We start from the raw sequence: 72,089 nt of genomic DNA on the forward strand, positions 1-72,089 counted from the left end.
GAGTCTCTTCCACTAACATGTCACATCTCCAGTACCTGGTGTACCCTCCTCTCACACGGGACGACATCAGAGTCTCTTCCACTAACATGTCACATCTCCAGTACCTGGTGTACCCTCGTCTAACATGAGACGACATCAGAGTCTCTTCCACTAACATGTCACATCTCCAGTACCTGGTGTACCCTCCTCTCACACGAGACGACATCAGAGTCTCTTCCACTAACATGTCACATCTCCAGTACCTGGTGTACCCTCGTCTAACACGAGACGACATCAGAGTCTCTTCCACTAACATGTCACATCTCCAGTACCTGGTGTACCCTCCTCTAACACGGGACGACATCAGAGTCTCTTCCACTAACATGTCACATCTCCAGTACCTGGTGTACCCTCGTCTAACATGAGACGACATCAGAGTCTCTTCCACTAACATGTCACATCTCCAGTACCTGGTGTACCCTCGTCTAACACGAGACGACATCAGAGTCTCTTCCACTAACATGTCACATCTCCAGTACCTGGTGTACCCTCCTCTCACACGGGACGACATCAGAGTCTCTTCCACTAACATGTCACATCTCCAGTACCTGGTGTACCCTCCTCTCACACGGGACGACATCAGAGTCTCTTCCACTAACATGTCACATCTCCAGTACCTGGTGTACCCTCCTCTCACACGAGACGACATCAGAGTCTCTTCCACTAACATGTCACATCTCCAGTACCTGGTGTACCCTCGTCTCTCACGAGACGACATCAGAGTCTCTTCCACTAACATGTCACATCTCACACGGGACGACATCAGAGTCTCTTCCACTAACATGTCACATCTCCAGTACCTGGTGTACCCTCCTCTAACACGAGACGACATCAGAGTCTCTTCCACTAACATGTCACATCTCCAGTACCTGGTGTACCCTCCTCTCACACGGGACGACATCAGAGTCTCTTCCACTAACATGTCACATCTCCAGTACCTGGTGTACCCTCGTCTAACATGAGACGACATCAGAGTCTCTTCCACTAACATGTCACATCTCCAGTACCTGGTGTACCCTCCTCTACACATGAGACGACATCAGAGTCTCTTCCACTAACATGTCACATCTCCAGTACCTGGTGTACCCTCGTCTAACACGAGACGACATCAGAGTCTCTTCCACTAACATGTCACATCTCCAGTACCTGGTGTACCCTCCTCTCTTCCACTAACATGAGACGACATCAGAGTCTCTTCCACTAACATGCCACATCTCCAGTACCTGGTGTACCCTCGGCTCACACGTGACGACATCAGAGTCTCTTCCACTAACATGTCACATCTCCAGTACCTGGTGTACCCTCCTCTCACACGGGACGACATCAGAGTCTCTTCCACTAACATGTCACATCTCCAGTACCTGGTGTACCCTCGTCTCACACGAGACGACATCAGAGTCTCTTCCACTAACATGTCACATCTCCAGTACCTGGTGTACCCTCCTCTCACATGACACAACATCAGATTCTCTTCCACTAACATGTCACATCTCCAGTACCTGGTGTACCCTCCTCTAACATGAGACGACATCAGAGTCTCTTCCACTAACATGTCACATCTCCAGTACCTGGTGTACCCTCCTCTCACACGGGACGACATCAGAGTCTCTTCCACTAACATGTCACATCTCCAGTACCTGGTGTACCCTCCTCTAACACGAGACGACATCAGAGTCTCTTCCACTAACATGTCACATCTCCAGTACCTGGTGTACCCTCCTCTCACACGGGACGACATCAGAGTCTCTTCCACTAACATGTCACATCTCCAGTACCTGGTGTACCCTCGTCTAACATGAGACGACATCAGAGTCTCTTCCACTAACATGTCACATCTCCAGTACCTGGTGTACCCTCCTCTAACACGGGACGACATCAGAGTCTCTTCCACTAACATGTCACATCTCCAGTACCTGGTGTACCCTCCTCTAACACGGGACGACATCAGAGTCTCTTCCACTAACATGTCACATCTCCAGTACCTGGTGTACCCTCCTCTAACACGAGACGACATCAGAGTCTCTTCCACTAACATGTCACATCTCCAGTACCTGGTGTACCCTCGTCTAACATGAGACGACATCAGAGTCTCTTCCACTAACATGTCACATCTCCAGTACCTGGTGTACCCTCGTCTAACATGAGACGACATCAGAGTCTCTTCCACTAACATGCCACATGTTCAGTACCTGGTGTACCCTCCTCTCACACGGACGACATCAGAGTCTCTTACACTAACATGTCACATCTCCAGTACCTGGTGTACCCTCCTCTAACACGGGACGACATCAGAGTCTCTTCCACTAACATGTCACATCTCCAGTACCTGGTGTACCCTCCTCTAACACGGGACGACATCAGAGTCTCTTCCACTAACATGTCACATCTCCAGTACCTGGTGTACCCTCTTCTAACACGAGACGACATCAGAGTCTCTTCCACTAACATGTCACATCTCCAGTACCTGGTGTACCCTCCTCTAACACGAGACGACATCAGAGTCTCTTCCACTAACATGTCACATCTCCAGTACCTGGTGTACCCTCTTCTCACACGAGACGACATCAGAGTCTCTTCCACTAACATGTCACATCTCCAGTACCTGGTGTACACTCCTCTAACACGGGACAACATTACAGTCTCTTCCACTAACATGTCACATCTCCTGTACCTGGTGTACCCTGTCTCTCACATGAGACGACATCAGAGTCTCTTCCACTAACATGTCACATCTCCAGTACCTGGTGTACCCTCCTCTCACACGGGACGACATCAGAGTCTCTTCCACTAACATGTCACATCTCCAGTACCTGGTGTACCCTCCTCTCACACGGGACGACATCAGAGTCTCTTCCACTAACATGTCACATCTCCAGTACCTGGTGTACCCTCTAACACGGACGACTATCTTCCACTAACATCAGAGTCTCTTCTCACACTAGAGTCATGTCACATCTCCAGTACCTGGTGTACCCTCCTCTCACACGAGACGACATCAGAGTCTCTTCCACTAACATGTCACATCTCCAGTACCTGGTGTACCCTCCTCTAACACGGGACGACATCAGAGTCTCTTCCACTAACATGTCACATCTCCAGTACCTGGTGTACCCTCCTCTCACACGAGACGACATCAGAGTCTCTTCCACTAACATGTCACATCTCCAGTACCTGGTGTACCCTCGTCTAACATGAGACGACATCAGAGTCTCTTCCACTAACATGTCACATCTCCAGTACCTGGTGTACCCTCGTCTCACACGAGACGACATCAGAGTCTCTTCCACTAACATGTCACATCTCCAGTACCTGGTGTACCCTCGTCTAACACGGGACGACATCAGAGTCTCTTCCACTAACATGTCACATCTCCAGTACCTAGTGTACCCTCCTCTAACACGGGACAACATCAGAGTCTCTTACACCAACATGTCACATCTCCAGTACCTGGTGTACCCTCGTCTCACACGAGACGACATCAGAGTCTCTTCCACTAACATGTCACATCTCCAGTACCTGGTGTACCCTCCTCTCACACGGGACGACATCAGAGTCTCTTCCACTAACATGTCACATCTCCAGTACCTGGTGTACCCTCCTCTCACACGGAGACGACATCAGAGTCTCTTCCACTAACATGCCACATCTCCAGTACCTGGTGTACCCTCGTCTCACATGGACGACATCAGAGTCTCTTCCACTAACATGTCACATCTCCAGTACCTGGTGTACCCTCCTCTAACACGGTACGACATCAGAGTCAGAGTCTCTTCCACTAACATGTCACATCTCCAGTACCTGGTGTACCCTCCTCTAACACGGGACGACATCACAGTCTCTTCCACTAACATGCCACATCTCCAGTACCTGGTGTACCCTCGTCTCACACGGGACGACATCAGAGTCTCTTCCACTAACATGTCACATCTCCTGTACCTGGTGTACCCTCCTCTCACACGGACGACATCAGATACGTCTCTGATACACTAACATGTCACATCTGTGAGTACCTGGTGTGGACCCTCGGTGTGAATTCCGACGACATCAGAGTCTCTTTTCAGTTTGCGACCCAACATATGCCACAAATGTTCAATAGGATTAAGGGCAAGTGTATGATTATTAAAAAGTGGAATACCTTCGGTATAAAACAAATCTCTTTTGGTAATTCTGTCCATTGAGGTTTCCACGTGCAAAGGGAACTGCCTCCTAGGTGTTGTGCTGGCCATATGCAGTTTCTCTTTGTCTCCATATGCACGCTCTGCCATCAGTCATGTTCAGCCAGCTTTCATCAGGCCAGTGCGCCCTGTAGCGCCATGGTCTGATATCTCAAACGACTCCAGCCTTACACTACAGAAGACGGTCCTGTTTGTATCTTGGAGTCAGCAGAGGTTTGCTGATAGGTCGGCACATTCCAGAGGAATGAAGCCATAGTTCACGGAGTATAATTTTGTTGGTGAAGGGTCTCTGTCTTGCAAGTCGAGCTAAGACACGGTTTGCTCGTCACTTGTTTCCATAGGTCATACTGACCCAGGCCGGTCCTTCACCTAATCTATCACCGCCTGTTTCCCTACGAATCTGCTGACAACAGATAATCCCGCATTTTTAATCTCTATAATTTGCTATTTCTGATTCTTACACAGTCTGTGCCTAGCCATAGCCGTTTTATTGCGGATACCATTCCAATATATTCAAGAAACAACACTAAGGACAAACTGACTTTTTATGATTCTAGTGATCACCTGCTTTATGACACATGTAATATGCTCGTACAATTCGGGCACTCATTTACACGTTCGCATTGCACGTGCTGAACATGTACACGTCACCGAGCATATGTTTTATTCATAGTGAAAGATCATGTTAACTGTTACTTTATCAGGTAGTTTGTAACGTTTGCCGAGATGTATATTTAGCAGCGTGTTGCGAATTCACACGATTAAAGGTCTGTTATTTTATTTTCTTAGATTTTAACCAAACGTGGACAAGATGATCCTCAAAGTGTTGTTATTCACAATCCAATATGGCCGTCATGTTTCACCTTGCAGATTTCAACCAAACTTGGTACAAACGGTTCTCTCATGGTCCAAGTTTTGTTATTTTTTCCGACGAAGTTTACAGCTTCGTTTAGGCCCCAATCACGTCACAGGTGAAATTAGAATTCACGAAATATCAAGGCATAAGCTGTGATAAAAGTGGATTTGTTATGTTAATGTCAAATTAGCAATCACCAAACGATCATCTGTGATAAATCATCATTACTATAGTTCATTTTTCAGAGGTACACTGGTGGTACCTAAGTCTGCGCACCTAAGCATTTGTGTTATATTTTAAAACTTTAAAACATTTTGTTTCACCGCCACAGTACAATGGAACAGTAAACGTGTTACTACTGAAAGCTATTTTAATTTTAAATTGTTTTTAAACTGAAGTAATGAGCACATGTTTGTGACACCCTCTGTATTTACTGGCCTGCATGACTGTACATATAAGTCTGCGCAGCAAACATTAAAACAACCACTTTTGTCGCTAATGTTCACAGAAACAACAACAGATAATGGATCAGACTTTTTGTAAGTTCTAGACAACAAACACGTCCTGTTATAGTTTGTTTCAGGAAAGTTTGATTATGCAAATGAAATAATTTGGATAACACAAAATGATTATATGAAAAGGTCAATGTCAAAATGTATGGTCATTATTGAACAAAGATTGTCTGTTATTAACTGTGCAAATGAGCACAAATAGTATTCGTTAGAAATATAGGACAATCTATGATAATTTTGAAACAGCCTATAGCTAAAAATAGGCCATGCTGTAACTTGTAAGCTTTATATCGTCTGGGCAGCCATATTTCTTATGTTGTGTCACTCTAAGGAAAATTCAAAGTATGCTTGGATGTTTACGTTAACAGATAAAATAAAAGATTGATTTCGTTTATAGATTCATAAATTACTATAAGGCATGTATTTAAGCTTCTATGTAAATTTGTGTAAGCTAATATACAAGGTTCATCATTACAGCGGTGACAGACGTGTTGACAGGTGATACAAAAACACGTTGATCGAGGCTGGCAAAAGTATACTTTTAGTGCATTAATTCGGAGTTTTTTCAATCAAATTGTTATCTATCACTGTTATATATATATATTATATATATATATATATATATTCACAATCAAGATGTGTTGTTTGAACAATTGTTTTATGAATTAAATTAAAGTTGTTTGTTTGTTTACAAACATACCCCAACACTTGTTTCAAGTAAGAAATCAAACATTTTGATTGGCTGATTACATGTGGTTCATTCTACGATATACCACCTCCGAAAGTCATTATACCTACTGTAACGTTGTTTACGTGTATTCATGCGCAGTGAAGTGTCAGTGTTTGTAAATATGGATGACGTACATGTAGAAGTCGTTTAATTTGGGTGAATTGGAAGAAATATTCGGACCAGAAATGACCCTGAAGAATACTCTCCAGACAATATAGCGACGCTTTCTGCAGAATTTCAACTAACAATCGTCCTGTTGAGCGAAATCAGCTGATCAAGAATGCACAGTCACTGACAGCAGACGACACCAATAACTCACGCTTTGCCAACAAAAACGCAAATATTAAAAAATTCCACAACAAACTGATGAAAATATTGATCCCATAAGTGCACCTAGCAGTGAAAAATCATCGTATAAACCCCAAATTAAAAACGCGACAAGTGACCCCATTTACCCGATCATGGCCTCTAAAAGTTTTCAAAAGAACTTGCAAAACACGAATATTACAACAAACACCGCTCCCAACATCAACACAATTTCTCAAATGACACCTGCCTTTAACATGACAGGCAGTAGAGTTGAAATTCACAACCATCATTACAACAAATATGAATAAACAACGTAGCACAATAAATAAAACCGAATATATTCCAAATTTGGTTGATAGACAAACACTTTTACAAGTTTACATTTCCATATTGCAGGGTATTTGAAATTTTGTTATGTTCTTCCATAATAAAAGTGGTTTATTGGTATTGCTTTAAGTTTAAAGCATTGTGTTGTTGTTGTTATTGTTGTTTTTGCGTGTATATAAATAAAAATTGGTTCAAATACACGATAGTATTTTTCATATAACTAGTTTTGTAAATTTACTTCCAATTTCGTTACCCCCATGATAGACTCTTCCTATCGATTGACGTCATTCAGTTACAGACACGTTTGACAAAATGTGGAAGAGTAAGTTCGGAGAATTTCATGAATGAAAATAGTTCGCTATTTATATTACATTAAACATAAAACATATATAATTTACAGAAAATAAAATAAAAGAAGGTAAAAGATATTTTACAATGGAGATCACCAGTTTCCATTCTTTGTTCTTCTCGAGCGGCGAGGTGGTCATCCGACTATACAACCTCAATTAGACGATATCACCTCTCGAAGACAAAAATGGAAACAGGTGATCTCCTAAATGTAACGTAAATAACGTGCGCAGACTTTTGTGCAGCGCAGACTAAGGTGACATGAGTGTATAGCTATTTTAATACCTCATGGGTCTCTTGTTTTGTTGTTGTTTTACTACTGCTACTACTACTACTACTAGTACTACTACTACTACTACTACTACTACTACTACTACTAGTATTATTATGACGTCATGTATAGCAACATGCTTGACGTCATTGATTGTTCATACAACGTTAATGATGAAACAATATGAATACTTATTTTTTGATACAATGAAGGCATACTGAATCAATTAACGGCTGCCTTGAAATACTGACTTGATCATGCCCGCTGAATTCAGGTGTTAAACGAGTACCAAGTTTCACTGTACGGATGGAGTGCACGTGACTGTCACGTGTTAAATGAGTACTAAGATTGACTGTAAGGATAAAGTTCACTACAGAAGTTCCAGGAAGTATATGTCTGTCAGTCGATGCCTGTTAACTAATCCAGACATTTGTAACAAACGCGTAGCAACAGTGGTGTTATTAGCATGTGTCGCCACTTTACTAACATATGGTAAACGACGGCCTAAACATATCTTCTTGGCCTATACAGTTTTATTTTTAGGTTTAGTTTTATTGAACAACATATTCTAAGTGTCGGCGCGTTTTACACTGTTAAACGTGGAGGTACTGGCCACTGAGCCTTGTCTGGGGTTGTCGACAACGGGTCCACGACTTCATGTTCACTAGTAACTGTCTGTACACTAATACTTTCTTGAAGAACAATACACGGAAGAATAAACACTTTTGTTTTTTTCACAGCCAATTAATTCCTTTGTAGTAGTAAACGCCGTGCATTGTTCATTAGGCTAGTTATTTCGCTCGTAACACAACGATACGTGAGTTGGCTAACGGGTAAACTGGCTATCGGTGTCCAAGTACGAAGTGCGTGTAGACAAAGCCTGTTTAATGGGATAAGTAATCGTTCGCCTGACGTGAGTGTTCAATTGCGCGGATCGATATCACAATCAATAGAAATGTTTTGAAAGCTTCAATGCGAGGGTATAGATTCCAACCTTACGGCTTGATCGGCGGGGTCTGTGGCGGTGATTAGAGCTTAAGTTAGCGGCACAAACACGTCCACTCCCGTCCTTAGCAACCCAGTCGCGTCCCTCCAACTTCACCGCGTTCAATCAAGTCCCCCTACAATGGGGAGCGCGACAACCTCAAGTGTCCCCTCTATCGCAATATCAACACACTCCAGAGATTAGAAACCCGCACTGGAGCTTGGAGGATTGCCGCTAAACACAGACACTTCCTTTACAATGTTACGCTTTCTACAACGAACTTAGAGACGTACAAATTGGGCAGAAATGTCGGATATATTGGATTCCATGAGCAGAAAGATTTTGGCGGGTCAGTTTTCAGCAGACGATTTTCCCGTCGTTCCCGCCAAAGTTGTCAAAGTGTATCTCAGCTCCGCTGGCAGTGGTAAGTTATTTATCTATTAATTAATTAATTAATTTATTATATTATATTATTCATTCATTCATTCGTTCATTCTATAAATTTTTAGAAAAAAGAAGACTGAAATACATTTTAGATTATGAACTAGTATGAAACTCAGGGGAGGTGGGAGAATGTGACAATAATAAAACAACAACAACAACAACAACAACAATAATAATAATAATAATAATAGAAACAATAAACACAACAAAAACAACGACAACAACAACAACAATAATAACAACAACAACAATTAATAATAATAATAATAATAATAATAAATAATAGGTTTATTATGAAATATGCCCAAATCACAATACATTATCGCTATAAACCTAATGTTTAAATAAATCTTTATGGTATTAAGCACAACATTTTAACGTGTATCCCCCATACCCCTACATTGCCACCTCCCTCCACGCATGAAGGGAACCTACGGATTATTACCCAACAATATGTTGTTCAAGTGAGGTCTGGTCGACCGTCTACGTGAAACGAATATTTCACAAGGGGCAGCTTGGGGCGGGTGTGAATCTTGATAGAGGTGAGCCCAGTTTCTATGATACTAATTAGATTTCAAACACAGCAATCTGATGACATTTTAATCCAGAACACGGAAGATAAAATAATAAGATACAAACGACCGCTACTGTATTTTCCAATATTATCATCACAACAACTAAATACTGCCACCACTACATTGGCCATGTTACAACGATGACCTCGACCAAACCAATAAGAACCGCGGGGGAGGGGGAGGGGGAGGGGGAGGGAACGAAATCTGTCTTGTGCCCCTCTCCCCATTAAAGACTGTGTCCCACACACTAAAGATTGTGTCCTCCACTCCAGATATTGCTCCTATGGCCTGCTAGCACAACTAAGCACCACTACAACGAATTGCACTATTGTCACCATAGTAACTGATATACAACCACTGCTACAACCAATGTGGTGGAAAAGCCCTGACCAACAGAGTGTCTGCAGAATACGTGGAATATCTGTAGAACTGTAGAAAAATAACACATCTATAAAACAACTGAACACCTGTAGAACGCCTGTAGAACAGTAGAACAAAGATAAAGTATGTTTTGTGTAACGACACCACTAGAACATATTGAGTTATTAGTCGGCTATTGGATGTCAAACATTTGGTAATTTTGACATATAGTCGAGAGGAAACCCGCTACATTTTCCATTAATAGCAAGGGATGTTTTATGTGTACCATCCCATAGACAGGATGGCACATACTACGACCTTTGATATACCAGTCGTGATGCACTGTCTGGAACGAAAAATAGACCAATGGGTCGCCGACGGGGGTCGATCGTAGACCAATCGCGCACCAGATGAGTGCTGTACCTCTGGGCTACGTCCCGCCTCCACTAGAACAAGTGCACAACAGTAGAACATCTGTAGAACAGTAGAACAATTGTAGAACAAAATGTGTAGTGCAATAGAACAAGCTATGAGACAGGGTGCTACAGAAAGGTAATAGACCGCATACTCCGTTTGGAGAGCCCTTTTTAATGATGTTTTTCTTGTTCTAACGTATCCACTAAATTGCCCCGAACACGCGCCTGTGACCATATTTATTGCAATAAAACCCATGTCATGGGAGCATGCCTCCGAATTCAGATCTCGGTTCCTTTGGGATCTCGTGTCATTCACGCATGTTAATATTGCGAACAAACACTCAAAACTTGAAAAATAATGCGTGACGTGCATATAAATTTCACAATTTGAGGTTTGGCTCAAACAACGCAAAATTGTATGTTGGGGGATAATTTCAATCCACAGTATTTGTTTTCATTAATTTATACATGTAATGTAATATGTTGGGGAATAATTTCAACCCCGATTATTTTGATTCACTAATTTATACACGTAATGTTATATGTTGGAGGGTAATTTCAACCCAGAGTATTTTGATTCACTAATTTATACATGTAATTTTGATATGTTGGGGGGTAATTTCAACCCAGAGTATTTTGATTCAATAATTTAGACATGTAATGTGATATGCTGGGGAATAATTTCAACCCAGAGTATTTTGATTCACTAATTTATACATGTAATGTAATATGTTGGGGGTAATTTCAACCCAGAGTATTTTGATTCACTAATTTATACATGTAATGTGATATGATGGGGGTAATTTCAACTCAGAATATTTTGATTAACTAATTGATACATGTAATGTCATATGTTGGGGAATAATTTCAACCCAGAGTATTTTGATTCACTAATTTATACATATAATGCAATATGTTGGTGGGTAATTTCAACCCAGAGTATTTTGATTCACTAATTTATACACGTAATGTTATATGTTGGAGGGTAATTTCAACCCAGAGTATTTTGATTCACTAATTTATACATGTAATGTAATATGTTGGGGGGTAATTTCAACCCAGAGTATTTTGATTCAACCCAGTAATGTGATATGATGGGGGTAATTTCAACTCAGAATATTTGATTAACTAATTGATACATGTAATGTCATATGTTGGGGAATAATTTCAACCCAGAGTATTTTGATTCACTAATTTATGATATAATGCAATATGTGGTGGGTAATTTCAACCCAGAGTATTTTGATTCACTAATTTATACACGTAATGTTATATGTTGGAGGGTAATTTCAACCCAGAGTATTTTGATTCACTATATTTTGATTCACTAATTTAACGTAATATGTTGGGGGGTAATAATTCAACCCAGAGTATTTTGATTCACTAATTTATACATATAATGATTCACTAATTTATACACGTAATGTTATATGTTGGAGGGTACGTTTTGATATGGGGGGGTAATTTCAACCAGAGTATTTTGATTCAATAATTTAGACATGGGGTAATTTCAACCCAGAGTATTTTGATTCACTAATTTATACACGTAATGTTATATGTTGGAGGGTAATTTCAACCCAGAGTATTTTGATTCACTAATTTATACATGTAATTTTGATATGTTGGGGGGTAATTTCAACCCAGAGTATTTTGATTCAATAATTTAGACATGTAATGTGATATGCTGGGGAATAATTTCAACCCAGAGTATTTTGATTCACTAATTTATACATATAATGCAATATGTTGGGGGGTAATTTCAACCCAGAGTATTTTGATTCACTAATTTATACATGTAATGTGATATGTTGGGGGTAATTTCAACCCAGAATATTTTGATTAACTAATTGATACATGTAATGTAATATGTTGTGGAATAATTTCAACCCAGAGTATTTTGATTCACTAATTTATACATGTAATGTGATATGTTGGGGCATAAATTCAACCCAGAGTATTTTGATTCAATAATTTATACATTTATACATATACGCAAAATTGTATGTTGGGGGATAATTTCAATCCACAGTATTTGTTTTCATTAATTTATACATGTAATGTAATATGTTGGGGGGTAATTTCAACCCAAAGTATTTTGATTCACTAATTTATACATGTAATGTTATATGTTGGGCTGTGATTGGGATCATGTCTATATTCCCTTAGCTTACCCTAACCCAAGCCCTGAGGGGACATAGACCTCATGTAGTGGAGAACCTACGAGGAAGTGTAGATTTAGTTCATTCTTCAACTTAATCCATTATTCAGTAAAATTTGTATCGTAATTGCCAAAGTAACTACCATTTTATATTTTTTAATGAATGAATTGGTTAAAATGGTAAAGCGTATTTACCACAGCCCAAACTGAGAGGGTCCTTTCAAAGCTAACCTGAACGATTCGGCCAGTGAATTGTCAGCAGTGCATGGCTGGCTATAAGAGTGTTAGACGTGCTTAGCGTGTAACTGATGATTTCCCGTTATTCAGCAGTCTTCCTTGTATTCCGCCTCGATACATTACTATCACAAATATCACCAGTATTAGGCTTACAAGGCTTACATTACTTGTTCGTTCGACGATGCAATTATATGGCCTCGTCGGCGTAAGCGTTGTACGTTTTAAAGTTAGACAAGTTCAGTGAGCTGCGGGTTCGAATCCCTGGGTTGAACACACACAAAAATAAAACAGGATGATTCACAGCTGGTGATTCTTGATTCTTGACAATAAATTTTAGTCAGGACAACTGTGTGACGTCGACCTCCCCCTACTACGCTCCAAGTGAATTTTCTTGAAAAACAAAATCCAGGGTAGCATGACCCTCCCCACCTACAAACTTCGCTCGTTAGTCTACCCCCCCCCCCCCCCCCCCCCCTACCCCCCACCTCCCCACCATCCGCACACTGCACCGCGCACGCGACTGTTAAGAGCGGTGATCTTATACACGTGGTTTACACGGGGTTAACGCGATCGTCACAAATAACGAACGGAGATAAGCTTCACAGTGTCGCTGTCAGTTTGTCCCAGATCTCTGATATAGGTTACAATACTTTATCGCTGTCACATTACGTGTTCAGGGGGCTCTCCAACTGTCCTAGACTGTTTTCTTACAATATCAAACAGACAGACAGACAGACACTATTTCAATACCACGTGCAGGCCCTCTCAAAATCAGATAACATGTTGTCAACAGACTACAATAGATGTTTCCAAACATGCCCCATCACCATTTCTAATTTCCTGTCGCCCTATACAGTGTGCTTGCCCCCCCCCCCCCCCCCCAGTGTGGGTGACCCCAAAATAAAATTGTGATACATCAAATTGCAATGAACAGATATCCGTAAGGAAAACAGTTCCACGTCGTTTTCAAGTCATGGGTCTCACCACACTGTTTTCTTTCACCACGTCCCACGATAGTTCCTAATTGTGACACGTTGTGGTTCACATTTTCACGTCTAGTAATTGGAGAAAATTAAAACATTATGTATTTTTCAATGGTAAGCCCTCTGGCTATATTTCCCCCATGTTATTTTGTAATAGTGTGCATTAACTTTGTGAAACATGGCTATACAGCGGAACAGGTGGCCGACGTGAATCGGTTCCTGCACCACCTGTGTGGACGGACACTACATTCAGATAGGAATATATAGAAAAACCACTCAGGTATGTATGTACCAACAAGAATCCGTTCTATCAGCATTCTGCATTTGATGTTGACAATATAATATGGCTTTCAATGACAGATGGCATCTGTGTAGTGAGACCTCAAGTCAATATGTTCAGCAATTTCGGTTGCTTTTTGTTTGTTTGTAAAGCACTGATAGGTGAACGAGTGTTTTATAATTTCAAATATATTTCGCGACAAATCTCCATTATAACTCCACAACCATGTCGCAAATTCACTAAAACAGTGATGCCAGATTCCGTAAGCGGTCAAAACGTGCTTTACAAGTGTAGCCATATCACAGTTTTATGTGCATGTCCATTGCGTTTTGACGTACAGAAATTAAACTCTAAATTATACCATCGTTCCAACCAATGCACCACAACTGACCAAAGGCCGTGGTATGTGCTTTCCTGTCTGTGGGAAAGTGCATATAAAAAATCCCTTACTACATTAGGAAAAAATTAACGGGTTTCTTCTGATGATTGTGTCGGAAGTACCAAGTGTTTGACATGTAATAGCCGATGATTAATTAATCAATGTGCTTTAGTCGTGTCGTTAAACAAAACAAACTTTAACATTAGCTAAAATATACCACTTCACCACATCCATACGTCGTGGGCTGTGTATGTCCCATGTCTTCATATAAATAACTCAGTTCTACACTCAGCATCGTAGAGGTCTAAAATTAACGAGCTACTCTCGATTCACTAATATCAAAACCTATATTAGCTCGGCCATTTACCTTTCGACCGACCGTTCAAAATAGCGCTAAATTCCCTCAGTCAAAAGTCAAAATTGCGCACCCTTTTGTCTGGCATTTAACTGCTCCATTCAAATTCCATAGCACCACCACCACCCCTACCCGCCTGCTACCGATTTGATCGGGCTGCTGGTGCTCCCTTGCACCTGCCAGGGCAGGCGGTCCCTCCTCTCCCCTACCCCCACCTTTCCTGTCATCGACAGGCGTGCGCTACAACAGCTTGTTCTGAATGTGCACCAATCTAATTAAAATTAGCTCCACTATTACATGTGGATCTAAAGACAGCCAGTTGGAGCTCATGTCCACCAATCAAAACCTTACTTGCAGAATCCTGCCAGTGATTTAAAAATAATTTGAAAACATTCCGAATTATCCTGAGGGTATACGACATGTTTCGTGTGAATTACGAATGCCTTAAAACATGTTTTATTTTATAAAATAAATAATTTGTAATGTAAAACTGAAGACTGATTTAGTTTTTTTAAATTTTATAAATAAATAAATAATTTTTAATGTAAAATTGAAAACTGATAACCCACCCCGTTCGTATTGGTATGGTTCGCTGTACTGCGGCCACTAAAATAGACTCGCCCGATATTTTTAGAATTTGTATGCTCCCAAATAACGTTATAAAAGGCGAAGTGTGATTGGTCAATATTTAAATTATTATTTACAGACGAAATGTTACCTGGACATTGGAGACTACGCAGTGTTGTTAGTTTTAAATCACTGGCAGGATTCTGCAAGTAAGGTTTTGATTGGTGGACATGAGCTCCAACTGGCTGTCTTTAGATCCACATGTAATAGTGGAGCTAATTTTAATTAGATTGGAATGTGCACGTAAAACCCTATGACCTGACCTGACCTGACAGTATACACCATGTTTTACTCGCCCCAACTGCACGATCATATTCACCTAAATGAGCAGGTAATGGTAGTGACAATAAACAACAACATTGGCGGAATGACGGCGGGTGTCTGTTATCACTACGCTATATGGGTGTACGGCTACACAAAATTGGTGTACGGCTACACAGAGAACATTTACAATTACCTCGCTCGCCGCCCAGTGTACCGCCTCGTGTAAAGATATGTAAATGAATCGCTTCCTTTCTTTACCGATTTCACGCTTAAATGGCGTCTAATTCTTACCTTATTGCTAGTGTCGCCATTAGCAACCCATACCCTGCTCATAATCTCTTGTTAGGGATTGAAAATCTCAGCGTTATGAGTGAATAATATTGAATATGTTCTCGTAACGTCGAGTACCAGTCTGCGCTACCAGACATTTGGTTAATAATATTAGCCCACCTAATGGCTGTCTACGCGTCCTCGTCGCACGCTCGTGTATAGCCCTAGTTATATATATATAATGGCTTATAAACATATATTTTCCTGGGCCATATTAAAAATGTCAACATTTTAAAGACGTTAGATCTACCTAAGTACTTGCCAGTAATGTATCGATATATCGATATGTATCTAAATGACATATCTCGAGTAAGAAATCCATGTGCTAGGGTTTCATAACACAAGCAATAGCTAGACTCGGTCGAAGCAACCACGTGGTATTTTGTCAGGCAGACAACAGTGTGTATCTACAACCAAACAACGGGTATTAACCACACAAAGGGGATTGTGTCAAATTATAATTGAAGCCGGCGCAGTTGTACATGTACCAGGAGATAGCAGGAACCTAGGTATGTTTGTGTTACGTAAAGAACACGAATACTGACTAAGAATTAATGGCCTACCCTGATGAACCAGATAGTAGTAGACTTGCATATGTTACTTCTTCTCCGTAAAATAATAATAATAAAACAAGTTTTATTTTATTGCCATAAAATCTTAATACATTTATTCTTTTGAAGGTTTTGAATAAAACTATTATTCAAATATAACTTATGATTCAATTATAGGCCTGGCTACTACTAACATGATTTCAAATATAACTTATGATTCAATTGTGTAAACATGATTTCAAATATAACTTATGATTCAATTATGTAAACATGATTTCAAATATAACTTATGATTCAATTATAGGCCTGGCTACTACTAACATGATTTCAAATATAACTTATGATTCAATTGTGTAAACATGATTTCAAATATAACTTATGATTCAATTATGTAAACATGATTTCAAATATAATTTATGATTCAATTATAGGCCTGGCTACTACTAACATGATTTCAAATATAACTTATGATTCAATTGTGTAAACATGATTTCAAATATAACTTATGATTCAATTATGTAAACATGATTTCAAATATAACTTATGATTCAATTATGTAAACATGATTTCATATATAACTTATGATTCAATTATGTAAACATAATTTCACAAGGTAGTTCTACTTCTTCTTATTATTATTCCACTATAACAATATTTTTATTTATTCACTTATGTTGTAATATATCGTTATACAGATTCATATTCATCTACTGGTATTCCACTGTGGAGTCTTACTATTAATATTAGTACACTGTACAATACGATTATTTATCTACTGATGTAAGTATATAACTGTACTGATCTAAGCTGATGTTTTGGTATTCCACTGTGGAGTCTTACTATTAATATTAGAACACTGTACAATACGATTATTTATCTACTGATGTAAGTATATAACTGTACTGATCTAGGCTGATGTTTTGGTATTCCACTGTGGAGTCTTACTATTAATATTAGTACACTGTACAATACGATTATTTATCTACTGATGTAAGTATATAACTGTACTGATCTAGGCTGATGTTTTGGTATTCCACTGTGGAGACTTACTATTAATATTAGTACACTGTACAATACGATTATTTATCTACTGATGCAAGTTTATCGCTGTACTGATCTAGACTGATGTTTTGGTATTTTTCACAATGGTGTCTAAATGTACGCTGTACAATATGATTATTTATCTACTGTAAGTGTATAACAGTACTGATGTGTGTTGATGTTTTGGTATTAATATAAGTACACTGTACACTATAATTACTTATCTACTGTAAGTATATAACTGTGTTGATGTGTGTTGATGTTTTGTATTAATATAAGTGCACTGTACAATACGATTATTTATCTACTGTAAGTATACAACTGGATTGATGTGTGTTGATGTTTTGGTATTCCAGACACGCTAGCCGAGCGCAACATGCTGCTGAGTGAAGCCTACCCTTGTCTGAGAGAGTTCTGCAAAAACAGATACCAGCTCGAGTTTCAGGTCTGACACACGTTCTTTTGAATCAGTCATTTAGCTGTTGTTTACTACACAGATACCAACTCGAGTTTCAGGTCTCACACACGTTCTTTTGAATCAGTCATTTAGCTGTGGTTTACTACACAGATACCAACTCGAGTTTCAGGTCACACACACGTTCTTTTGAATCAATCGTTTAGCTGTGGTTTACTACACAGATACCAGCTCGAGTTTCAGGTCTCACACACACGTTCTTTTGAATCAGTTTGAGGTCTCACACACTTTTAGCTGTGGTTTACTACACAGATACCAGCTCGAGTTTCAGGTCTCACACACGTTCTTTTGAATCAGTCATTTAGCTGTGGTTTAGTACACAAGATACCAACCTGAGTTTCAGGTCTCACATTTACTACACAGATACTGTGGTCTCACATATGTTTATACCAGATATCTCGAGTTTCAGGTCTCACACACGTTCTTTTGAATCAATCATTTAGCTGTGGTTTACTACACAGATACCAACTCGAGTTTCAGGTCTCACACACGTTCTTTTGAATGAGTCATTTAGCTGTGGTTTACTACACAGATACCAGCTCGAGTTTGAGGTCTCACACACTTTCTTTTGAATCAATCATTTAGCTGTGGTTTACTACACAGATACCATCTCGAGTTTCAGGTCTCACACACGTTCTTTTGAATCAGTCATTTAGCTGTGGTTTAGTACACAAGATACCAACCTGAGTTTCAGGTCTCACATATGTTCTTTTGAATCAGTCATTTAGCTGTGGTTTACTACACAGATATCAGCTCGAGTTTCAGGTCTCACACACGTTCTTTTGAATCAATCATTTAGCTGTGGTTTACTACACAGATACCAACTCGAGTTTCAGGTCTCACACACGTTCTTTTGAATGAGTCATTTAGCTGTGGTTTACTACACAGATATCAGCTCGAGTTTCAGGTCTCACACACGTTCTTTTGAATCAATCATTTAGCTGTGGTTTACTACACAGATACCAGCTCGAGTTTCAGGTCTCACACACGTTCTTTTGAATCAGTCATTTAGCTGTGGTTTACTACACAGATACCAGCTCGAGTTTCAGGTCTCAAACACGTTCACTTGAATTAGTCGTTTAGTTGTGGTTTACTACACAGACATCTGATATTGAATAAAGGTTACTTGCAAAGATTCAAATCAAGACTGCTAATAGAACGTGTTCACATTGGCACTAACAATATGTGTTTTATCTTCATTTATTTTCACTCCGAAATTCAGAATATTTACATCACTGCTTTTTGTTTCCCAACATGAGCCCATCTGGCTAGAACCGATTCACACAGGCCATCTCGTCTACTGTACACCATTGTCCCCAAAAGTCAGTCCATAATGTTACAAAATATCATGAACAAAAGCCTGCCTAGGACCTACCATGCGTGAATTTTTGATAGAATTGTTATATTAAAAGAAACTATTGACGCACGCTATTTAATCTTGTACACTATTTCTGAGTATGACGCTGTGTTGTGTAAAATAATAAAAAAGTAAAATCCTATACACTAGTTCTAAGTAGTGATATGTAGAAATGAAATGCTCGAGTAGAAATAATACTGCTCAACAAAAGAGAAAACTTGAAAAGTTAACAATTTGAGTCTAAGTATTTACACATCAGATCTTTCTTCTTGCATTGAATTTTAGGAAGCATCCAAATTCACTACGTAAAACGAAAAATGGATGTTCGGGTTTTTTTTTTAACATTTCATTTTCATTATTATTTTGATGTTTTCACTGTTCTGGGTTTAAAGCTTACTTTTGTTGTTGACGAAGTCGGTCGATTGTTCTGTTACGGACTGTCACTGTTACCGGACTGTGACTGTTTCGAACTGTGACTGTGACCGGACTGTGACTGTTACCGGACTGTGACTGTTTCGAACTGTGACTGTTACCGGACTGTGACTGTTTCGAACTGTGACTGTTACCGGACTGTGACTGTTTCGAACTGTGACTGTTACCGGACTGTGACTGTTTCGAACTGTGACTGTTACCGGACTGTGACTGTTTCGAACTGTGACTGTTACCGGACTGTGACTGTTTCGAACTGTGACTGTTACCGGACTGTGACTGTTACCGAACTGTGACTTGTTTCCGAACTGTGACTGTTACCGAACTGTGACTGTTACCGAGATGTGACTGTTACCGGACTGTGACTATTATGGACTGTCACTGTTACCGGACTGTGACTGTTACCGAGTTGTGACTGTTACCGAACTGTGACTGTTACCGGACTGTGACTGTTACCGAACTGTCACTTTTACCGGACTGTCACTGTTACTGAACTGTGACTGTTACCGGACTGTGACTGTTACCGAACTGTGACTGTTACCGGACTGTGACTGTTACCGAACTGTGACCGTTACCGAACTGTGACTGTTACCGGACTTGTTACCGAACTGTGACTGTTACGAACTGTGACTGTTACCGAACTGTGACTGTTACCGAACTGTGACTGTTACCTGACTTGTTACCGAACTGTGACTGTTATCTGACTTGTTACCGAACTGTGACTGTTACGAACTGTGACTGTTACCGGACTGTGACTGTTACCGAACTGTGACTGTTATCGAACTGTGACTGTTACCGGACTGTGACTGTTACCGAACTGTGACTGTTACCTGACTTGTTACCAAACAGTGACTGTTACCTGACTTGTTACCGAACTGTCACTGTTACCGGACTGTCACTGCTACCGGGCTGTGACTGTTTCGAACTGTGACTGTTACCGGATTGTGACTGTTACCGAACTGTGACTTGTTTCCGAACTGTGACTGTTACCGAACTGTGACTGTTACCGAAATGTGACTGTTACCGGACTGTGACTATTATGGACTGTCACTGTTACCGGACTGTGACTGTTACCGAGCTGTGACTGTTACCGAACTGTGACTGTTACGAACTGTGACTGTTACCTGACTTGTTACCGAACTGTGACTGTTATCTGACTTGTTACCGAACTGTGACTGTTACCGAACTGTGACTGTTACTGAACTGTGACTGTTATTGAACTGTGACTGTTACCGGACTGTGACTGTTACCGAACTGTGACTGTTACCTGACTTGTTACCAAACTGTGACTGTTACCTCACTTGTTACCGAACTGTGACTGTTACCGAACTGTGACTGTTACGAACTGTGACTGTTACCGAACTGTGACTGTTAGCTAAATGTGACTGTTACCGAACTGTGACTGTTACGAACTGTGACTGTTACCGAACTGTGACTGTTACGAACTGTGACTGTTACCGAACTGTGACTGTTACGGACTGTGACTGTTACCGGACTGTGACTATTATGGACTGTCAATGTACCGAACTGTGACTGTTACCGAACTGTGACCGTTACGGACTGTGACTGTTACCGGACTGTGACTATTGTGGACTGTCAGTGTTAACGAACTGTGACTGTTACTGAACTGTGACTGTTACCGGACTGTGACTATTATGGACTGTCACTGTTACCGGACTGTGACTGTTACCGAACTGTGACTGTTACTGAACTGTGACTGTTACCGAACTGTGACTAATACGGACTGTGACTGTTACCGGACTGTGACTGTTACCGGACTGTAACTGTTACGCACTGTGACTGTTACCGGACTGTGACTGTTATGGACTGTGACTATTACCGAGCTGTGACTGTTATGAACTGTGACTGTTACGGACTGTGACTGTTACCGGACTGTAACTGTTACGCACTGTGACTGTTATGAACTGTGACTGTTACCGGACTGTGACTGTTACGGACTGTGACTGTTACCAAACTGTGACTGTTACCGAACTGTGACTGTTTCCGAACTGTGACTGTTACGAACTGTGACTGTTACCGAACTGTGACTGTTACGAACTGTGACTGTTACCGAACTGTGACTGTTACGGACTGTGACTGTTACCGGACTGTGACTATTATGGACTGTCAATGTACCGAACTGTGACTGTTACCGAACTGTGACCGTTACGGACTGTGACTGTTACCGGACTGTGACTATTATGGACTGTCAATGTTACCGAACTGTGACTGTTACTGAACTGTGACTGTTACCGGACTGTGACTATTATGGACTTTCACTGTTACCGGACTGTGACTGTTACCGAACTGTGACTGTTACTGAACTGTGACTGTTACCGAACTGTGACTATTACGGACTGTGACTGTTACCGGACTGTGACTGTTGCCGGACTGTAACTGTTACGCACTGTGACTGTTGTGAACTGTGACTGTTACCGGACTGTGACTGTTATGGACTGTGACTATTACCGAGCTGTGACTGTTATGAACTGTGACTGTTACGGACTGTGGCTGTTACCGGACTGTAACTGTTACGCACTGTGACTGTTATGAACTGTGACTGTTACCGGACTGTGACTGTTACGGACTGTGACTGTTACCAAACTGTGACTGTTACCGAACTGTGACTGTTTCCGAACTGTGACTGTTACGGACTGTGACTGTTACCGAACTGTGATTGTTACCGAACTGTCACTGTTACGAACTGTCACTGTTACCGAACTGTGACTGTTACCGAACTGTGACTGTTACCGGACTGTCACTGTTACGGACTGTCACTGTTACCAGACTCTGTGACTGTTACAGATTGTGACTGTTACGGACTGTGACTGTTAGGGACTGTGACTGTTACCGGACTGTACCTGTTACAGACTGTAACTGTTACCGATATGTCACTGTTACAGACTGTCACTGTTCTGATTTCAGGTTATCGACCTGGGTTGGGGCCACCCACCCGATGAGGTGCGACATGATGCGGACCTGCACGTGTTCCGCGGGAAGGAGATTCACAGGTGTCTGGAGGAGGGTGTCGGGCCGAGCCTCGTGGTGAGAAACCAGAACACACTACAAACTGTCGTACACCCGTCGTATATACTTGTGTTCTAAACACATTAACACAAACACAGTAAATGTCGTACACCTGTCATATATACCAGCGTTCTAAACACATTAACACAAACACAGTAAACTGTCGTACACCTGTCATATGTACGTGTTTCCCACATATTAACACTAAATTTTAAAGTGAAATTATAAATGTTGTTAACACATTTTATTTATCGTGCATCTATAAGTAGATACTGGTGACGATTTATGATTCATTTCCATATTGCAAACAATATTTTATATTAGTCTATACAAAATGCGTTGTGTCACCTCATGCTGTAGAGATTTTTCACTTTATTATTACTGACAATAATTGTTTCCACAGATATTTATTTCTCAGAAGTATGGCCAATCCCCTCTTCCGGATTCCATTGTGTCAGATGAATTCGAGGCTATGCGCGTGTCTCTACAGCAAAACCGGGGCCGAGACACGCGCAACGCTGGTCTACTTGACGACTGGTTCGTGCGAGACGATAACAATCTGCCGCCAGTCTACGTGCGGAAACACGTCACAGAGATGATACCAGACGTCTGCAGTGTACGTCTCATTATTGTACTGACATATGTCATATTAACAAGTGTTACTTAGCCTATATATTATTATACATGTAGTGTGGTGTCTATAATCCATCAGTGTGATATATATATAATCTGCGTAGTGTGGTGTCTATAATCCATCAGTGTGATGTATACAATCTATGTAGTATAGTGTCTATAATCCATGTAGTGTGGTGTCTATAATCCATGTAGTGTGGTGTCTATAATCCGTGTAGTGTGGTGTCTATAATCCATCAGTGTGATGTATACAATCTATGTAGTATAGTGTCTATAATCCATGTAGTGTGGTGTCTATAATCCATCAGTGTGATGTATACAATCTATGTAGTATAGTGTCTATAATCCATGTAGTGTGGTGTCTATAATCCATGTAGTGTGGTGTCTATAATCCATGTAGTGTGGTGTCTATAATCTATGTAGTGTGGTGTCTATAATCCATGTAGTGTGGTGTCTATAATCCATGTAGTGTGGTATCTATAATCCGTGTAGTGTGGTGTCTATAATCCGTGTAGTGTGGTGTCTATAATCCATCAGTGTGATGTATACAATCTATGTAGTATAGTGTCTATAATCCATGTAGTGTGGTGTCTATAATCCATGTAGTGTGGTGTCTATAATCTATGTAGTGTGGTGTCTATAATCTATGTAGTGTGGTGTCTATAATCCATGTAGTGTGGTATCTATAATCCGTGTAGTGTGGTGTCTATAATCCGTGTAGTGTGGTGTCTATAATCCGTGTAGTGTGGTATCTATAATCCATGTAGTGTGGTATCTATAATCCATGTAGTGTGGTATCTATAATCCATGTAGTGTGGTGTCTATAATCCATGTAGTGTGGTGTCTATAATCCGTGTAGTGTGGTGTCTATAATACGTGTAGTGTGGTGTCTATAATCCATCAGTGTGATGTATACAATCTATGTAGTATAGTGTCTATAATCCATGTAGTGTGGTGTCTATAATCCATGTAGTGTGGTGTCTATGATCCGTTAGTGTGGTGTCTATAATCTATGTAGTGTGGTGTCTATAATCCATGTAGTGTGGTGTCTATAATCCGTGTAGTGTGGTGTCTATAATCCGTGTAGTGTGGTGTCTATAATCCATCAGTGTGATGTATACAATCTATGTAGTAAAGTGAATACAATCCATGTAGAGTGGTGTCTAAAATTCGTTAATGTGGTGTCTATAATACATGTAGTGTGGTGTCTATAATCCGTTAGTGTGGTGTCTATAATCAATGTATTGTGGTGTCTATAATCCATGTAGTGTGGTGTCTATGATCCGTTAGTGTGGTGTCTATAATCTATGTAGTGTGGTGTCTATAATCCATGTAGTGTGGTGTCTATAATCCGTGTAGTGTGGTGTCTATGATAGTGTGGTATCTATAATCCATGTTAGTGTGGTGTCTAGTGTCGTGTGTATAATCCATGTAGTGTGGTGTCTATAATCCGTTAGTGTGGTGTCTATAATCCATGTAGTGTGGTGTCTATGATCCGTTAGTGTGGTGTCTATAATCCATGTAGTGTGGTGTCTATAATCCATGTGTGGTATCTATAATCCATGTAGTGTGTGTCTATAATCCATGTAGTGTGGTGTCTATGATCCGTTAGTGTGGTATCTATAATCCATTAGTGTCGTGTGTATAATCCATGTAGTGTGGTGTCTATAATCCGTTAGTGTGGTGTCTATAATCCATGTAGTGTGGTGTCTATAATCCATTAGTGTGGTGTCTATATATCCCATTAGTGTGGTGTCTATAATCCGTTAGTGTGTCTATAATCCATGTGTGTGGTGTCTATAATCCATGTAGTGTGGTGTCTATAATCCATGTAGTGTGGTGTCTATAATCCATGTATCCGTTGGTGTGGTGTCTATAATCCATTAGTGTGGTGTCTATAATCCATGTAGTGTATAATCCATGTAGTGTGGTGTGTCTATAATCCATGTAGTGTGGTGTCTATAATCCGTTAGTGTGGTGTCTATAATCCATGTAGTGTGGTGTCTATAATCCGTTAGTGTGGTGTCTATAATCCATGTAGTGTGGTGTCTATAATCCATGTAGTGTGGTGTCTATAATCCATGTAGTGTGGTGTCTATAATCCGTTAGTGTGGTGTCTATAATCCATTAGTGTGGTGTCTATAATCCATGTAGTGTGGTGTCTATAATCCGTTAGTGTGGTGTCTATAATCCATTAGTGTGGTGTCTATAATCCATTAGTGTGGTGTCTATAATCCATTAGTGTGGTGTCTATAATCCATGTATTGTGGTGTCTATAATCCATGTAGTGTGGTGTCTATAATCCATTAGTGTGGTGTCTATAATCCATGTAGTTTGGTGTCTATAATCCGTTAGTGTGTAGTGTCTATAATCCATGTAGTATGGTGTCTATGATCCATGTAGTGTGGTGTCTATAATCCGTTAGTGTGGTGTCTATAATCCATGTATTGTGGTGTCTATAATTCATGTAATATGGTCGTCTATAATCTGTTAGTGTGGTGTCTATAATCCATAAGTGTGGTGTCTATAATTCGTTAATGTGGTGTCTATAATGCATGTAGTGTGGTGCCTATAATCCGTTAGTGTGGTGTCTATAATCCATAGAGTGTGGTGTCTATAATCCATGTAGTGTGGTGTCTGTAATCCATGTAGTGTGGTGTCTATAATCCATCAGTGTGGTGCCTATAATCCATGTAGTGTACTGTCTATAATCCATCAGTGTGGTGTCTATAATCCATGTAGTGTGGTGTCTATAATCCATGTAGTGTGGTGTCTATAATCCATCAGTGTGGTGTCTATAATCCATGTAGTGTGGTGTCTATAATCCATGTAGTGTGGTGTCTATAATCCATGTAGTGTGGTGTCTATAATCCATGTAGTGTGGTGTCTATAATCCATGTAGTGTGGTGTCTATAATCCATTAGTGTGGTATCTATAATCCATTAGTGTGGTGTCGATAATCCATGTAGTGTGGTGTCTATAATCCATTAGTGTGGTATCTATAATCCATTAGTGTGGTGTCTATAATCCATGTAGTGTGGTGTCTATAATCCATGTAGTGTGGTGTCTATAAGCTATGTAGTGTGGTGTCTATAATCCATGTAGTGTGGTGTCTATAATCCATTAGTGTGGTATCTATAATCCATTAGTGTGGTATCTATAATCCATGTAGTGTGGTGTCTATAATCCATTAGTGTTGTATCTATAATCCATTAGTGTGGTGTCTACATTACAGGAAGACAAGAAGACGCGAATACTCGCCGAGACCACGTGGGCAGAAACGGAGAGTGCACTCCGTTATCTTCTCGAGAAAGGGGCAGAGTTATCGTACTTGAATGGAACTATTGACAGTGACACGAGGCACAGATTCAGCATGTCAGGTATCACAGCTGTGTTATCAACTGTACTCAACTAAACTACAGCTGTGTTATTAACTGTACTCAACTAAACTACAGTAAACACAGTTTTAATGGTCGCAAATTATTCTCTCAGGTTCACTTGCAGAACTTATTTTCTAATTAACTAATACATGACAATTTCAATCATTCAAATTCGATCACTACGTTAACATAATCAATTTTGTTGAGAGGTAATTGTAAAGACAATAGGCTGGGCTGCATTACATTTTACCTAGTTATAAGCTAAGAATGAAAATATCTTCCACTTTTATTTTAAAAGCAACCTGACACGTGCCAAAACTTCGAAAATTATAATGTATACGAATATTTTTTAATTAGTTCTTTGGTTGTTACTGATAGCACTAGCTCAAGTGGAATGTGGTTAAAGCTGCAGTCCCTGGGATATTTTTATTATTTAAGCATTTAGAATGGAAGATCCAGTTCTGTTTGGTGCATGAAAGGTCCACCACATCGCTATAGTTTCGCAACGCTCGCTTATCTACATTATCTAGGTCAACTACAAACGCAATGGCCAGTTTTGTTTTTCTTCATTTAGCGCGACACCAGTAGAACTGGGACTTTACGTGATATTGCGTAGGCGCTGATCTTCTCACGTGATTTTGATTAAATTTAACTGTCTTGATTGAGAGGTCATCTCATATCTCCAAAACATATTTATATCCATAGAGGTATGGTACAACGCCTTTCCAGGGGTCGGTGAGTGGGGGGATTTGCCTTGAACGTTTGACAGTGGCCAGCGGTTGGCATACGCGTTACATGTAACGGGGTGTTACTAATTATGTAACCCTCTAGGGATAGAGGAAAAGGGTTTTGTGTTCGATATACGTAACATTTATCAAGACTATATGTTATTTCTATTCATTACTTAGACCTAAAAAGATGGGTGGGGGGTGGGGGGTTTGGAAATGCGCGGTCGGTCTAGAATCGATCCCCACCCATCGGCGGGCTCCTTCCAGCCAGTGCGCCATGACTGGTATGTGATATCCTGTCTGTGGGATGGTACATATAAACGATCCCTTGCTAAAAAAAGGCGCACGTGCAGGGATTTCATCGGCGTTGGGGTTATAGACTGTGTTGAGCGAAGTTTATATATGGGGTTTTCACATGCACCCGTTTCCTCTTAAGTCAATATACTCCAACATTGATGTCGTTAAACAAAACAAACTAACTTTACCCTTTCCAAACGAAATAATATTTATTTGAATTTGTTGATTTTAACACACGTAAAATTACGAAATAAAAACGTTCATTGTCTACGTTAGTATATTTTATTTTAAAAATATAAACATGATCAATGTGTTACTACTATACAAACTAAACTTTGTTCTACGAACACTTTATAAAAGATTAATTTTGAAATAGGATGGTACGATTGTCGATAATACGTTGTCAAGATCAAACCGGTTTTAACGAAAGACTCTAGTACCGTATCCTTAACCGAAAGTTCTTCGTACAGCGCAAGATTTCTCATTTCATTTTTTTTAGACGAACCCTACAATTTCAAATCCACAAGCGCACATGCTAACTGAAACTGACAACAGGCTGTCGTTTGTGCTTTGCCGAGCAATGGCGGCACAGGCGACGAATCGAGCGTATACTTTTAACGATCTCCGTTCATAGCGAACACACACGAGTTTTTTAAAAGTGCATTTTAGCTTGTGTTTCATATTTGGACATGATGTTATAATATGGTAACCAGAGACTGTAACTTTAAGTAAAATGTGTCATGGATTTTGACCATCTGGTCTAAATGGTAGGTCTATGTAGTTCACGAATTGAGGAATTTCGAGGGCAGGTTACTCGTGTCTTGGAGTTAATTACGAGTCAGCTTCACCCTTCTTTGGGGACACGATGGTAAAAGTCCCATGCAGTTGATCGTAAGATCCAGCCTTCTTTGTGGACACGATGGTAAAAGTCCCATGCAGTTGATCGTAAGATCCAGCCTTCTTTGTGGACACGATGGTAATAATCCCATGCAGTTAATCGTAAGATCCAGCCTTCTTTGTGGACACGATGGGTTATTTCCCACTGCACCCAGTACGACACTGTTGAGTATTAAGACTCATGAATATAGAGTCAGACTGCATGCGGCGCTTGCGTGCGGTCGTACTTTTGCATCTTGTGCCTCTGTATCGTGCGTTTTGGCATATATACCATACAGGATTATTTTATTGCTGATGCCCACATGCATTTGGCAGACGCACGCATCGCACGCATCCAGTCTAGACGCTCTCATTAAAGTAAGGTATTTCGATGTTTAAAATGTTTTAGTTGCCATGATATAGCCTATGTTGTGACATATATGATGAAAACCAGAATTAAAGGTTTTTGTAATTGTGTTCTTGTTGACTGGTCTAGACCACGTGCTGACTGTTTATGTTCTGTTGTGAAGAACAAGAGCGCGACGTCACTTCCTGACTTTGTGTGTTTTGTTGTGTCGAACAAGAACGCGAGGTCACGTGCTGACTGTGTGTGTTTTGTTATTGTGTAGAACAAGAGCGCGACGTCACGTACTGACTGTGTGTGTTTTGTAAAACAAGAGCGCGACGTCACGTGCTGACTATGTGTGTTTTGTTTCTGTGTAGAACAAGAGCGCGACGTCACGTGCTGACTGTGTGTTTGTTTTGTTGTGTAGAACAAGAGCGCGACGTCACGTGCTGACTGTGTGTTTTGTTGTTATGTAGAACAAGAGCGCGACGTTACGTGCTGACTGTGTGTGTTTTGCTGTGTAGAACAAGAGCGCGACGTCACGTGCTGTGTGTGTGTTTTGTTATTGAGAACAAGAGCGCGACGTCACGTGCTGACTGTGTGTGTTTTGTAAAACAAGAGCGCGACGTCACGTGCTGACTGTGTAGTAAAACATGAGCGCGACGTCACGTGCTGACTGTGTGTGTTTTGTTGTTGTGTAGAACAAGAGCGCGACGTCACATGCTGACTGTGTGTGTTTTGTAAAACAAGAGCGCGACGTCTGTGCTGACTGTGTGTGTGTTTCTGTGTAGAACAAGAGCGCGACGTCACGTGCTGACTATGTGTGTTTGTTTTGTTGTTGTGTAGAACAAGAGCGCGACGTCACGTGCTGACTGTGTGTTTGTTTTGTTGTTGTGTAGAACAAGAGCGCGATGTCACGTGCTGACTGTGTGTGTTTTGTTGCTGTGTAGAACAAGAGCGCGACGTCACGTACTGACTGTGTGTGTTTTGTAAAACAAGAGCGCGACGTCACGTGCTGACTGTATGTGTTTTGTTTCTGTGTAGAACAAGAGCGCGACGTCACGTGCTGACTGTGTGTGTTTTGTTGTTGTGTAGAATAAGAGCGCGACGTCACGTGCTGACTGTGTGTGTTTTGTTGTTGTGTAGAACAAGAGCGCGACGTCACGTGCTGACTGTGTGTGTTTTGTTGCTGTGTAGATAAGAGCGCGACGTCACGTGCTGACTGTGTGCGTTTTGTTGTTGTGTAGAATAAGAGCGCGACGTCACGAACTGACTGTGTGTGTGTTTTGTTTCTGTGTAGAACAAGAGCGCGACGTCACGTGCTGACTGTGTGTTTGTTTTGTTGTTGTGTAGAACGAGCGCAACGTCACGTGCTGACTATGTGTGTTTTGTTGTTTTGTAGAACAAGAGCGCGACGTCACGTGCTGACTGTGTGTTTTGTTGTTGTGTAGAACAAGAGCGCGACGTCACGTGCTGACTGTGTGTTTATTTTGTTGTGTAGAACAAGAGCGCGACGTCACGTGCTGACTGTGTGTTTTGTTGTTGTGTAGAACAAGAGCGCGACGTTACGTGCTGACTGTGTGTGTTTTGCTGTGTAGAACAAGAGCGCGACGTCACGTGCTGACTGTGTGTGTTTTGTTTCTGTGTAGAACAAGAGCGCGACGTCACGTGCTGACTGTGTGTGTTTTGTTGTTGTGTAGAATAAGAGCGCGACGTCACATGCTGACTGTGTGTATTTTGTTGTTGTGTAGAACAAGAGCGCGACGTCACGTGCTGACTGTGTGTGTTTTGTTGTTGTGTAGAACAGAGCGCGACGTCACGTGCTGACTGTGTGTGTTTTGTTGTTGTGTAGAATAAGAGCGCGACGTCACGAACTGACTGTGTGTGTTTTGTTTCTGTGTAGAACAAGAGCGCGACGTCACGTGCTGACTGTGTGTTTCTTTTGTTGTTGTGTAGAACGAGCGCGACGTCACGTGCTGACTATGTGTGTTTTGTTGTTTTGTAGAACAAGAGCGCGACGTCACGTGCTGACTATGTGTGTTTTGTTGTTGTGTAGAACAAGAGCGCGACGTCACGTGCTGACTGTGTGTTTTTTTTTATTGTGTAGAACAAGAGCGCGACGTCACGTGCTGACTGTGTGTTTTTTGTTAAAACAAGAGCGCGACGTCACGTGCTGACTGTGTGTGTTTTGCTGTGTAGAACAAGAGCGCGACGTCACGTGCTGACTGTGTGTGTTTTGTTATTGTGTAGAACAAGAGCGCGACGTCACATGCTGACTGTGTGTCTTTTGTAAAACAAGAGCGCGACGTCTGTGCTGACTGTGTGTGTTTTGTTTCTGTGTAGAACATGAGCGCGACGTCACGTGCTGACTATGTGTGTTTGTTTTGTTGTTGTGTAGAGCAAGAGCGCGACGTCACGTGCTGACTGTGTGTTTGTTTTGTTGTTGTGTAGAACAAGAGCGCGATGTCACGTGCTGACTGTGTGTGTTTTGTTGCTGTGTAGAACAAGAGCGCGACGTCACGTGCTGACTGTGTGTGTTTTGTTATTGTGTAGAACAAGAGCGCGACGTCACATGCTGACTGTGTGTGTTTTGTAAAACAAGAGCGCGACGTCTGTGCTGACTGTGTGTGTTTTGTTTCTGTGTAGAACATGAGCGCGACGTCACGTGCTGACTATGTGTGTTTGTTTTGTTGTTGTGTAGAGCAAGAGCGCGACGTCACGTGCTGACTGTGTTTGTTTTGTTGTTGTGAAGAACAAGAGCGCGACGTCACGTGCTGACTGTGTGTGTTTTGTTGTTATGTAAAACAAGAGCGCGATGTCACGTGCTGACTGTGTGTGTTTTGTTGTTGTGTAGAACAGGAATGCGACGTCACGTGCTGTGTGTGTTTTGTTGTTGTGTAGAACAAGAGCGCGATGTCACGTGCTGACTGTGTGTTTGTTTCGTTGTTGTGTAGAACGAGCGCGACTTCACGTGCTGACTATGTGTGTTTTGTTGTTTTGTAGAACAAGAGCGCGACGTCACGTGCTGACTATGTGTGTTTTGTTGTTGTGTAGAACAAGAGCGCGACGTCACGTGCTGACTGTGTGTGTTTTGTTGTGTAGAACAAGAGCGCGACGTCACGTGCTGACTGTGTGTGTTTTGTTATTGTGTAGAACAAGAGCGCGACGTCACGTGCTGACTGTGTGTGTTTTGTAAAACAAGAGCGCGACGTCACGTGCTGACTGTGTGTGTTTTGTAAAACAAGAGCGCGACGTCACGTGCTGACTGTGTGTGTTTTGTAAAACAAGAGCGCGACGTCACGTGCTGACTGTGTGTGTTTTGTTATTGTGTAGAACAAGAGCGCGACGTCACATGCTGACTGTGTGTGTTTTGTAAAACAAGAGCGCGACGTCACGTGCTGACTGTGTGTGTTTTGTTGTTGTGTAGAACAAGAGCGCGACGTCACGTGCCGACTGTGTGTGTTTTGTTGTTGTGTAGAACAAGAGCGCGACGTCACGTGCTGACTGTGTGTGTTTTGTTGTTGTGTAGAACAAGAGCGCGACGTCACGTGCTGACTGTGTGTGTTTTGTTGTTGTGTAGAACAAGAGCGCGACGTCACGTGCTGACTCTGTGTTTGTTTTGTTGTTGTGTAGAACAATAGCGCGACGTCACGTGCTGACTGTGTGTGTTTTGTTCTTGTGTAGAACAAGAGCGCGATGTCACGTGCTGACTGTGTCTGTTTTGTTGTTGTGTAGAACAAGAGCGCGACGTCACGTGCTGACTGTGTGTGTTTTGTTGTTGTGTAGAACAAGAGCGCGACGTCACGTGCTGACTGTGTGTGTTTTGTTGTTGTGTAGAACAAGAGCGCGATGTCACGTGCTGACTGTGTGTTTTTTTTGTTGTTGTGTAGAACAAGAGCGCGACGTCACGTGCTGACTGTGTGTGTTTTGTTGTTGTGTAGAACAAGAGCGCGATGTCACGTGCTGACTGTGAACAAGAGCGCGACGTGTGCTGACTTGTGTTTTTGTTGTGTGTAGAACAAGAGCGCGATGTCACGTGCTGACTGTGTGTGTTTTGTTGTTGTGTAGAACAAGAGCGCGACGTCACGTGCTGTGTGTGTTTTGTTGTTGTGTAGAACAAGAGCGCGACGTCACGTGCTTACTGTGTGTGTTTTGTTGTTGTGTAGAACAAGAGCGCGACGTCACGTGCTGACTGTGTGTGTTTTGTTGTTGTGTAGAACAAGAGCGCGACGCGACGTCACGTGCTGTGTGTGTTTTGTTGTTGTGTAGAACAAGAGCGCGACGTCACGTGCTGACTGTGTGTTTGTTTTGTTGTGTAGAACAAGAGCGCGACGTCACGTGCTGACTGTGTGTTTTGTTGTTGTGTAGAACAAGAGCGCGACGTTACGTGCTGACTGTGTGTGTTTTGTTGTGTGTAGAACAAGAGCGCGACGTCACGTGCTGACTGTGTGTGTTTTGTTATTGTGTAGAACAAGAGCGCGACGTCACGTGCTGACTGTGTGTGTTTTGTAAAACAAGAGCGCGACGTCACGTGCTGACTGTGTGTGTTTTGTTGTAAAACAAGAGCGCGACGTCACATGCTGACTGTGTGTGTTTTGTTATTGTGTAGAACAAGAGCGCGACGTCACATGCTGACTGTGTGTGTTTTGTAAAACAAGAGCGCGACGTCACGTGCTGACTGTGTGTGTTTTGTTGTTGTGTAGAACAAGAGCGCGACGTCACGTGCTGACTGTGTGTTTGTTTTGTTGTTGTGTAGAACAAGAGCGCGACGTCACGTGCTGACTGTGTGTGTTTTGTTGTTGTGTAGATCAAGAGCGCGATGTCACGTGCTGACTGTGTGTGTTTTGTTGTTGTGTAGAACAAGAGCGCGACGTCACGTGCTGACTGTGTGTGTTTTGTTGTGTAGAACAAGAGCGCGATGTCACGTGCTGACTGTGTGTGTTTTGTTGTTGTGTAGAACAAGAGCGCGATGTCACGTGCTGACTGTGTTTGTTTTGTTGTTGTGTAGAACAAGAGCGCGACGTCACGTGCTGACTGTGTGTTTGTTTTGTTGTTGTGTAGAACAAGAGCGCGATGTCACGTGCTGACTGTGTGTTTTATTGTTGTGTAGAACAAGAGCGCGACGTCGATATCGGCCTGGCTGACTGCGACTCTCCCTCACTGAGATGTGTCGTCATCAACAGGAACATCGTCGACCTCAACAACTACATGGACGATCCCCGCGCCACGCGCTTTACGGAAGTGACGTATAACGAAAAGAGCGAGCAGCTGGAGGTGGACGAACGGAGCGCAACTCGCCTCCCCAAACTGACGCAGAGGCTCCGTGCGCTCCTCGCCAATAATGCGCTGTCTTATGACGTACTCTGGAGGTATGATGACGTCATCAGTCCCACACTGCACCGCACCTATCTGGAGAGACTTCGCGACGACTTCTGTTCGTCTATATGTCGTCTCGTGGACGCTGATGCGTCAGTCCGCCGCCTTGACATGGCGGACAGTGTGGGGGAGGTTTACAAACATTGGGTCAGGTGTAAACAGATGGCGTCACACTTCTGTGCTCAGGACGAGCTTCTACGTCAAGCTCAGAATTACCTGCAAGAACGCCACGACGCGCCGCTCATAATACACGGTCCTATTGGTTCTGGGAAGACAACTCTGCTGTCTAAAGTTGCCCTAATGGTAAGATATCAGTACTCACATACATGTATATACATTTGTAATTTTCAAAACAATAATACATATCTGAAAAGAACAAAGAGCGTGAGAGATTTTCATTGCCTCGATACCAACCATATAAAAACGTATTGTGTATGGTATAATAAATAAAACATTACAACAGCAATACCATCATCATCAACATCATCATCATCATCATTTTACACACACACACACACACACACACACACACACACACACACACACACACACACACACATATATATATATATATATATATATATATATATATATATATATATATATATATATCGACGTGTTTTAATCAGTGTTTAAATCTTTCTGAGAATGTCATTTATCAGAAAAACAACATCTGAAATGAAACATTGGTAAAATATATCACGAATATATTTGTGTATGGAGTCATTATGGTGGCGTCATGATGTCCAGAACTGTAGACAAAGTGACTAAAGTGCTTTTCACATGACATAAAGTTATTTATTTATGAATTACAGATACAAATCTTCGTTGATATGACAAAATGTAGTAAATTGCAGTGTTTTATTGATTATAGGGGCAGGATTTAGCTCAGTCGGTTGTGTGCTTGCTTGAGGTGCTTGCCTCGCAGGATCGAACCACCTCGGTGAATCCATTCAGCTGATTTTTTTTCTCTCGTTCCAACCAATGCACCACATCATGTGTTTTCCTATCTGTGGGGAAAGTGCATATAAAAGATCCCTTGTTACATTAAGAAAATGTAGCGGGTTTCCTCTGATGCCTATGTGTCAGAAAATGTAGCGGGTTTCCTCTGATGCCTATGTGTCAGAAAATGTTTGACATCCAATAGCCGATGATTCATTAATCGATGTGTTCTAGTGGTGTCGATAAACAAAACAAACTTTCTTATTGATCATAATGAAAACGATTTGCTGCATTTTTTTTTTTTTGAACAGCAGAACGTGGAATAAATATGATTATTGCTGCATTAAAATAATACTGCCGTGCTGCTGTTTAGAGGGACTGTCCTGAGTTTGCAGCCATTTTAAAATGTTTTCGCTAAAAGTCGTTTCAATATATATATATATATATATATATATATATATATATATATATATATATATATATATATACATATATATACATACATACATCACACACACACACACACACACACACACACACACACACACACACACACACACACACACACATCCATACATCCATACAGTGCCAGGTCTGCCCACTGTTTCATGCACGTAAGCGGGATCGACCGCGTAACTTGTAGACCCCATGCATATAGTTGAGTTAAAGAGCATCCTTTTTATGGATGCCACAATAGCTCAAAAGGTATCGTGGCAAGTCTGCAAAGTTGCAGGCGATTCGGTGCCATAGGTTCGAGTCCCAGCAACGGAATGGAACAATTTGTGAGGCCAGTAAGAATTCAATTATCCCCTGCGCCAGTGCGTTAATATCTATGTATGTAACAGTCAACCTCGACATGCATACACTATATAGATATTCATACATCAGTACATACATACATACATACATACATACATACATACACACATTTACTTAAAAAATTATTGGGAGGTAAAATCTGGTTTGGGCTACTGCAAACATTAGGACAACAACAAATACGTTGTTTACTGAGACACAGATATTATAAAGAATAGGAGTCACGTGAACAACTGACTTACGCTTTATTTCGTTCTCGGCTTGTTCCGTGTTGCGAGTTAAAGGTGTGTGATAGGCTAAATGAATGGGTATGTGCGAGTCGTAGGTGTGTACTAAGCGGAGTGAATAAGAGGATAAGGTAGTTTGAATATATTTTAATGCTTATTCAATAAAACACGTATTGTAAAAAAGTTTGTTCACTGTGACGTATATTTACCAAAATGGCTGTTATTGATAAACAACTTACAACAGAAGAAAACTCAGGACAGTCCGTTGAAGGCATTCACCATTTTAACATTGTAACCAGGATAAAGACAGAAAACAGTTATTCTAAAACTCAGGACAGTCCATTGAAGGCATTCGCCGTTCTAACCCTGTAACCAGGATAAAGACAGTAAACAGTTATTCTAAAATGTATGCTTCGTGTATTTTTATATATGTTAATGTGTTTCAGCGAAACAGCTAAAACGTGTGTTTTATTTCAGACTCACATGTTGTGGGGAGACGCGGCCCTCACGGTGGTCCGGTATGTCGGCTTGACCCCTGACAGCTCTCACCTCCAGCTCTTCCTGAAGAGTGTGTGTCATCAGGTGTACACGTGCTGGGACGGGCAACAGTCATCAGCGCTCGCTCCTGATGGGCAAAATGCTCTAGGGTGCTTCCATCAGCTGGTGAAGTCATTTCCGGCTGACAGATTGCTGGTTATATACGTAGACGATGTTGATGATCTTGCCTCAGAGAGCTACGCACAACAGTTGGCGTGGCTACCGCCTCGTCTTCCGGAGAACGTGAAAATCATTCTAACAATCAACTCGAGAAGTGTTGATATCCTGGAAAGACGTCAACAGATTCCGGAGGTATCTCCTACTTTGAACATTGACTTAACGTCACTGACACCCGATCAATGTGAAGAGCTTTTTCTACAAATTCTGTTTAAGTCTGGGAGAACTATTAGCGACGAGCAATTAGATAAATACCGAAAAACATTCCCCAGCTGTCCCCTGCCAATGTTCATGAAGTTGTTGTCGTACGAGGCAAGACATCTGAAGTCGTTCTCCAGCATAGCCGATGTACAACTCCCGTCTGACAGCTGGTCTGCGATCCACCAGCTGTTTGACAAGCTGGAGGTCTTGCATGGACAGGTCCTGGTGTCTCACGCGATGCGTCTGCACCTGGCGTCCGGCGGAGGACTCAGCGACTGCGAGATGGAGGACGTCCTGTCTCTTGACGAGGACCTCCTCGATGACGTGTATGCCAGCTACCACCCCGAGATGAGGCGAATCCCGCCGAGCGCCTGGCTCAGACTCAAAGAAGACCTGGCAGACTTCCTCGTCACTCACGACATCGACGGCGTCACAGTGGTCACGTGGGCTAGCAGGATGTTCCAGACTGTGGCCCATGAACGGTACCACTGTTTTGAAGAGACCGTAAAAGAAGCACATTCCATTCTCGCTGACTATTTCCTGGGGACGTGGGCAAACAAAGAGAAGCCTGTAAAGTCATCAAGTGATCAAAGTGAGAACACTAAGCTCCCGTGTGGTAATAAAGCAGACAGGAAAGTGCCATCCCAACCACTGACATTCGAAAATCAGAATGGTTTGGTGTTTTACAATAAACGGAAATACGACCACGTACCTCGACATCTGGTGCTCAGCGGCAGACTGACGGAGATGAATGAGGTGGTCCTCTTTAACTATGATTGGCTGTACACTAAAATAAAAGCACTCTCGATGCAGCACATCTTGGACGACTTCAAACTAAACCCTGGGAAGGAGGCCATGTTAGTTGAGAAGGCGCTGCGGGCGGCTGAATCGATTCTAAAGGTGAATATTGACAACCTGGCCCCCGAATTGACAGGACATCTCCTACCTTACTACTCAACACACTCGCACGTGCGCGAACTGCTCAGACAATGCGATAAGACCGGCCTGCAGCACTGCGCTCTGATTCCCAACTTCCCCTACCAGAAGATCCCCGGAGGACCGCTGCAGCACACCCTGGAACCTCCAGAACTTCCGGATTGTTTTGTGTTGTCGTCAGTGAGCAAATCACTCCTCACGAAGCAGGTGGACAGTTCGTTTATCTACACATATGATCTGGACACTGGGAAAATCACCAGTACGGTGTTCGCCTCCAGTGGTGAGCTGCACATGACACCAGATGGCGTCTATTTCGTGATTGCTGACCATGAGACTGAAAAGGCGATCAAAGTTCATCATTCGCAATCAGGCGAATACATTGGACAAATAATCATTGAGAATCACTTGCATCTGAAACCCGGGGACAAAAGTAAGAACGGACCAATGTGTCTGACCAACGAGAGACTAATCGCCACCATGTCCACCGATGTAGGTTATCTGTGCATCGCGGATATTGCAACATGTCAGATGCTGCAGATAATTGAACTAGGAGGCAGAATCTCTGTGTGTGCAATCTCCCAAAACAAGCAATATTTGATCTGCAACTCGGACTCATTCCTCATGTCATATGACCTAGAATCGATGCAGTCCCTGGCAACTCTTCGAGTTGGCGTGAAGCCAGATGCAATTGCTCTGACAAAAGATGGTTTCCGATGTTTCCTGTCAAACAAGAAAGAAGGTAAGCTGTACAACATACACGTGGACAACGGCCACTTTGACCTCATCTACAAGGTAAACATGGAGGAGGAGCTGCTGAGCGATCCGATTGAAGACATCAGACTGTCTCCCAATGACGACCTCGTCCTTATTCGAGCTAATAACACCTTACTCGTCCACGATCGGGCAAAGGAAAATATATGTGCCCAGCTGAGAAGACCTGCAGATGTTCCAAAAGAATTTCGTCTGCCAAAGTGCCACTACAGCCCACTGGTGTTTACACAGGCAGAATTCTCCCAAGACGGCCAGATGGTCATAGGAACTATATTCAGAACAATTTGTGTGTGGAATTCGTGGACAGGTGAACTGGTTACATCCACTGATGCTCCAGTTGGAATTATCACCAGTCTGGTGGTATCCACATATCACGACACAGTCATCACACACACGGACAAATCGTCCGAGATTCACATTTGGAACATAACTGGCGAAGTTCACAAATTAAACACACTGGACAAGCTGTCAGGCCCCATCAAGGACATCCAGGTGGCAGGCGACAGCTCGATGGCCTTCATTAGGTGCGATGACAGCGACGAGGTGGGCGTCATTGACATGCACCGAGGAGTCCTTCTCGACCTCCTCACCCATGAGCAGAAACTCTTCGACATGACGAGCACGCCGAGCGGCAAGTTTCTTCTCGTCAGTATGTCTCCACACCTTAGCGATACGGCCACCAAGATGTGGGACATCGCTGAGCGTAAGATAATACGGGAGTTCGGTAACGTGCCGGGATACTGCGTCTCCATGAACAGAAAGGAAGACTTCATCTTCGTCGGTCAAAAGGATCCGCTGTTCCAGTCGCCGTACTACGTGACACTGTTCCACTTCGTGGCAGACACGTTCCTGCAGACACAGCATGACCAAGGCTTGATGAACGTGACGCTCAAGCCCTGCTTCACCATCGACGACAGGTTCCTCGTCGTGCTCAGCGTCAGCCAGGACCTCAAGTCGGGCGACTCGCGGGAACGTCCAACCATCTGCGTGTTCGACATTCAGCGCAAGATAGTGCTGTCATACTACACGGCTGATAACCTCGGCCTCGGCGACAGACTGGTGAATATCGTCGCCATAAAGCCGTGCCCCACGATGGGTGACGCCGTCGCCGTTATCTACTCCACAATTCCTCCAGAGACAGTCACTGACAGCGACCAGTGGAGTGAAGGAGTGTCGCCCTCAGACACAAACACTAAAGTGCCTCAAGAGGCCACTGATGATAGCGGTCCGATAACAAATCCTCCAGACACAAACACTGACAGTGGTCAGTTCAGTGAAGGCGTGCCTCCCCCAGACATAAACACTGACAGTGGTCAGTTCAGTGAAGGCGTGCCTCCCCCAGACACAAACACAACTCCAGATCCAGACTACAGTCAGAGGTCAGAAACCGTGTCGCCTTCAGGCACAAACACTTACTACGGCGTCTTCATCTTACGTCTGTTGCATGGGAACATAGAACGGATAACCAAGCCTTTCCCATGTTCTGATCCTAAGTGGGTGGACAGCGCTGTGTTCTCCAATGACTTCTCCTTCTGTCTGGACAACGAGTCCTACGTACGCGACCTCAACACCGGAGACTGCATCACTCGCCTGCCCAACCCCGGCACGCCGCCCAGACTGCTGGCGCTCAACAACTCGATGGTCGTCTACTTCAAGGAGACCCGTCTGGTCGTCATACGCCTCGCCGACGCCGTCACCATCGCGGATTGCGACATCCACGGCACGCCATGCCACATCGCGCTGTGCGCCGACCAAAGGACGACGATCACGGGCTGCCAGGACGGCACCGTCGTCTCACACGTCATCATCAACCCCAGCGTGGACCACGTGAGCGCCATCATCAAGTCCCTGAAGAGCAGACAGCTGACGGGTGAGTGTGAGGAGGACGGCAGGGCGACGGCACGGTCCTGGGACAAGGTGGATACCGTGAGCTGCCCCGAGTACTCACGACCCCCGTCAGTGATCAAAGAGAGACCACGTGACGTGGTGCTGCTCATTGAGATCCAGTCCGTGCCGCGGCCTCGCTCTCAACTTGACTCCCTCGTGTACGTGAACCCCAAGTCGCAGGTCTGTTCCATCATGTAACATGGCAACAGTGTCATGGTAGAAACAAAACTAGAAACAAAACCCACACTTGTATTTCAAGTCGCAGGTCTGTTCCATCATGTAACAGGGAAACAGTGGGGACAGATAGCAAGCCTTACTCAAACTGTATCATGTTAGAAACAAAACTAGAAACAAAACCCACACTTGTATTTCAAGTCTTGGGTCTGTTCTATCATGTAACTGTGGGGTTGCAAGTCTTACACAAACTGTATTATGTTAGAAACAAAACCCACACCTGTATTTCAAGTCTTGGATCTGTTCCATTATGTAACAGAACAATAGAGAGGATAGATAGCAATTCCTGTAGGTTGTTTTCTATCATGTTACAAGAAAACACGATACCCCTTGTATTTGTAATTAGTAACTCACATACAAGTTAAAACCCTATCACGCCTTTTAGAAGTTAAATTACTTCAGCAGGCCCTGTGAAGTACTATATTTAGTTTACCAAATTTAGTTATGTAATAAAACGTTATTGCAAATTTAAAGCAGGCATACCTTTAAAAAGGTATAGGTTTAGGTGGTCAAACTGTAGAATTGCAGGATGCGAGTTGAATAGTGGGCTAAAGGACGTCGAAAATATCAGGAAGGACTGATCATATAGAAAATATTGGAATATAACTCAAAATCGATTAAAGCCAAATATTGTGTTAATAATTATTTGTCCTATGTGTGTTATACATGCATAATGTAAACCCGAAGCTGCAGCTTTGTTTTAGTGAAACCTGATTATGGTAATTTAAATTTATGTAGTATGTATATTAATATTTTGTGCCAAATTAACAAGCATAACAGTCTGTGATATATATTTTGCTTACATTTAAATTGAAAAGGATGTTGTTTTGAAGACTATTGTGGAAAGTAATGTTACCCTTTGTGAGTCAGAGTGTTACTGGCAGGTATTGCCACCGGAAACAGTTCGAAGTATGGGTTCATGTTACAATCATAACACTGTCGTGGCAGGTGTAGTTATCTGGCGTAATTATCTGTCGTCGACAGTTAAACTGGAAAACCAAATTACGAATATTATTTTACATTAATAAGATGTAACAAAATCATGCATACATTTGAATACATCGATTTACTGCAAAACTCTATTTATTGTAAAATCATACACATTCTAAATACCATTTGTTTGTGTAAAATCATACACATTCTAAATACCATTTGTTTGTGTAAATATTGTTGTAGAATTGTTAGTTATTAGTTTATTATTTATTGTTTCTACTTATTATTTTACTTATTTTATACACATGTATTTATTGCCTTGTATTAAAATAATAAATTGATACTGCTGCCAGACATGTTGTCTCAGTCTGTGTAGATTTTTTGTTGAGAGAGACTACGCCGACATTGACAAAACAAAGAAAGAAATGTTTTATTTAACGACGCACTCAACACATTCTTATTTACGGTTATATGGCGTCAGACATATGGTTAAGGACCACACAGATTTTGAGAGGTCGCCACTACATGGGTTACTCTTTCCGATTAGCAGCAAGGGATTTTTTATTTGCGCTTCCCACAGACAGGGTAGCACAAACCATGGCCTTTGTTGAACGAGTTATGGATCACTGGTCGGTGCAAGTGGTTTACCTACCCATTGAGCCATGTGGAGCACTCACTCAGGGTTTGGAGTCGGTATCTGGATTACAAATCCCATGCCACGACTGGGATCCGAACCCAGTACCTACCAGCCTGTAGACCGATGGCCTAACCACGACGCCACCGAGGCCGGTTTGACAACACATAACTTCAACTTATTTACTGATTGCACTTGGATATTGCGGCGCCTTTTTTTTTTCTTTTTTTTTAAAGCATATCTTGTTGAACACTCCAGCATGCACCATTACAACAAATGAAAATACAAATCGTAGCATATAAATAATGCGATAGGATGTTCCTTTTCTTGGGATGCGACGTTAGTGTACACACCTCCCCATGGAAAACAAAACAAATACCACATTATGCTATGTTAGTTGTAACATCCTCCAGGATTTACTTGCCTGTGATGGTCCACATCCTACTAAAGACGTACACAATGTCGAACGTTCTGGGTACGAGCCTGGATAATGGCACTAGCCTGAGGTGAATGTCTTTCTTACTTTATTGTGCGAACCTGACGGGCACCTGTGAGACTAAGATGTTTCTTACATTATTGTGCGAATCTGACGGGCACCTGTGAGACTAAGATGTTTCTTACATTATTGTGCGAACCTGACGGGCACCTGTGAGACTGTGTAAGATGTTTCTTCGCAAGGAGGTCTCACAGAATAATATAATTTCAGCCTCATCAACCCTCGTGTGTGTGTTCTGCGAGTGTGTGCTTTTTGTGCGTGTGTGTATGATGTTGTGCGTGCGTGTGTGTTGGCGAGTATGTTTGTGTGTTTATATTCGTGTGTGTGTGTGTGTGTGTTTATATGTATGTGTGTGTGTTTATGTATATTTGTATGCTTTTGTGTGTGTTTCTGTATGTATGTGTTTGTGCGTGCATTTCTGTATATGTGTTGGTTGTATATGTGCGGTGTATGTGTGTTGTGTGTCTATGTGTGGTGTGTGTATGTGTGTGCTGTGTGTATGTGTGCTGTGCGTGTCTGTACAACATGGTGAGTATTGGTCATAACAGCCGTATCGCACTTACACAACCAATCTGACCCAACGAATCAGTTACATGATCTGTTGGAGAAAGTAGAGATCGCTGTATACCCAATACTACACATTTACTCAGTTCTGTGCTTTAATATACTGGCAGAGTGGACGTACATACATAGTGGTCATTAATATACAATACCAATAACACACAACATAATCTATATCCACTCAATCATTTATCAGACTAGTAACACTGCTGGACGTCATACATTGCATCACTCACGATTTCCGTACACGTCCCGGACAGACGTCATGCTGTGTAACTGTCAGGAGCTGAATATTTTATGAACCATGCTAGTGACAGTAAGAAATAAAACACTTTAATGTGGTGTTTTCTTCACAACTTACTACTAAAAGCATGCACGGAACATTATATGATTTGCAGTATGCTCTTCTATTAAGTATAACAGTCCTGCATTGTTTTTGTGACCTCCAAAACATCAAGTCAAACACAAAGAAACATTCTCACCTAAAGTAGCAATGTTAACCGTCTTGTATGATACTGACTCAGTATGTATAGGTATTTCTTATTTCAGCTAGTGGGAATCTATCAGATAACATAAACTATCAGTTAGTACACAGATGTGATAGACATTACCTGGTGTATAAAGACACCTAGATGGTAGAAGCTATCAGATAATATACACTCTCGGTTAGAACACAGAAGATGTGATAGACATTAGCTGGAGTATAAAGACACATAGTTGGTAGAAGCTATCAGATAATATACTCTCTCGGTTAGAACACAGAAGATGTGATAGACATTAGCTGGAATATAAAGGCACATAGTTGGTAGAAGCTATCAGATAATATACACTCTCGGTTAGAACACAGAAGGTGTGATAGACATTAGCTGGAGTATAAAGATACATAGTTGGTAGAAGCTATCAGATAATATACACTCTCGGTTAGAACACAGAACATGTGATAGACATTAGCTGGACTATAAAGACACATAGTTGGTAGAAGCTATCAGATAATATACACTCTCAGTTATTACACAAATGTGATAGACATTAGCTGGAGTATAAAGACACATAGTTGGTAGAAGCTATCAGATAATATACACTCTCGGTTAGAACACAGAAGATGTGATAGACATTAGCTGGAATATAAAGGCACATAGTTGGTAGAAGCTATCAGATAATATACACTCTCTGTTAGAACACAGAAGATGTGATAGACATTAGCTGGAGTATAAAGATACATAGTTGGTAGAAGCTATCAGATAATATACACTCTCGGTTAGAACACAGAACATGTGATAGACATTAGCTGGACTATAAATACACATAGTTGGTAGAAGCTATCAGATAATATACACTCTCAGTTAGTACACAAATGTGATAGACATTAGCTGGAGTATAAAGACACATAGTTGGTAGAAGCTATCAGATAATATACACTCTCGGTTAGAACACAGAAGATGTGATAGACATTAGCTGAAGTATAAAGACACATAGTTGGTAGAAGCTATCAGATAATATACACTCTCAGTTAGAACACAGAACATGTGATAGACATTAGCTGGACTATAAAGACACATAGTTGGTAGAAGCTATCAGATAATATACACTCTCGGTTAGAACACAGAACATGTGATAGACATTAGCTGGACTATAAAGACACATAGTTGGTAGAAGCTATCAGATAATATACACTCTCTGTTAGAACACAGAACATGTGATAGACATTAGCTGGACTATAAAGACACATAGTTGGTAGAAGCTATCAGATAATATACACTCTCGGTTAGAACACAGAAGATGTGATAGACATTAGCTGGAGTATAAAGACACATAGTTGGTAGAAGCTATCAGATAATATACACTCTGTTAGAACACAGAACATGTGATAGACATTAGCTGGAGTATAAAGACACATAGTTGGTAGAAGCTATCAGATAATATACACTCTCAGTTAGTACAGAACATGTGATAGACATTAGCTGGAGTATAAAGACACATAGTTGGTAGAAGCTATCAGATAATATACACTCTCGGTTAGAACACAGAACATGTGATAGACATTAGCTGGACTATAAAGACACATAGTTGGTAGAAGCTATCAGATAATATACACTCTCTGTTAGAACACAGAACATGTGATAGACATTAGCTGGAGTATAAAGACACATAGTTGGTAGAAGCTATCAGATAATATACACTCTCGGTTAGAACACAGAACATGTGATAGACATTAGCTGGAGTATAAAGACACATAGTTGGTAGAAGCTATCAGATAATATACACTCTCAGTTAGTACAGAACATGTGATAGACATTAGCTGGAGTATAAAGACACATAGTTGGTAGAAGCTATCAGATAATATACACTCTCTGTTAGAACACAGAAGATGTGATAGACATTAGCTGGACTATAAAGACACATAGTTGGTAGAAACTATCAGATAATATACACTCTCAGTTAGTACAATGCATTTACTATGTATGACCGGCTAAAGAGTAAGCAAAACTGCATCATGATTTCTGTATACAGCCTAGCTGGCTACAACACTGTGGCTCTTTGTAGGGTTACAGAAAATGCCAAGTTTCCTGCATAATGATGAAGAAAGTTCCCAATCTGCGAATATTGTTTTGGGAATAAAAATGTCAGCCACCAGATTTGTTTGAGCCAGCACAATAACGTTGGCTGCGCCTTGTTAAGCAATCTTCAGTAAGACGTTGTCTATAAGATATTTCTCGTTCCAGCCAGTACACCACGACTTGTATATTAAAGGCCATGGTATGTGCTATCCTGTCTGTGGGATGGTGCATATAAAAGATACCTTGCTACTAATATACAAAACAAAATGTAGCGGGTTTCCTCTCTAAGAATATATGTCAAAATTACTAAATGTTTGACATCCAATAGCCGACGATTAATAAATCAATGTGCTCTAGTGGCGTCGATAAACATAGCAAATTAATTGTCTATAAGAATAATGTCTTTGCAAAGAAACTGCCACTAGCTGAAGACACATACACATGCCGACCACTGATGCCTCTACTGGTTGATACAGCAATAAACCACCACGCACATGCATAACAATCCCACCTCTACCGGTTGATACAGCAATAAACCACCACGCACATGCATAACAATCCCACCTCTACCGGTTGATACAGCAATATACCACCACGCACATGCATAACAATCCCACCTCTACCGGTTGATACAGCAATAAACCACCACGCACATGCATAACAATCCCACCAAGTCTGATTTCGAGAAAGCTCTTGATGGGTAGGATTTACCAAAACTGATGAAACAGGCTCTCTTTGCTTTAATTGATCCAAAGCAGCTGAACACCTTGGAGCGCATCAGTCGGTCCTTTTCGTGTGATTCGTGTGTGCGCAATGGACAGCCTTGCACAGCAGCATGAACATGTAAGGCAATGTATCCAAGTGATGTATGAGATGATTGTGTGGCATGTGTAGATCCACAAACACAAGTTATATCAGCTGATAGTGGATCTGAGGACAGCAGTATGCAGTATGTACTTCACATTGGTGTCGTTTTATATCAGCTGATAGTGGATCTGAGGACAGCAGTATGCAGTATGTACTTCACATTGGTGTCGTTTTATATCAGCTGATAGTGGATCTGAGGACAGCAGTAAGCAGTATGTACTTCACATTGGTGTCGTTTTATATCAGCTGATAGTGGATCTGAGGACAGCAGTAAGCAGTATGTACTTCACATTGGTGTCGTTTTATATCAGTTGATAGTGGATCTGAGGACAGCAGTAAGCAGTATGTACTTCACATTGGTGTCGTTTTATATCAGTTGATAGTGGATCTGAGGACAGCAGTAAGCAGTATGTACTTCACATTGGTGTCGTTTTATATCAGTTGATAGTGGATCTGAGGACAGCAGTAAGCAGTATGTACTTCACATTGGTGTCGTTTTATATCAGCTGATAGTGGATCTGAGGACAGCAGTAAGCAGTATGTACTTCACATTGGTGTCGTTTTAGCAGTATCAGCTGATAGTGGATCTGAGGACAGCAGTAAGCAGTATGTACTTCACATTGGTGTCGTTTTATATCAGCTGATAGTGGATCTGAGGACAGCAGTAAGCAGTATGTACTTCACATTGGTGTACTTTTATATCAGTTGATAGTGGATCTGAGGACAGCAGTAAGCAGTATGTACTTCACATTGGTGTCGTTTTATATCAGTTGATAGTGGATCTGAGGACAGCAGTAAGCAGTATGTACTTCACATTGGTGTCGTTTTATATCAGTTGATAGTGGATCTGAGGACAGCAGTAAGCAGTATGTACTTCACATTGGTGTCGTTTTATATCAGTTGATAGTGGATCTGAGGACAGCAGTAAGCAGTATGTACAACACATTGGTGTCGTTTTATATCAGCTGATAGTGGATCTGAGGACAGCAGTAAGCAGTATGTACAACACATTGGTGTCGTTTTATATCAGCTGATAGTGGATCTGAGGACAGCAGTAAGCAGTATGTACAACGCATTGGTGTCGTTTTATATCAGTTGATAGTGGATCTGAGGACAGCAGTAAGCAGTATTTACAACGCATTGGTGTCGTTTTATATAAGTTTGTAGCGTTCCTGGTTTTCTGTCGATCTATCATTTCATATTTCCTCGGTTATTATTTTTATTTGGTTCTTCTTGTTATTCTTCTTCTTATTAATTATATTAATCTGTAATATTAACCTGACTAATAAGGGAATGCCAGGAACGTTACGTTGTGCATGTTATAAAGTATGGTATGAGACCAGTCTAATTTATATTGTGGTGGAAAATTACTCGGGGGTTGTCGGTAGGTTACGGGCTTCGTTATTATCTGGCCAATCGGGTTTAAGGGTTATGAAAGTCCGTGCAGATCGGACCGAGGCATTATCCTTTACTTGGTTTTTGGGTTTCAAACAAGTAAGTCTTGTTTTGTTCTGTAGGATGTTTTTTTGATTGAATTTGTGCTTGCTTCCAAATCATTAAAACGTATTTAAATATTATTAGGGTGTGGAAGAGATTAATTAATTAAATGGTTGTATTTGGCTAAAGGAAATTCCTTTCCCAACGATGACGCTAGCACATTTTGAGTGGGTTGGGAGTTTATCCGTCTAGGGCAGCGTGTCAAGGAATCTGCTTTCCGAATTAGCAAAACGGAGCTAACGAAAAGGGTGCCGTTAGACTATACTAGGAAGTAGGATTCGGGGTTTGACTTGTTGAAGAAAACGCTTTCCGAATTAGCGAAACGGAGCTAACGAAAAGGGTGCCTTTAGACTATAATAGGGAGTTGTTTTTCCTTGTTTTGAGAAGAGCTAGCGGATATCTCAATCTCATTTAGTATTGATGAACGTTGTTGTGATGGGAAGGTGTCAATTAAAAGGGGACTTAGATTTATTTGTAAATAACTATTAAAATTTAAATGTCAACTGTCTTCGTATTGCGAAATGTTGAGGACTGTTCTCTGTGTTGACCCCCTTGAATAAATATATAATCTGTTCTATTGTTATGTAGTCTGTCTGATACTAGTATTTAGACGTGGTATGTCAAGGCCGCCTATTTAGTGTTAATTACATTGAAGTCTACAACTGAAAGGGGTAGCTGGACCCAGGTAAAATTTCAAGTGGCATGATTTCGTTTCATACTTGAGTGCGAAATTCATTACAAGTTGATAGTGGATCTGATGACAGCAGTAGGGTGTATACTACCAAATCAAATCCCATAGACGACAATAGTAACATATGTGGCTAAAACTCCTACCTCCAACGTATCAATCGACATAGACGCCACGGATATAAATACTACCACCCCTCACCCTTAAAGTGAATCACAAAAAAGAGGGTGTCAAGCTGCTCATTTCTGAGATAACGCGTAGCGTCTATGACTACCCTAGTTCCGCACAAAATTTGAGTACTTTTTTTTACAGGTACCTCATACATGTACCAAGCACAAGGCTGCTTGACACAGTGGTACTAAATGAAATAAAATTGCATACTCTTTTAGCCCAGATGAAACTAATTTTTTTTACAACCAACACACTCACATTTATAACCAATCACAGGACTTGTGGTGTTCACTTCTCTATCAAAAGTTGGGTGCACCTAGAACTTTGACCCAGCCGGAAGTTATTTGATTTAGTACTACCTATACTGATAACATACATTTTTCAAAAAGTGTCCAGCTATGCGTTTTTATGACAACCAGGATCTGGTGTATTCTGACATAAAAGTGACAGCCTCACTGAAACTGTTGTTTCTACAGTGCAACCTAATATAATGTACACCTCATAAGGCATATATGTTGTATACAGTTTTGTACAAATGCAATATGTCATATTAAACAACAAAATGTTTTAAAATAAAACTCCTGAAGATATTTACTGTCAGTTGGGTGTGTGTACCCAGGTATATATGTAGAGACAACAAAGATAGTCGGAGTACCTCTACTCCTTTAAAGTATTCCATTAAAACACATGCACTTGACTGACCCCTAGATTAGGAGACCTGAACAGGTACATCAAAGAAATATCAGTATTAAAAAAATACACTGTCTGAGGAAAGAAACACAAACATGACTGTACCTGTATGAAGTAATAACTTAATGTCCTGGACATTAGTGTTGGGAGGAAATCCTGTATGCAGGGTGTGGCCGTCTTCTAGTTACCAGGTGTGGAAATTTCAAATCCATCGGCCATGCTGATTTTCATAATGAACCATCAAAACCATTGGGAGCCACCCATATTCCTATCTATATTTTATTTGTAGCCTACTGTAGTTGGAGCTTTTAATATTTGTGATATCTGGAATTATCATCCAGCTTTCACACATTTATGTTTGATTAATTACTGAAAAAAACTATTTTTAAATGACATAATTACCCGAACATCTATTTTATTGCATTATTTTCTAATCCAGATCAATACAATATGTATATTGGATGTATTCCTACAATCAGTAATCTAGCATTTTATTTAGCTAGTAACATTGGGTAATACAGCTTTAACAATAAAATAAATTATCAACTTACTCCAAGGCAGATAATCAAATCTAAAAAAAATTGGTTCTGAATCCAGTATAAACCTAAAATGGTCTTCATGAGAGCAAACTAAGTGATTATTAAAAAAAATATTTGATCTGGAGATCTAAAGGTATGTTTAACAAGCTTATTGTTATGTATAACTAAGAACACATGGCACAATAGTGACAACAAATTTAATTATGTCTTTGGTGAAGTTTTTCTTTAAATTTATTTTAAATTTTGCATAAAACTACAAATTTGTCTAAAATATAACTTAGCACCCTATAAATATGTCAAAATGACAATAAAAATCAAGTTCTTTACAAATTTGAGTTTTCAGAATTTCATACATGAAAAATTAACTATGTTAATGGAAACCTAAAGACATTAACCCACTATTGACACATGTTATTTTTAATATAAAAATAAATTGGTATTAAACTCTTAATTCAGGTTGCCTATATATAACACCATATTTAAGAGCAGTTGTATATGGCAAGTCAAATACCATGTAAAAAGAAATTATTGAAATATTTACAGTATGAATTATAGGCCAAAACCAACTTATTCTCAGTGCTAACTTTGATTCAAACTCCATTCAGAGCCATGTACAGTGATTAGTGTCAAGGTCAAGATCATTGTGAACTTGTGTGGTCCAGTGACGGCTAATTAATCAGCCAGTATAGGGTGTATACTACCAAATCAAATCCCATAGACGACAATAGTAACATGTGGCTAAAACTCCTACCTGCAACGTATCAATCGACATAGACGCCACGGATATAAATACTACCACCCCTCACCCTTAAAGTGAATCACCAAAAAGTGGGTGTCAAGCTGCTCATTTCTGAGATAACGGGTAGCGTCTATGACTACCCTAGTTCCGCACAAAATTTGAGTACTTTTTTTTTACAGGTACCCCATACATGTTCCAAGCACAAGGCTACTTGACACAGTGGTACTAGATGAAATAAAATTGCATACTTGTTTAACCCAGATGAAACTATTTTTTTTTACAACCAACACACTCACATTTATAGCCAATCACAGGACTTGTGGTGTTCACTTCTCTATCAAAAGTTGGGTGCACCTCGAACTTTGACCCAGCCGGAAGTTATTTGGTTTAGTACTACCAGTAAGCAGTATTTACAACACATTGGTGTCGTTTTATATCAGTTGATAGTGGATCTGAGGACAGCAGTAAGCAGTATTTACAACACATTGGTGTCGTTTTATATCAGTTCATAGTAGATCTGACATCAGTAAGCGGTATTTACAACACATTGCTGTCGTTTTATATCAGTTGATAGTAGATCTGACAGCAGTAAGCGGTATTTACAACACATTGCTGTCGTTTTATATCAGTTGATAGTGGATCTGACAGCAGTAAGCGGTATTTACAACACATTGCTGTCGTTTTATATCAGTTGATAGTGGATCTGACAGCAGTAAGCGGTATTTACAACACATTGTTGTCGTTTTATATCAGTTGATAATGGATCTGACAGCAGTAAGCAGTATGTACAACACATTGGTGTCGTTTGATATCAGTTGATAGTGGATCTGAGGACAGCAGTAAGCGGTATTTACAACACATTGGTGTCGTTTTATATCAGTTGATAGTGGATCTGACAGCAGTAAGCGGTATTTACAACAAATTGGTGTCGTTTTATATCAGTTATAGTAGATCTGACAGCAGTAAGTAGTATTTACAACAGATTGCTGTCGTTTTATATCAGTTATAGTAGATCTGACAGCAGTAAGCGGTATTTACAACACATTGCTGTCGTTTTATATCAGTTGATAGTGGATCTGACAGCAGTAAGCGGTATTTACAACACATTGCTGTCGTTTTATATCAGTTATAGTAGATCTGACAGCAGTAAGCGGTATTTACAACACATTGCTGTCGTTTTATATCAGTTATAGTAGATCTGACAGCAGTAAGTAGTATTTACAACACATTGCTGTCGTTTTATATCAGTTGATAGTGGATAGTGAACTACCCTGAAGTGCTAACGTTTAGCTAAACATTATTTTATTCATCCATTCATTCGTTCGTTCGTTCATTCATACATACAATGACTGACTGACTAATTCATCCATTATTTTATTCATCCATCCATTCATTCATTCGTTCATTCATTCATACAATGTCTGACTAATTCATCCATTATTTTATTCATCCATCCATTCATTCGTTCGTTCATTCATACATACAATGACTGACTGACTAATTCATCAATTAGTTTATTCATCCATCCATCCATTCATTCGTTCGTTCATTTATACATACAATGACTGACTGACTAATTCATCCATTAGTTTATTCATACATACAATGACTGACTGACTAATTCATCCATTAGTTTATTCATACACACAATGACTGACTAATTCATCCATTCGTTTATTCATACATACAATGACTGACTGACTAATTCATCCATTCGTTCATTCATTCATCCATTCATTCGTTCGTTCATTCATACATACAATGACTGACTGACTAATTCATCCATTAGTTTATTCATCCATCCATCCATCCATTCGTTCGTTCATTCATACATACAATGACTGACTGACTAATTCATCCATTAGTTTATTCATCCATCCATTCATTCGCTCGTTCATTCATAGATACAATGACTGACTGACTAATTCATCCATTAGTTTATTCATCCATCCATTCATTCGCTCGTTCATTCATACATACAATGACTGACTAATTTATCCATTAGTTTATTTATTCAGGCCTTAGTGGTTAGGTGCTTGTAGACTATTTTACTTGTATGCAGACGACAGCGCTTTCTTACTGGGAAACCATTTGATCAATTGTAAGACACATGTCCGATGTCTTGATTTATTACTTGATCAATTGTAAGACATATGTCCGATGTCTTCATTTATTACTTTATACAATTATGTACAATTTGAAGTTATATTTAATTTTAGTTATTTTCAAAACATGCTATCTAAACTAATCAACAATCTAAACCTAACATTTAAAAATGTCTTTTTCTAAGTCATATTACAAATATTTTTAGATTTTCATACCAAAGTTACCGCCCTTTTAGTCAGCAATTTTGAACGTTTGTCAACCCAATATCCGACAACATTACAAACTGTTTTAATGAACGCATTAACCCCATAAACATCAGATTTGATATCAATATCACATTTCGAAGTGCTGCATTTCTGAAGATATGCAGTTTTCATGATGAACGAGAGGCCAGTTTGAACAACGGCCGCCATCTTGTTCTCACCAACTTCAGAAAATGTCATCTCCTATTTTTATGAGCTCCAGAGATTCATTTCAGCCATAGTGACAAATGTTATACTTTTTGCCAAGGTCAGTAGAACAATAAGGCTCTATTTCAGCCTCTGCTTCAAGACATTTAAATAAGATAGTATTGAAAGTTAAAATAAATAATAAATAAATGAAAGGATCCCACGGTGCACACTAACAGAAAATAACAACACAAATGTCTATACGGTCAAAACAGTTAATGCATATAGGAATGAGCTACAAAAAACAAAAACACAAAAAAAAACCTCCTCACCCCCCCCAACCCCCCACCCCTCCAATAAATAAATAAAAAAATATATATTTTTTTTTTAATTCCCATAATTTACTGTTTATTTTGAAATGCCAATATATTACGCTCCAAAAGGTTTGTAGCAGGATACAAGCCGATAACTTCATTTACTAGCAGAATTTAAATTTAATTTGGATATCTTTAGAGGCTGAGCGACAGGTTACGAGTGTGACGTAACACTGTTCGCAGTCCTCCGTGTTTAGGGACGGGATATAGCTGAGCGACAGGTTACGAGTGTGACGTAACACTGTTCGCAGTCCTCCGTGTTTAGGGACGGGATATAGCTGAGCGACAGGTTACGAGTGTGACGTAACACTGTTCGCAGTCCTCCGTGTTTAGGGACGGGATATAGCTGAGCGACAGGTTACGGGTGTGACGTAACACTGTTCGCAGTCCTCCGTGTTTAGGGACGGGATATAGCTCAGTCGGCAGAGCACTCGCCTAAGATGTTTGCGTCGTAAGATTGAACCGCGTCAGTAAACTCATTCTATCATTGTTTTGTGTTCTCGTCCCAACCAGTGCACCACGTGATATGTGCTGTTCTGTCGGAGAGAAAGCGCAATAGAAGAATTGTTTGACATTCAATAGCTGATGATTAATAAATCATCGTGCTCTAGTAGTGTTGTTATACAAAAGGAAATTTTAACTTTTTCATCTTCTTTACCCATACGTTTTTGAGGGCAAGAAAGTATTGCTGGTTTCATAGACATGTGATGTTCATTATTCTCTCTCTAGTTTTACCCAGGATTCTCCAGTGACAGACTGAGAACTTTTTATACATGTCCAGATACCACAAAGGTTTCGGACATGTCTATCTAGGTCTCTGGCATAGCCAGGCACCTGACCCGGGATTCTTGAGTAAGCAACTGTCTGCTCAAAGTCATATCATATTACAATGTCTGCATTCTCGTGTTAATTATAACAGTGTTATGTATGGAATAGATTGCTGTGTAGTTTTTTTGTTTTGTTATCAATGTGTCGGACACTTACAGTTATGGTAATAGACCTTTAAACATAACTAAGACAATTATAACACAGCATCAGCATCACCAGAAACGGGCCAAACGATCGATATGTGGGGTGGTGCCACCGTGGCGGGCACAATCTCTAGTGGGGAGAAGCACAAACCATAGTTTAAAACCTTATTTAGATAGAGAACGACAAAACACCTAGACTTTTCGTTCTAAATAGGGGTGGAGGCACACAGGAATGGTGATTTTTCTACTGCACGGCAAGTACCAGTACTGGCATGAGTGTTGTTAAAGACATTAATTAATGTTGTTGAGTACAGTTAATACAGAGGAAGAGCAGGGTTGACACAAGCAACAAATCAGATGTGTATGGTATCACATCTCAGTTTATTATCTTGAAACGATGGTACAAATACAATTATATACAGATCATCTCGGGCGTCATACAAGGAAACAAGAATGCAATTAGCAGTTATCAGCATCTCTGTTTTGTAAATACAACAACGTATACAACTATTTGCACTACTACGTTTTATTATAAAATATACAGCAAACACACCGACACTGTGTTCAAATCACCTGCGTGTCTGATCACAGCGCGACAACTCCACAAGCACGTGTCAGTATTAACTATATTATACTACGAGATCAGACAGGCATGTGATAAAACAACAGTGGGCAGCTTTATTTATATTATTGACTCAATCGCATGACTGTTGCGTGTCATTTTCAAACCTTCACCTTGGCACGAATAAATACAGCAGACACTAAGACATATGTTGAATACTTGCCCTGTCTTACAACGTATGGGGTTTACATTGACACGCGTACATTTAGTCTCAACACATGTCAAATACTTGGCCGGTTTCTTATAAGGAATGGGGTTAACATCAAGCATTGAATTGGGATTTAAAAAACACTGAATATCTATTTGCGAAAACCTGTGTGAGCAGGACGTTTGTCGTACAATATACTGCTGACATTAAATATGTTTCAGATGGTGGTATACTTGAGGTGGTGGTATACTTGAGATAGTGGTATACTTGTGGTGGTGGGACAGCACGTGTTCATTGTTCTTACTGAAGATATGACTCTTTGACATACACACGTTCTTCATGTTCCAGTAACTACTTCGTGGTCCTACACGACTTGTGCACATAGGATATCATCAGTTAACCCTTTATATCACAGGACAGACATCGACATTAAACGTGTCTCGCAAGGATTCGATCGATTGTTTATTACTGTAAGAGTAAAGATGCTCGTTCAGCTTGAAGGTCGCCATGTTTTTGCGGTGTCGGCTGTTTCCGGTGGTGACGTCACTCAGAGGTTGGTGCTGAGGTCGGAGTGGCTGTCCTTGTCGGTGCGGTTGGAGTCTGTGGAACTGTTTCTGAAAAGACGCCATGTCTGAACGTTACTTTGGAAATGAACTGTCATTACTCCCAGACCGTAATACACGGCATTTGAGGTACAGTCATCGCCATGGACAATACAATTAGTCTTAACAACGATATAAAAAGTCACACAAGTATCGTCTGGTTCCCTGTTTCCGTGGGGAGCCTGTTTTAGTAAATGCGTAGATTACGTGTCATATGTACATTTTAAGATTTCGGACATCGTTGACTTTTGTGTTGGAAAAAAACCCCAAATATGTTCTGGTGAATGAGGTTAAAAGAACAAAATTCAGATAGAACTTTACCCACTAATAAACATGGAATATTTCTTCTTTGATTTTGAAAACTGTTTTCTGTCATGAGCTGTACTACTGCGGCTCGGTCTTCCAACACTACCAACTACCAATGTCCCCATTATAACCTGTGCAGGCTCTTCTAACACTAGCAGCTACCAATGTCCCCGTTATAAACTGTCTGGGCTCTTCCAACACTAGCAACTACCAATGTCCCCGTTATAAACTGTCTGGGCTCTTCTAACACTAGCAGCTACCAATGTCCCCGTTACAAACTGTCTGGGCTCTTCTAACACTAGCAACTACCAATGTCCCCGTTATAAACTGTCTGGGCTCTTCCAACGCCAGCAGCTACCAATGTCCCCGTTATAAACTGTCTAGGCTCTTCTAACACTAGTAACTACCAATGTCCCCGTTACAAAAACTGTCTGGGCTCTTCCAACAAACTACCAATGTCCCCGTGTCTGGGCTCTTCCAACGCTAGCAACTACCAATGTCCCCGTTACAAACTGTCTGGGCTCTTCCAACGCTAGCAACTACCAATGTCCCCGTTATAAACTGTCTGGGCTCTTCCAACGCCAGCAACTACCAATGTCCCCGTTATAAACTGTCTGGGCTCTTCTAACACCAGCAACTACCAATGTCCCCGTTATAAACTGTCTGGGCTCTTCCAACGCCAGCAACTACCAATGTCCCCGTTATAAACTGTCTGGGCTCTTCTAACGCCAGCAACTACCAATGTCCCCGTTATAAACTGTCTGGGCTCTTCTAACGCCAGCAGCTACCAATGTCCCCGTTATAAACTGTCTGGGCTCTTCCAACGCCAGCAACTACCAATGTCCCCGTTATAAACTGTCTGGGCTCTTCCAACGCCAGCAACTACCAATGTCCCCGTTATAAACTGTCTGGGCTCTTCTAACGCCAGCAACTACCAATGTCCCCGTTATAAACTGTCTGGGCTCTTCCAACGCCAGCAACTACCAATGTCCCCGTTATAAACTGTCTGGGCTCTTCTAACACCAGCAACTACCAATGTCCCCGTTATAAACTGTCTGGGCTCTTCTAACGCCAGCAACTACCAATGTCCCCGTTATAAACTGTCTGGGCTCTTCCAACGCTAGCAACTACCAATGTCCCCGTTATAAACTGTCTGGGCTCTTCTAACACCAGCAACTACCAATGTCCCCGTTATAAACTGTCTGGGCTCTTCTAACGCTCTTCCCCGTTATAAACTGTCTGGGCTCTTCCAACACCAGCAACTACCAATGTCCCCGTTACAAACTGTCTGGGCTCTTCCAACGCTAGCAACTACCAATGTCCCCTTTACAAACTCTGTGCTCTTCCAACGCTAGCAACTACCAATGTCCCCGTTATAAACTGTCTGGGCTCTTCTAACACCAGCAACTACCAATGTCCCCGTTATAAACTGTCTGGGCTCTTCCAACACCAGCAACTACCAATGTCCCCGTTATAAACTGTCTGGGCTCTTCCAACACCAGCAACTACCAATGTCCCCGTTATAAACTGTCTGGGCTCTTCCAACGCCAGCAACTACCAATGTCCCCGTTATAAACTGTCTGGGCTCTTCTAACGCCAGCAACTACCAATGTCCCCGTTATAAACTGTCTGGGCTCTTCTAACGCCAGCAACTACCAATGTCCCCGTTATAAACTGTCTGGGCTCTTCCAACGCCAGCAACTACCAATGTCCCCGTTATAAACTGTCTGGGCTCTTCCAACCGCCAGCAGCTACCAATGTCCCCGTTATAAACTGCCAGCAACTACCAATGTCCCCGTTATAAACTGTCTGGGCTCTTCTAACGCCAGCAACTACCAATGTCCCCGTTATAAACTGTCTGGGCTCTTCTAACGCCAGCAACTACCAATGTCCCCGTTATAAACTGTCTGGGCTCTTCCAACGCCAGCAACTACCAATGTCCCCGTTATAAACTGTCTGGGCTCTTCTAACGCCAGCAACTACCAATGTCCCCGTTATAAACTGTCTGGGCTCTTCTAACGCTAGCAACTACCAATGTCCCCGTTATAAACTGTCTGGGCTCTTCTAACACTAGCAACTACCAATGTCCCCGTTATAAACTGTCTGGGCTCTTCTAACGCCAGCAACTACCAATGTCCCCGTTATAAACTGTCTGGGCTCTTCTAACACCAGCAACTACCAATGTCCCCGTTATAAACTGTCTGGGCTCTTCTAACACCAGCAACTACCAATGTCCCCGTTACAAACTGTCTGGGCTCTTCTAACACTAGCAACTACCAATGTCCCCGTTATAAACTGTCTGGGCTCTTCTAACGCCAGCAACTACCAATGTCCCCGTTATAAACTGTCTGGGCTCTTCCAACGCTAGCAACTACCAATGTCCCCGTTACAAACTGTCTGGGCTCTTCCAACGCTAGCAACTACCAATGTCCCCGTTACAAACTGTCTGGGCTCTTCCAACGCTAGCAACTACCAATGTCCCCGTTACAAACTGTCTGGGCTCTTCCAACGCTAGCAACTACCAATGTCCCCGTTATAAACTGTCTGGGCTCTTCTAACACTAGCAACTACCAATGTCCCCGTTATAAACTGTCTGGGCTCTTCCAACGCTAGCAACTACCAATGTCCCCGTTATAAACTGTCTGGGCTCTTCCAACGCTAGCAACTACCAATGTCCCCGTTATAAACTGTCTGGGCTCTTCCAACGCCAGCAACTACCAATGTCCCCGTTATAAACTGTCTGGGCTCTTCTAACGCCAGCAACTACCAATGTCCCCGTTATAAACTGTCTGGGCTCTTCCAACGCTAGCAACTACCAATGTCCCCGTTATAAACTGTCTGGGCTCTTCTAACGCTAGCAACTACCAATGTCCCCGTTATAAACTGTCTGGGCTCTTCTAACACTAGCAACTACCAATGTCCCCGTTATAAACTGTCTGGGCTCTTCTAACACTAGCAACTACCAATGTCCCCGTTACCAATGTCCCCGTTATAAACTGTCTGGGCTCTTCTAACACTAGCAACTACCAATGTCCCCGTTATAAACTGTCTGGGCTCTTCGTTACCAATGTCCCCGTTATAAACTGTCTGGGCTCTTCTAACACTAGCAACTACCAATGTCCCCGTTATAAACTGTCTGGGCTCTTCTAACACTAGCAGCTACCAATGTCCCCGTTATAAACTGTCTGGGCTCTTCTAACACTAGCAACTACCAATGTCCCCGTTATAAACTGTCTGGGCTCTTCTAACACTAGCAACTACCAATGTCCCCGTTATAAACTGTCTGGGCTCTTCTAACACTAGCAGCTACCAATGTCCCCGTTATAAACTGTCTGGGCTCTTCTAACACTAGCAGCTACCAATGTCCCCGTTATAAACTGTCTAGGCTCTTCTAACACTAGCAACTACCAATGTCCCCGTTATAAACTGTCTGGACTCTTCCAACGCTAGCAACTACCAATGTCCCCGTTATAAACTGTCTGGGCTCTTCTAACACTAGCAACTACCAATGTCCCCGTTATAAACTGTCTGGGCTCTTCCAACGCTAGCAACTACCAATGTCCCCGTTATAAACTGTCTGGGCTCTCTAACACTAGCAGCTACCAATGTCCCCGTTATAAACTGTCTGGGCTCTTCTAACACTAGCAACTACCAATGTCCCCGTTATAAACTGTCTGGGCTCTTCCAACGCTAGCAACTACCAATGTCCCCGTTATAAACTGTCTGGGCTCTCTAACACTAGCAGCTACCAATGTCCCCGTTATAAACTGTCTGGGCTCTTCTAACACTAGCAACTACCAATGTCCCCGTTATAAACTGTGCAGGCTCTTCTAACACTAGCAACTACCAATGTCCCCGTTATAAACTGTCTAGGCTCTTCTAACACCAGTAACTACCAATCTCCCCGTTGTAAACTGTCTGGGCTCTTCTAACACTAGCAACTACCAATGTCCCCGTTATAAACTGTCTGGGCTCTTCCAACGCTAGCAACTACCAATGTCCCCGTTACAAAAACTGTCTGGGCTCTTCCAACGCTAGCAACTACCAATGTCCCCGTTACAAAAACTGTCTGGGCTCTTCCAACGCTAGCAACTACCAATGTCCCCGTTACAAACTGTCTGGGCTCTTCCAACGCTAGCAACTACCAATGTCCCCTTTACAAACTCTGTGCTCTTCCAACGCTAGCAACTACCAATGTCCCCGTTATAAACTGTCTGGGCTCTTCCAACACCAGCAACTACCAATGTCCCCGTTATAAACTGTCTGGGCTCTTCCAACACCAGCAACTACCAATGTCCCCGTTATAAACTGTCTGGGCTCTTCCAACGCTAGCAACTACCAATGTCCCCGTTATAAACTGTCTGGGCTCTTCTAACGCCAGCAACTACCAATGTCCCCGTTATAAACTGTCTGGGCTCTTCTAACACCAGCAACTACCAATGTCCCCGTTATAAACTGTCTGGGCTCTTCTAACGCCAGCAACTACCAATGTCCCCGTTATAAACTGTCTGGGCTCTTCCAACGCCAGCAACTACCAATGTCCCCGTTATAAACTGTCTGGGCTCTTCTAACGCCAGCAACTACCAATGTCCCCGTTATAAACTGTCTGGGCTCTTCTAACACTAGCAACTACCAATGTCCCCGTTATAAACTGTCTGGGCTCTTCTAACACTAGCAACTACCAATGTCCCCGTTATAAACTGTCTGGGCTCTTCTAACACTAGCAACTACCAATGTCCCCGTTATAAACTGTCTGGGCTCTTCTAACACTAGCAACTACCAATGTCCCCGTTATAAACTGTCTGGGCTCTTCTAACACTAGCAACTACCAATGTCCCCGTTATAAACTGTCTGGGCTCTTCTAACACTAGCAACTACCAATGTCCCCGTTATAAACTGTCTGGGCTCTTCCAACGCTAGCAACTACCAATGTCCCCGTTATAAACTGTCTGGGCTCTTCCAACGCTAGCAACTACCAATGTCCCCGTTATAAACTGTCTGGGCTCTTCTAACACTAGCAACTACCAATGCATAAACTGTCTACCAATGTCCCCGTTATAAACTGTCTGGGCTCTTCCAACGCTAGCAACTACCAATGTCCCCGTTATAAAACTGTCTGGGCTCTTCTAACACTAGCAACTACCAATGTCCCCGTTATAAACTGTCTGGGCTCTTCTAACACTAGCAACTACCAATGTCCCCGTTATAAACTGTCTGGGCTCTTCTAACACTAGCAACTACCAATGTCCCCGTTATAAACTGTCTGGGCTCTTCTAACACTAGCAACTACCAATGTCCCCGTTATAAACTGTCTGGGCTCTTCCAACGCTAGCAACTACCAATGTCCCCGTTACAAAAACTGTCTGGGCTCTTCCAACGCTAGCAACTACCAATGTCCCCGTTACAAACTGTCTGGGCTCTTCCAACACTAGCAACTACCAATGTCCCCGTTACAAACTGTCTGGGCTCTTCCAACACTAGCAACTACCAATGTCCCCGTTACAAACTGTCTGGGCTCTTCCAACACTAGCAACTACCAATGTCCCCGTTATAAAGCAACTGTCTGGGCTCTTCTAACACTAGCAACTACCAATGTCCCCGTTATAAACTGTCTGGGCTCTTCCAACACCAGCTACTGTCCCCGTTAACTGTCTAGGCTCTTCCAACTAGCAACAATGTCCCCGTTATAAACTGTCTGGGCTCTTCTAACGCTAGCAACTACCAATGTCCCCGTTATAAACTGGGCTCTTCTAACACCAGCAACTACCAATGTCCCCGTTATAAACTGTCTGGGCTCTTCTAACGCCAGCAACTACCAATGTCCCCGTTAAGTGTCTGGGCTCTTCTAACGCTAGCAACTACCAATGTCCCCGTTATAAACTGTCTGGGCTCTTCTAACACTAGCAACTACCAATGTCCCCGTTATAAACTGTCTGGGCTCTTCTAACGCTAGCAACTACCAATGTCCCCGTTATAAACTGTCTGGGCTCTTCTAACACTAGCAACTACCAATGTCCCCGTTATAAACTGTCTGGGCTCTTCCCCGTTAACTGTCTAGCAACTACCAATGTCCCCGTTATAAACTGTCTGGGCTCTTCTAACGCTAGCAACTACCAATGTCCCCGTTATAAACTGTCTGGGCTCTCTTCTAAATGTCCCCGTTATAAACTGTCTAGGCTCTTCTAACTAGCAACTACCAATGTCCCCGTTATAAACTGTCTGGGCTCTTCCAACGCTAGCAACTACCAATGTCCCCGTTATAAACTGTCTGGGCTCTTCTAACACTAGCAACTACCAATGTCCCCGTAACTGTCTGGGCTCTTCTAACTAGCAACTACCAATGTCCCCGTTATAAACTGTCTGGGCTCTTCCAACGCTAGCAACTACCAATGTCCCCGTTATAAACTGTCTGGGCTCTTCTAACACTAGGCTACCAATGTCCCCGTTATAAACTGTCTGGGCTCTTCTAACTAGCAACTACCAATGTCCCCGTTATAAACTGTCTGGGCTCTTCTAACGCTAGCAACTACCAATGTCCCCGTTATAAACTGTCTGGGCTCTTCTAACTCTAGCAACTAGCAACTACCAATGTCCCCGTTATAAACTGTCTGGGCTCTTCCAACGCTAGCAACTACCAATGTCCCCGTTATAAACTGTCTGGGCTCTTCCAACGCCAGCAACTACCAATGTCCCCGTTAACTCTTCCAACTAGCAACAATGTCCCCGTTATAAACTGTCTGGGCTCTTCCAACGCCAGCTCTTCCCCGTTACACTCTAGCAACTACCAATGTCCCCGTTATAAACTGTCTGGGCTCTTCTAACTGTCTAGGCTCTACCAATGTCCCCGTTATAAACTGTCTGGGCTCTTCCAACGCTAGCAACTACCAATGTCCCCGTTAAAAAAACTGTCTGGGCTCTTCTAACACTAGCAACTACCAATGTCCCCGTTATAAACTGTCTGGGCTCTTCTAACGCCAGCAACTACCAATGTCCCCGTTATAAACTGTCTGGGCTCTTCCAACGCCAGCAACTACCAATGTCCCCGTTATAAACTGTCTGGGCTCTTCCAACACCAGCAACTACCAATGTCCCCGTTATAAACTGTCTGGGCTCTTCCAACGCTAGCAACTACCAATGTCCCCGTTAAAAAAACTGTCTGGGCTCTTCTAACACTAGCAACTACCAATGTCCCCGTTACAAACTCTGTGCTCTTCCAACGCTAGCAAGTACCAATGTCCCCGTTACAAATAGTCTGGGCTCTTCCAACACTAGCAACTACCAATGTCCACGTTACACACTGGCTGGCTCTTCCAACACTAGCAACTACCAATGTCCCCGTTACATACTGTCTGGGCTCTTCCAACACTAGCAACTACCAATGTCCCTGTTACACACTGTCTAGGCTCTTCCAACACTAGCAACTACCAATGTCCCCGTTACACACTGTCTAGGCTCTTCCAACACTAGCAACTATCACTGTCCCCGTTACACACTGTCTAGGCTCTTCCAACACTAGCAACTACCAGTGTCCTCATTACAAACTGCCTAGTCTCTTCTAACTCTAGCAACTATCAATGTCACCATTATAAAGTGGCTAGGCTCTTCTAACTCTAGCAACTACCAATGTCACCATTATAAAGTGGCTAGGCTCTTCTAACTCTAGGAACTATCAATGTCACCATTATAAAGTGCCTAGTCTCTTCTAACTCTAGGAACTATCAATGTCACCATTATAAAGTGGCTAGGCTCTTCTAACTCTAGGAACTATCAATGTCACCATTATAAAGTGCCTAGGCTCTTCTAACTCTAGGAACTACCAATGTCACCATTATAAAGTGGCTAGGCTCTTCTAACTCTAGGAACTATCAATGTCACCATTATAAAGTGGCTAGGCTCTTCTAACTCTAGGAACTATCAATGTCACCATTATAAAGTGGCTAGGCTCTTCTAACTCTAGGAACTATCAATGTCACCATTATAAAGTGCCTAGTCTCTTCTAACTCTAGGAACTATCAATGTCACCATTATAAAGTGGCTAGGCTCTTCTAACTCTAGGAACTATCAATGTCACCATTATAAAGTGGCTAGGCTCTTCTAACTCTAGGAACTATCAATGTCACCATTATAAAGTGGCTAGGCTCTTCTAACTCTAGGAACTATCAATGTCACCATTATAAAGTGCCTAGTCTCTTCTAACTCTAGGAACTATCAATGTCACCATTATAAAGTGGCTAGGCTCTTCTAACTCTAGGAACTATCAATGTCACCATTATAAAGTGGCTAGGCTCTTCTAACTCTAGGAACTACCAATGTCACCATTATAAAGTGGCTAGGCTCTTCTAACTCTAGGAACTATCAATGTCACCATTATAAAGTGCCTAGTCTCTTCTAACTCTAGGAACTATCAATGTCACCATTATAAAGTGCCTAGTCTCTTCTAACTCTAGGAACTATCAATGTCACCATTATAAAGTGCCTAGTCTCTTCTAACTCTAGGAATTATCAATGTCACCATTATAAAGTGGCTAGGCTCTTCTAACTCTAGGAACTATCAATGTCACCATTATAAAGTGGCTAGGCTCTTCTAACTCTAGGAACTATCAATGTCACCTTTATAAACTTCGTTTAGAACATCATTGACTGATGCGTTGTTTCCTATATAAAACAATGTTAAACGTTTAGACAATACTACATAGTAATCTTGATGTTTTTTGATATAATAACATGACAATTTAATGACCACAAACTAATATGGTTATTAACAAAATTAGTTCCACAAGTCAAGGAGCACAGACGAAATATTTGAGAAAAAGAGGTATTATCTTGCTAATATTTGACAAAAAGAGTTATCATCTTGCTAATATTTGACAAAAAGAGTTATCATCTTGCTAATATTTGACAAAAAGAGGTATCATCTTACTAATATTTGACAAAAAGAGGTATCATCTTGCTAATATTTGACAAAAAGAGGTATCATCTTGCTAATATTTGAAAAAAAAGGTAGCATCTTGCTATTATTTGACAAAAAGAGGTATCATCTTGATAATATCTGATGAATGTATATGCACATCCCGAGTACCAAACTCAGCTATCTGATCTGTCTGTCTGGGAATCAGTTTACTGGTTAATAGCACAGAGTCCAAGTAATAAGCTTACATGTGATTTTCGATATTGTAAAAACAAAACCATCTGCTCCCAAGAGACTTTATTCAACATACAGTTTTAAAAATCAACTACAGTGCACTTTGAAAAGGGAAGATTCGACTCCTGTGACCTGTCAGCTGTACACACACTTGTTTCATCGAGTGTATGAGGTTCTTAAATGTTTTGTGTCTCAATTTATCATCAACATTATCGACAACATCAACATCAACAACGTCTCACCTTGAATGACTGCAGTCGTTGTTGTCGTTGTTTTTGTTGTCGTCGGTGCCAGACGTCGACGGCGTAGGATCGTCTGTTTTAACAGTGCCCTCTGTCGAGTTAGATTGTCTGCTGTCAGCACATTTAGATTCGCTCGAATCTGTCGATACATCCTGTCCCTTGTCTTCCTTGTCTTTCGTTTTCGATTCCGTTTTGTCCTTCTTCTTGCCACAGTCCTCTTCGTCGACGAACGCTGGGTTCATACAGCCGTGGATTGCAGATTGGGGGCGTCTCTGGAGGGTGGCAGCCTCGGTGTCGATCCAGCCATTTCCGCTTCCCTTCTCGTTGTCGACAATGAACGAAGTTATTCGGATATTTCCGTCGTCTTTGCCCACTTCCGTTTCCTCACACATGGACGTAGATGACTGGTTGGCTCCATAACTCCCGGCTCTTGTCCTGATTGAACACGAAAAGAGTCAGAATGAATGTGGTGCTCTACCAGCAATGGAAGAATTCATCAAACAGAAACAGCATGAACATAAATTGGCATAAGACTACTGCTATCGCATAGTTCGTTCATACAGGTTAATTGATATACAACCATATTACTAATAAATGACTAAAGTAAAGGTTTTTTTTGTTTAACGACATCACTAGAGCACATTGATTAATTAATCATTGGCTATTGGATGTCAAACATTTGGTAATTTTGACATATAATCTCAGAGAGGAAACCCGCTACATTTTCCATTAGTAGCAAGGAATCTTTTATATGCACCGTCCCACAGACAGGAAAGCATATGCCACGGCCTTTGATATACCAGTTGTGGTGCACTGACTGAAAAGAGTAGTAGCCCAATGGGCCCACCGACGGGGATCGATGTCAGACCGACTAAAACAATATTCTAAAACAGAACCTTATTCAAATAGTTTGTCATTATGATACATACCAGCAACCATACGCGTACGAGACAGGGGTGGGGAAAGAAGGGGCAACTACCGGCAAAAGTTATACAGATATTGGGGGGAAATGTGCTAGCCTGAGACGTTTTTACCACGTATTTGCACCATTGTACACTCCAAATAAGCTGTAATCCATGTAAACACGCGTAGTGATTCATTTGCAATCCTATATAGTTGTTTGGTATTAATGCTAATATGAATAAATGTCGTTATCCAGATTCGAATATTTTCGTTTAATTCGGGCAAACACCAACCTGCTCCCCTACAAAAATGGGAGCCCTTACGCCTATGCCAGCAACAAGCTATAGTCTGTGGTACCATCTGTGGTCTGTGGTATCGAAGAACGCAAGCCACTATATTTTGTTAAAAGAACTCACCTGAATTCGCTGTCATTGCAAAGAACCTTTTCGATGCCTAAATGTACATGTTATATATATATATATATATATATATATATATATATATATTCTTCGTTAGATTATTATTCTGTATCAACAAGGCTGTTCTTGTCGTCCTATTGCTTGTAGTAGCCGATACCGGATTCTACCTCACAATAGTTTCGTACCTTCGATATGTGTATATACATACATTCATACATACACACATACATACAGATAGACAGACAGACAGACATACAGAGACATACAACCATATATACGTATGTATGTATGTCTGTATGTCTGTATGGGTGCCACAAACAGTACATGACCACAAACACATTGGATATACACTATGGTATTCTAAACAACAAAATGTACTTAATATGTAATATCGCCGAAAAGCGCAGTTAGTCGAACATATGTTACAATGGCTGCAAAGACCAGTGGCCTATTTCACGAAACTAGTAGTTATACTGGTCGTGCGTTTAAACATGTTTGACGTCTATTTCACGTAGAAAATTACATCATTACGGAAGATGGAGTATTTTAAAGACAAAAGAAAATGAAATATCTGTTCTTGTAACTATATTTGTTGAATTATAATAGTAATAAGAATTGTGGTTTAGTCCTAGATTTACGTTTACGTGCAGAACTAGGCTAACGATAGTTTGTGAAATTGGGCCCAGTCCTTTTAAGACTGATTGGACTTGAACTTTAAAATGATACAATAATATATAATTTAATTGTGATAATTTGGATTTAATTGCAATAATCTAAAATAAGACTATCATTTAGTTTGTTCGATAGCAATGTTATATCATGAAGACGTTATCCACTGTTATTATTAAAAAGTATAGACGGTGTTCAATATAGAATTTACACTGGACATTTGTAAAGAAACATCACATGCAAGACATGTAAAGAGTAACCATTTAAATATAGATTAGGTAAAGGCAGGCGCGGAAACGTTTCCTTTTCTTTTTAGAACAGCAAATAGTTCTGGTTTATTTTTGTAACATTTCAGGGTGTTACAATTATAAGCAGATTGTTCGCAATACCACGGCTTCGGATAAATAGTCATTTGTCCACAAGTGCCATGCGGTGATGGGATCGGCCGTCTCCAAGTCTCAGTGGTGGCGTGACGTCACGTGTTTGGGGTCATCGCTGTGTTTTGATCACACTGACTTCTACACGACTCATGCTGGTTGGGACGTTTCACGTCGTAAAGTCAAGTAACCGTGTAAGAATGCCGCTAGCCGTATTTTCGAAAGGAGGCTTTGTCAGCTATTTGCAAGCACTAGAAATAAACAGATGGTGTTTGAATGTTTGCATTCCGTGCTTACATGATTTTACTCCACACAGATTTCACTTCCTCAAGACAAATATTTAGCCATTTTAGCGCATCGCCTTTACAAAATTGTCCACATTTTAAAAGAGCTAAATGATATTACAACGATGTTTGCCTGATTGATTTTGAGCAGGACGTGTGAAAGAAAGGTCGTATTCGACAGACGCAAACACAGACTCCGTAAACCGCCGTGCGATCTGATCCGCCCTGCTAGTCAGTAAAACATTGTCAACATATGATATCAGTATATGACAGTGAAACATTGTCAACATATGATATCAGTATATGACAGTGAAACATTGTCAACATATGATATCAGTATATGACAGTGAAACATTGTCAACATATGAAACTCACTTTAATTTGCTACAAATAGTAATATGTCATAGGTAGTAATGTAATATTTCATAGGTAGTAATGTAATATTTCATAGGTAGTAATGTAATATTTCATAGGTGAAATGTATTTCTGAACTTATAATCACCTTCAAATTTGTGGGACTCAAACATAAAGATTTGATTTGTCTCAAGGGCGTAGTCAGGAAATAATTTAATAAAGGCACCCAGGGCAATTTTCACTGAAGTGCCTTTTTCAGGGAGTAAACAAATTGTTCAAAACCGAGGCAGTTAAATGTTTAGGAGGAGCATATCCCCCCCTCCATGTTCCCTTTCCTTAGATCAGCCCTTGTTTGCTGTTGATGAGCTGCCCGACACAGCCTGCAAGTCAGTAGGGCGTAGTTCTACAAGTCGACCAGTAGCATCAACAGTCTGACTCGAGTCACACCGTCACACGAACACACGGCCTCCTATCTTCTGTAGATAGTCCACAACCGAGAACAGCTTGTACAAGAATGAAAATGCTAAGCACCCCCAACAACAACAACAAAAAACTCCACCAAAACCAAAAAAGCGACAACCAAACAAACCACGCACTTTTGATTGACTGGGATATCTTAATGTCGACGATGTGTCTGATCTACTCTGACTGAAATCAGTTCTACTGGTACTAGTCTGCTTTCAGTCAGACAGTGGATGGCCGTATGCTTATGTCCATACGGATATCATGACAGGTTCAAGTGGAGGTTTTGGCGACTTATTGTGGAATACTGTAGGCAATCTATCTCTGGAAGGATATGCATCCGCTTCTGTACCATACCACTCCCTATTGCCTTTCATGTACTCGCTGTGGAGCACTGGTTTGAACGGAAAAATGCATCAATTCACACTCTACAAAGGTCTAAAAATCTGATTTCGTAGTCGGGTGATCTTCCGCCACGAACAGTCACTGTAAACTGGCTACCGGGAGTCAGTCATATACAATCTCTGTCCTAAATGGTTGACTTAAATGTGGCTGATCCTATTACATCACTGGGTGGACGTATTGTCCAGTAACGGATCTCCTCAAGAGTGGCTGTCCTCCTTTATACGAGTCACTAGATATGGATTCATGGATTCCACCACTATCTGCCTCCTTTATACGAGTCACTAGATATGGATTCATGGATTCCACCACTATCTGCCTCCTTTATACGAGTCACTAGATATGGATTCATGGATTCCACCACTATCTGCCTCCTTTATACGAGTCACTATTTATGGATTCATGGATTCCACCACTATCTGCCTCCTTTATACGAGTCACTATTTATGGATTCATGGATTCCACCACTATCTGCCTCCTTTATAAGAGTCACTAGATATGGATTCATGGATTCCACCACTATCTGCCTCCTTTATACGAGACACTAGATATGGATTCATGGATTCCACCACTATCTGCCTCCTTTATACGAGACACTAGATATGATTCATGGATTACACCACTATCTGCCAAATACCCACTGGACTCTGCATTGTACACAGATACCGTTTTGATCATGTATAACATATCTGTCGTTCGCTTTGATTAGATCTGCGGTCACCAATCCGAAATCTGACAATATACAATTCAGTACACGTAGGCAACACAGCTTTGTATAAATTAACCATGTGCGTTAGAGGCTGCAGTTTAATACCTGTTTCAAATTCTAGCTGTTTACGGATATTGTCCGCCTGCTTGTGTTAAACATCTACAGAGCGGTGTCCGCATTAGGTAACCTCCCTATGTTATGAAAGCTTTCACTCACTTTGGGAATTTAGCGTAACAGAAAAAAAAAAAAAAATTTAAAGAGCAAGTGTCATTGTTTTTTACAACAGTTGTTATCTGGCGTAAACCAAGCTTAACTTGAACAACACAGCGGCGGCGAATAACTCAGATTAAACTTCAAGGCAAGTCATGAAACTCGCTCGAGGAATAAAGCATTCTAAAAACTGTCTCACAATCGCCGTGCAGCATCCAGACTGGTAATAATCTCTACTTCATGTATGTTAATTTGATGTTTTTTTCTATCCAAAAACTCGTCAAATATAGATAAACATAACCTCCGTTCAAAATGTGAAATTAAAATGACATGACAACAGTGTATGTCTCTCTCTCTCTCTCTCTCTCTCTCTCTCTCTCTCTCTCTCTCTCTCTCTCTCTCTCTCTCTCTCTCTCTCTCTCTCTCTCTCTCTCTCTGTGTGTGTGTGTGTCTGTGTGACACATCTAGTTTTCAGAAGTTTACGGGGAAGCATATCATCGAACCCCCCAATAAACTTTTCTTTGCGCCCTCGATCTGTCAGACCCCTCCACCCAATGTTTACTTGTTTTCGCCGTGCCTAGAGTTAACTTACGTTTTGTATGTTAACGTTTGTTCTGTGGGTGGAACTTACTTCTTGTGTAACTTACTTCTTGTGTAACTTACTTCTTGTGCAACTTTCATTTCATTTCAACTTATTTTCTTGCTTATATCCAATTAAAGTGTGTAACTTACTTTTTGTGTGTAACTTATTTTAGTGTTTGTGTGTATTAGCTTACTTCTTGTGTTTGTAACTTACTGTACTATCTGTTTATGTAACTTAC

General features: G+C 41.4%; 1 protein-coding gene across 1 annotated transcript; it reads left to right on the plus strand.

Moving 5' to 3' along the window:
* The first annotated feature begins 7,733 nt into the window (after nt 1-7,733).
* Nucleotides 7,734-42,445, plus strand: LOC121375044 (NACHT and WD repeat domain-containing protein 2-like). Its single transcript, XM_041502253.1, has 7 exons — nt 7,734-8,976; nt 17,909-17,997; nt 22,739-22,858; nt 23,244-23,456; nt 26,709-26,853; nt 34,211-34,779; nt 36,939-42,445. The coding sequence occupies exons 1-7, from the start codon at nt 8,859-8,861 to the stop codon at nt 41,166-41,168; spliced, it is 5,484 nt and encodes a 1,827-aa protein (XP_041358187.1). The 5' UTR covers nt 7,734-8,858; the 3' UTR covers nt 41,169-42,445.
* The last annotated feature ends 29,644 nt before the right edge of the window (nt 42,446-72,089 follow it).

This window comes from Gigantopelta aegis, chromosome 6 (genome assembly GCF_016097555.1).
Source record: "Gigantopelta aegis isolate Gae_Host chromosome 6, Gae_host_genome, whole genome shotgun sequence".
NCBI lineage: Eukaryota > Metazoa > Mollusca > Gastropoda > Neomphalida > Peltospiridae > Gigantopelta > Gigantopelta aegis.

Coding starts and splice junctions, on each gene's coding strand:
- LOC121375044 (XM_041502253.1), top strand. CDS start 8,859: ATGTCGGATATATTGGATTCCATGAGCAGAAAGATTTTGGCGGGTCAG. Junction 23,457..26,708: donor TGATACCAGACGTCTGCAGT/GTACGTCTCATT, acceptor TCTACATTACAG/GAAGACAAGAAGACGCGAAT. Junction 34,780..36,938: donor TGTCTAAAGTTGCCCTAATG/GTAAGATATCAG, acceptor GTTTTATTTCAG/ACTCACATGTTGTGGGGAGA.